This window comes from Durio zibethinus, chromosome 18, assembly GCF_047325235.1.
Source record: "Durio zibethinus cultivar Kanyao isolate XHJ-2024 chromosome 18, ASM4732523v1, whole genome shotgun sequence".
NCBI classification, from domain to species: Eukaryota; Viridiplantae; Streptophyta; class Magnoliopsida; order Malvales; family Malvaceae; genus Durio; species Durio zibethinus.
In genome coordinates, this window is record NC_143179.1 from 10,188,500 (window position 1) to 10,260,588 (window position 72,089).

The 72,089-nt window shown below is 29.5% G+C and overlaps 3 protein-coding genes and 1 pseudogene across 6 annotated transcripts; 1 reads left to right on the forward strand and 3 right to left on the reverse strand.

The window, feature by feature from the left end:
* Positions 1-27,094: 27,094 nt before the first annotated feature.
* LOC111300917 (uncharacterized) lies at positions 27,095-30,095 on the reverse strand. Its single transcript, XM_089746822.1, has 3 exons — positions 29,768-30,095; positions 27,626-27,795; positions 27,095-27,544 (listed from the first exon to the last, which is right to left on the reverse strand). Exons 1-3 carry the CDS (start codon positions 29,933-29,935, stop codon positions 27,238-27,240), a joined length of 645 nt encoding a protein of 214 aa, XP_089602948.1. The 5' UTR covers positions 29,936-30,095; the 3' UTR covers positions 27,095-27,237.
* A 6,334-nt stretch (positions 30,096-36,429) lies between these two features.
* LOC111299462 (cell division control protein 2 homolog A-like) lies at positions 36,430-41,367 on the reverse strand. Of its 2 annotated transcripts, none has more exons than XM_022894661.2 (9): positions 41,193-41,367; positions 40,896-40,933; positions 40,616-40,800; positions 39,923-40,043; positions 39,258-39,431; positions 38,573-38,736; positions 37,363-37,450; positions 37,205-37,258; positions 36,430-36,705 (listed from the first exon to the last, which is right to left on the reverse strand). In XM_022894661.2, the coding sequence occupies exons 2-9, from the start codon at positions 40,911-40,913 to the stop codon at positions 36,616-36,618; spliced, it is 894 nt and encodes a 297-aa protein (XP_022750396.1). In that variant the 5' UTR covers positions 40,914-40,933; positions 41,193-41,367; the 3' UTR covers positions 36,430-36,615. The 2 variants fall into 2 exon arrangements, with proteins under 2 accessions (XP_022750396.1, XP_022750397.1); XM_022894662.2 differs by having other exon boundaries at positions 40,896-41,035; positions 41,193-41,347.
* A 1,736-nt stretch (positions 41,368-43,103) lies between these two features.
* On the reverse strand, positions 43,104-50,578 carry LOC111299463 (uncharacterized protein At2g24330-like; annotated as a pseudogene). The gene is made up of 5 exons (XR_016329824.1): positions 49,835-50,578; positions 49,240-49,386; positions 47,308-47,415; positions 43,743-44,159; positions 43,104-43,588 (listed from the first exon to the last, which is right to left on the reverse strand). The product of XR_016329824.1 is annotated as an uncharacterized protein At2g24330-like (transcript).
* Positions 50,579-61,769: 11,191 nt separating this feature from the next.
* LOC111299464 (DDB1- and CUL4-associated factor homolog 1-like) lies at positions 61,770-71,324 on the forward strand. 2 transcript variants are annotated; one of them, XM_022894663.2, is made up of 14 exons: positions 61,770-62,218; positions 62,711-62,789; positions 63,019-63,135; positions 63,234-63,412; positions 63,539-64,409; positions 64,528-64,625; positions 64,741-65,164; positions 65,390-66,071; positions 66,150-66,283; positions 66,507-67,061; positions 67,281-67,391; positions 68,141-68,259; positions 68,384-69,998; positions 70,433-71,324. In XM_022894663.2, exons 1-14 carry the CDS (start codon positions 61,956-61,958, stop codon positions 71,126-71,128), a joined length of 5,943 nt encoding a protein of 1,980 aa, XP_022750398.2. In that variant the 5' UTR covers positions 61,770-61,955; the 3' UTR covers positions 71,129-71,324. The 2 variants fall into 2 exon arrangements, with proteins under 2 accessions (XP_022750398.2, XP_022750399.2); XM_022894664.2 differs by having other exon boundaries at positions 65,390-65,992; positions 66,101-66,283.
* The last annotated feature ends 765 nt before the right edge of the window (positions 71,325-72,089 follow it).

Genomic DNA, 72,089 nt, shown 5'->3' on the forward strand with positions numbered 1-72,089 from the left:
GAGTTCTCTAATCAGAGGCTCTTAAAATTAAAAAGCTCCTCTGATTAGATGCTATGAAACTTTAGATGACTCTTCTAACTAGAGGATATGAAACTTTAAATGACTCTTTTGATCAAAGGCTATGACACATTAAAGAAAGCTCATCTAACCAGAGATAATGAAACTTTAAATTTAAAAATCTAAAAGGCAATGGTATTTGAAAGATTTTTCTAAACGGAAGGTTCACACCTTTTCTATTTTTGACTTTTCTTTTATTGGTTTTGGATTGTCCTAAACCCATATATTTGAAAGATTTTTCTAAACGGAAGGTTCACATCTTTTCTATTTTTGACTTTTCCTTTATTGGTTTTGGATTGTCCTAAACCCATATATTTGTTATGCCACATGTGTGCATGAATGATATTTTCATGTTTTTGCAATGTCATGCAATGAATGATGATTATGATGCAAATGAATAGACTATATTCTTTTTTTTTTATCATTTTCTTTTAATCCTTGAAATTTCTTCATGTTTGTTTCCTTTCTTTTTCTCTTGAATCCCATGCATTTCAACAGTTGATTAAGTTTAGATAAAAAAATTTCTCTCCACATTTCCATATTCAATGTCTACCACTTTTATGACTTATAAGCTTCATTTCTCATTGGCCTTTGTTCTTTACTATTTTGCTTATCATTTTAAATATTTTTCAAAATAATGTGTGTTTTTCATGGTCATTGTTGTTCCCTCATCATCTTTTAAATTTCACAATAATTATAACACATTGCATATTTTTCTCTTTAATAAAATGGACAAAGGAAAAATAAACAAATGGGTATTTTACTTCAGTAAAAGGGATAAGTGTTTCATGCATTATCCAAAAAGATATAACAAAGAAAATAGGTAATTACATAATATTTACATCATCATAAACCAATTCATCTTAGATTCTTTTCTGAAAACTCTTTATTAATGTCTTTTGACTTTCTGAAAATGTAGCAAACCAAGCTAGCCCAAAACCAATAAGATCTTCTAGTATATATTGAGAATTGGCCCATTATATTCAATACTTCTTTCATCTAAGTCTCATTTTCAGGTTTTTAACTCAGATATCTTTTTATTTTATTTTATTTTTTTACCTTTTTTTTAAAGCATAGTACTTTCTTACTGCATCATCATTGACTGAATTTGGTAAATTATCCCCATCCATTCTTGCTAAGATCAATGCCCCACTAGAAAAAGGCTTTCTTCACCACATATAAGCCTTCCTAATTAGGAGTCTATTTTCTCTAAGGATATTTTTGGTTAGGAAAAATCTTTTTCAATACTAATTCTTTCTTTCGAAATTGTTGTGGATGAATGTTCTTATCATAAGCTCACATCATTTTTCTTTGATACAATTAACCATGATAAAACATAGCTAGTCTCTTTTTTACAATGAGATTCAATTGTTCATATCAAACACAAACTCACTTGATTTTTTCTAACTTGACTTTTATGAAAATGCGCAAAGAAAAAATTTGAATTGCAATAGGCAACATTGTTTCCATCCCATATACTAATAAAAATGGTATAGCTCTTGTAGATGTGCTAATTGAAGTTTGATAAGCATGTAATGCAAATGGTAGCTTTTCTTACCAAGTTATATATATTTCTATCATCTTTGCAATAATTCTCTTTATGTTCTTATTAACCGCTTCAACTATCCCATTCATCTTCGAACGATAAGGTGCCGATTTGTGATGTTTAATTTTGAACTAAGTACAAACATCATTCATTATTTTGTTATTCAAATTAAGAGCATTATCTGAAATGATCCTTTCTGAAAGTTTATATTGACATATGATCTCTTTTTTTATAAACTTACAAACCACTATTCTTGTCACATTAGCATATGAAGTTACAGCTACCCATTTTGTAAAATAGTCAATCACCACTAAAATGAATCGATTTTCATGTAAAGCTTTTAGTGTAATGGGCCCTATTACATCTATTTCTCATATAAAGAAAGGCTAATGTGTTGACATGACACATAAGGATGTTAGAGGAACTTGCCATTTATTTGCATAAAATTTACATTTATGGCATTTTCTAGCATAGTCAATACAATCTTTTTTCATTGTCACCCAATACTATCCTACTCTCATGCTCTGCTTAATCATCATATAGCCATTTATATAAGTTCCACAAACACCTCCGTGGATTTCTTTTAGTAACTTTTGGCTTTAGTAGATTCACACATCTTAATAGTGTTTAGTCTCGACTTCTCTTATATAAAATTTTCTTATCCAAAAAGAAACTCATCACCAATCTTTTTAAAGTTCTTTTATCATTCTCAGATATGTGCTGTAGGTAATGTTCATACTTGACATATTGTAATATGTCATAATACTATGGTTTCCTATCAACTTCTTCCTAAATATTTGAATAGTGAGCTAATTTCTCTCGTAAGCTCAACTTGATAGGTTGGAATTCAGCATTTTTTTTTTTGCTTGAACATTGCTGTCAATGTAGCCAAAGCATTAGCCGTATGATTCTCTTCTCGGGATAAATGATGAAATCAAATATTTTCAAATATTTTTGATTAATTTTGTTATTTACTTTTGGTATAAAATCAATTTTGAATCTCTGATTTTTCATTCTCCTTGTAATTGGTATATGACCAAGGTATAGTCTCTATAAACTTTCAATGTATGGGCTTTTCTTTCAAAAGCAGCTTGAATACCCATAATATATGTTTCATACTCTACCACATTATTGGTGGAAGCTTAGCTTTGTAGTGATTGAATAGTAATCTCTTTATGGAGATATCAAAATTACTCTTATACCATGCCTCAAAGCATTTGATGCACTATCAAAATACATTTTCTATACATCTTTGTTATGCTCTTTTTCATCTATGTGCAATACAGATGTAAACACTATATTTTGTTTGAGAATTTTTTTGAATTAAAAAAATTTTAACCGTAATTGAAAGATATTTTAGATTTAATTTTAAAATCAATTTGTATTAAAATGATGTTGAAAGATTTTTGAGATTTAGTTCCCGAATCTGTTCACGTTAAAATTAAATTAAATAAAATCATAAATTTAAAGAGAATTGATTTAGCATAAATTTTTTTATAAATATGCGGTCAAAGCAAGGGGAAGAAGTATTGAAAAAACCACATAGTGGAGACTCGACTCTAGCTTCATTTCCTGATTAGTTTGTTAATACCTTAAGAGCCTTACACCATCGTGAACTGCCAAGTTTCATCCATCGAATCAGAAACCATCCACACCCATACCCAAACCATTCTTAATTTAGTTTAAAAAAAAATCAAAGGTCGATTGATCTCAACCCAGAAGGAAATTAAGTAAGAACAAGCAGGGAAGCAGTCAATAGAAGCAACACAAAAAATTAGCATACATAGCAACAATAACTCAAGCAATCAAGTAAAATAGAAAACAATTTATAATAGAAAAAATACAATAATTACAGAAGCAAGCATGCAGTGTAAAGCTTTTAAGGTTTGTGAACGATTTGGGGTTTATTCTAAAGGAGCTTTTAGGGTTTTCTTTTGGGAATTGGTCAAACATTAAGGAGAAAAAGTAAACTGGGCCAATTGGTGATTGGAAATTACAACAGCAGACCGGCAATAAGCGGCAAATCAACATAAAACTTTGTTGATTTTTGGATTGAGATTAGTTTCTATTTGGTTTTATTCTTGAAGTGGGTTAGAGGCATAAATAAGAAAGGAAATCTGGTCGGACAGGTTGTGGTTTTAGCTAGATTGTTTATCTAAAAGAACGGGGAAAGGAGAATCAGGCATTGTAAAATAGAAAACAGAGAGGTGATGGAATAGTATCATTTTTAATTGTTTAAAGCCTAGTCCATATGATACCGTTTTAAGAAGTTAAAAGAACAAGGCTTGACCCACTTTTGGTGGCCTAGTTTGGATTCGGTCCAACTGAAGTAACCTGCCTAACCCCTATGGCATGTTGAAGAAAGTTTGGGCATAATCTTGAGCCCAATTCATTCAGCCTTTTCTTAAGTATAAACCAATATTCAATTTGGGCCTTTCCAAATTCAATCTTTTGGTCTTCATTGATCTAGTAATCGATATACTATTTTTCCAGTTTTATTTTATGTTATTGCTTATTGTTCATTTTGATTGTGTATATTTTAAAAATGTATAAAAAGTAATAATAATGAATTTAAAAAAAAGTTAAATCTGTAAAGTTTTACCAAATTATTGAAAAATTTTAATGGATTTAAAAATTTCTATACATTTTATCAAATTGTTGGAGAATTTTTTAAATTAATTTATTATTAAAAAAATATTCTATATCTTATTCTACAAAACTATTGGAGGATTGTATCTTAACTTAAATCTTATCAAACTACTGAAAGATTTAATAAATTTTTTTAAATTAAATTTTATAAATATTTTGCAATAAAATCTCACCAAACTATTGAAAAATCTGCATCAAAGCAAATTTTACTAAATTATTAGAGGGTTTTACTAATTATTTTCTTGAATAAAATACATTAATAAATTCGACGATTGAGCCTCTTCAAGGTAGAAAACTAGTATTTGTGAATACTTTTGAGGTAAGAAAATTATCTTAAATTACTACTAAACTATTGGAACAATATTAAGATTAGTTTTTAATAAATATTTTGATAAATTATAAACATTTTTAAGGCTTGGATAATTTAAAATCAAATGATATCATATTTTGATAGGCGTTGTGGAGGGTGCTATAACCTTCCTCACAAGTAACCATACTCCCAAACCTAAAATATAGTTTTATGAATCAGAATTTACTATTTAAAGATATCTAAGTCAATTTTGAGACTCCTCTTTAAATATGATAGATTTAATCAAGTGACCAAATATATTTAAACAAAAAAGATTGGTGGCGACTTCTTTGATCCATGTCTAATAGTAGGTCTACGAATCTATATGTTATAATAATTTGGTTATTCCATTGGGGACTCAAGAGTTAGGTGAGTAAATAATTTCTTATTATCCAAGCCTTACCTAATAAACTTGAGATTTTTTTTTCTTTTTTTTCCTATTTCTTTCTTTTCATTGCTTATATTTTGTTTAGTTATTCCATTGGGGACTCAAGAGTTAGGTGAGTAAATAATTTCTTATTATCCAAGCCTTACCTAATAAACTTGAGATTTTTTTTTCTTTTTTTTCCTATTTCTTTCTTTTCATTGCTTATATTTTGTTTAGTTATTCATTTATTTGTTTTCATATATATATATATATATATATGTCATTCATTTGCATATGCATAATATAAACTCTACACCTGAGCTCTATCCTTTAAAACGAAGTGAAGTACCTATGCCTTCGTGAGATTTTATGTCTTTATATGGGCTAGCGAAACATTTCTACTCAGATTGAACCCTTTCCTTTTGTAGCCTATAGTAGGCGAAGATTGAGATGCTTTATTAGTTTGTGATGAACAATAATATAAGAAACAATTTGGGATCTTTTTTGAAAATAATCCAAGCCACATCTAGTTAACCTTAAAAGCCTAACCCATAAATAGAGCTGTATTCTTTTGCCCTTTGTAATTAATCCAAAATCTAGAGTCATGTTATTATTTTACTTGCTTTATAGTGTTTATTTTTTTTATATTGGGGTGACTAACTAATTTTTTTGCTTTTTTTTTGTGCATATCATAAACATACATGCAGATTGCATATTATTCATGCCCTAAAGGTATTTTCAACAAAAATTTTTGTTTAAATTTTTAAAAGGGCAAATATTTTTTCTTTTTTTTTTTTCATGCATTGCATTACATTGCATTCATTCATGTCAAATCATATCATGATCACTAATTTTAGATTGTGGTACCAAGGTGCAAGAATAGCTCAACATTTGTATAATACCCAAGTTCAAGCTAGGAAGATGAAGCAAGATAATACAAATCATTTTGAAAGGTTGAAAAAGGCTCAAGAGGTAATTGAAGGGAAACTAAGTAAAATCCTCAAAGCTCTAGATAAGATAAACAAAAGAAAAATGGTGGAGGAAAATATTTTGCATGAAGTCACTGAGTCACTATACCCTTCAGGTTTCGGTCCATATTAGACCTAAGTCACTCAAAGCTTTCAGTCATAACAAATCACATTTCCAAGTTACAACTACCTGGGAATGCCCTATGTATCTAGTTAGGGAAATGTTCAAAGCTACACTAACCCTATTTTCACTGAAAAGGTAGTCGAGCCAGTCGAAATCCCTAATTTGGATGAGACAAAAAAAAGTGAAATTATAGATGACTGCATTCTTAAAAGACCCTAAAACTAATCATGCAATAAGCATGATTGATGAGAGATTACAGGTTGTAGAAGGCATTGACTTTTATATATCCATGGATGCTACGAGGCTTTATCTTATGCCAAACGTAATGATACCTCCAAAGTTCAAAGTACCAAAGTTTGAAAAGTATGACAATACTAAATGTCTCATTACACACATCACAATGTATTGTTATAAGATAACAGCACATGCTAGCAATGAGAAACTGCTCATACTTATGTTTCAAGATAGTTTAATTAGGTCTACTGTAAGATGGTACATTTAGTTGAACCAGGCTTACATATGCTCATAAAAGCATATAACTCGATCTTTCATCAACTAATACTATCATATTATAGACATGGCTTTCAATCATCTTTCGTTGTAGGTTATGAAAAAAAGTAACTGGTCATTTAAGTAATAAGCCCAAATATGGTAGGATGTCATTGCTCAAGTGCAGCCACCATTGATAGAAAATAAAATAATAATCCTATTTGTTAGTACTTTAAAGTAGTCATACTATGAGAAAATGATAAGAAATACAACTAAAAATTTTATTGATATGGGGATTTTGGGTGAGATCATTGAAAATGTAATAAAAAATGACAAGCTTGAGGAAGAAGAGGCCAACACTGTAAAAAAAAGTGGGATGGCTAAGAAGAAAAAAGGTGAAGCCCAAACGGTGAGTTTTGAGAGGCAACAATTCAAAAGTTATGCTCCATACCCACTATATGTTCATCTTACTTGCTACTTGATAGTCAATAATGTTGCATAAGTTTCTTACCAGCCTTATTTCTTAACTATGAATAATATTGCTCTAAGTCATCATCAATTAGCTTTTCAAGCACCTGCATATGGGCCTAATCCTTTTACTACACCAATTTTAAGACCTAACAATTAAGCGAGTAATTTAAAAAGATCCAGGAGCAATCAAGAGAGAGTTTACATTGATCATATCCTCATAAACTAAATTAAGCTATTTTTAGAATTGGTCAAAATGACCTAGTATCTTTAATTTTTTTAAAACTATTGAAGTCACCCTATCTCAAATGGTACAATGTTAATGCCACATGTGACTACCATAATGGGAATATGGGTCACTCCATAGAAACCTACCTTACTTTCAAGCATAAAGTGTAAAGTTTGATTCGAGCAGGCTCGATGAGTTTTAATGAATCAAGGGAGCTGAATATCCACAAAGGCCTTTTACCTAATCACCTAGGGGCATGGTTTTAGGAAGGCTAATTAGAACTGCTTATCATCTTAAATTTGGACTTTCAGACCTAAACAAAATAGATATCTTTTGTTTATGTGCAATTCTTGTTCTACATAAAATGCACAAAGAGAGACAACTGTAGATACCCTATATTGTTCAAAAATTTTTTCAAATTAAAAACAAACTTCAATTATAATTGAGAGATTTTTGGAATATAATTCCAGAATCAATTCGCATTAAAATATTGTTGAAAGATTTTTGGGATTTAATTTTTGAATTAATTCTCATTAAAATTAAATCAAATAAAATAATAAATTTAAGAAAAATTGATTTAGCATGAATTTTTTTATAAATCTATGATCAAAGTAAAAGGATGAGGTATTAAAAAAAACACATAATAGAACCTTGTTGATTTCTGAATTGAGATTAGTTTTAGTTTGGTTTTGTTCTTGAAGTGGATTAGAGGCATAAATAAGAAAAAAAATTTGGTATTTCTTGTAAATCTAGTCGGACGGGTTATGGCTTTAGTTAGATTGTTTATCTAGAAAAAAGGAGAAAGTAGAATCAGGCATTGTAGAATGAAGAACAGATAGGTGATAGAATAGTGTCATTTTTAATTGTTTGAAGCCTAGTCCATATGATGCCATTTTAAGAAGTTAAAAGAACAAGGCTTGACCTATTTTTGGTGGCTTGGTTTGGATCCAGTCCAACTAAAGTAATATGCCGAGCCTACATGCCTTGTTAAAAAAAGTTTGGGCATAATCTTAAGCCCAATCCATTCAACCTTTTCTTAAGCCTAAATCAATATTCAATTTGGGTCATTCCAAGCTCAATCTTTTGGACTTCATTGATCCAGTAATTGGTATATTGTTTTTCCATTTTTATTTTATATTATTGCTTATTGTTAATTTTGATTATGTATACTTTAAAAATGTATAAAAAATAATAATAAATTTTTTTAAAAAATTAAATCTGTGAAGTTTTACCAAATATTGAGAATTTTCATGGATTTAAAAATTTTTATACATTCTACCAAACTGTTGGAGAATTTCTTAAATAAATTTATTATTAATAAAATATTATGTATTTTATCCTACCAAATTGTTGAAAGATTGCATCTTAAGTTGAATGTTATCAAACTATTGGAAGATTTAATAAATTTTCTCAAAATAAATCTTATAAATATTTTGCAATAAAATCTCACCAACAGGCACATAATCTTTACGAGTGCATTCTACAAGAAATTCAATAATAATACTTCCTTTGATTATCTTTTGGGACACATATACAATATCATATTTAGAAAGTAACACTTGCCATTTTGCTATTTTTCTTAGTAATGAAGGCTTTTCCAAGATGTACTTGATTGGATCCAGCTTCGTAATAAGCCAAATGGTATAATACAACATGCACTGTTTAAGTTGATGAGCTATCCAAGCTAGTGCACAACACATCTTTTTCAATGGTGAATACTTGGACTTGTAATCGGTGAACTTTTTGCTCAGGTAGTAAATGGCTTGTTCTTTCTTTCCTGTTTCATCATGTCACCCCAAAATGCATCCTATTGATTTTTCATGCATTGTCAAATACAAGATGACGAATTTTTTATGGATGGATGGTAGTAATAGTGGTGGGTTTGATAAGCATTCTTTTACTTTTCAAATGCTATTGATAATCTTCATCCCATTCTCTTGACCCATGTTTTCACAAAATCTTGAATATGGGGTCACATTTGGTTATAAGTTGGAAAATGATACGAGTAATATAATTCAACGTCCCTAGAAATCCTTTTACCTTTTTTTTACATGCGCAGAGGTTGTAGTTCTTGGATGGCATTATCTTATCTAGATCCACGCCGATTTCTCTTTTATTGACGATAAGTCTCAGTAATTTTCCTGAGGTTGTGTCAAAAGTGCATTTAGTCAAATTGAGCTTGAGCTAAAAGCTTTTTTATCTCTCAAATAACTTTTTGAGGTTAGCCATATGATTTTCTTTTTCACATGATTTAACAATCATGTCATCCACATATACCTTTATTTTTTTTTACATCATATCATGGAATAGAGTTACTATGGCTTTTTGATAAGTTACCTAACATTTTTCAAATCAAAGGGCATGACTTTATAACAGAAGGTTCCCTATAATGTTACAAAAGTAGTCTTTTCCATATCTTTTTCTGCCATCTTGATTTGATTGTAGCTCAAAAACCTATCCATGAATGAAAATAGGGAATGCCTAATAGTATTGTCCACTAAGATGTCAATGTGGGGCAGTGAAAAATTATCTTTCAGACTTACTCTATTTAGATCTAGATAACCAACCCACATCTTTATTTTTCCATCTTTCTTGGGTACTGGGACTATATTCGTCACCCATTTAGAATATTTGGCTACTTTTAAGAATCTCACATCAAATTACTTTTTTACTTCTTCCTTTATTTTCAATAACATTTTAGATTTCATCCTTTTTAACTTTCGTTTAATTGGTTTGCACTCGGGTTTAAGAGGTAGCTTATGTACTACAATTTTAGTATCCAATCCTAACATATCTTGGTACGACCAAGCAAATACATCTACATATTCATATAGTAACTTTATTAGCCTTTGCTTTATTGGTGATGACATTGAAGTACTAATCTTAAGCTCTTTTTTAGTTTTTTTATCCATAAATTGACAACTTCAATGGGTTCTTGGATGAGGCATGATTTGTTTCTCTTCTTGTTTCATTAATCTCAATAGTTTTAGGGATATTGCATGGTCTCTCACATTATCTTCATCATCGACTTCACCAATATAAACAAAATTTTCAAAATCAAATCCTAGAATATTGTCATGATAATATTCACATTCATTATTTGAGTACCTGAAAGTGAATGAAATGGACGAAATATAAAAGGATATATAGTAATGTGATGAATTGAAATGAAAAAGGTAAAAGAAATTAACAAAACGCTATGCTTGTCATTTATTCAATTGAAAATGGGGAAACTATTACACATACGAGACATTTAATGCTTTTAACAAAATCATTTAGATTAAGTTCAATACATTACTTTAGAAAAAATTTAAAAATAACATAAAGCTCTTCAATATACCAATTTTTTAATTCTACACCAAGAGGAGTAGGATACACCTAAGAACATCATGAATCTTCATTCACCTATTTACTTACCATTAATATTAAAAATTCCTTAAAAATATCCTCTAATGATGGTGCAAGCCCCTTCTTTATATTTGCTGCTATATCTGGATAGACATAACCAGCTAAGATGAAAGTCTTGTAAAAAGAAAAAAAGATAGGCCTTTAGTTTTTACCTTTTGCCCTAGAAAATAGGCTAACATTTGTTCTCTTTTCTTCTCTATGAACTTTATTTTTCCTTTTTAAGTTAGCTTGTACCTTAGACAAAATCGATCATCAGGTATCATCCATGGTCATTTCATCCCTTACAAATCAGCCCACACTTGTCTTTTTTTTGCCACTTCTTTAACGGCCATCATAGAAGCTTTGAATAGACATGAAGTAGGAGCTTTTGATTCTTCACCCATATAAGTTGCATTTACAAATTCAAAAGATTTGAAGAAACATTCTAAAACTTTTGTAGCTACTTCAACATGTAATGCAGTTGATGGTTTAGTGACTAATAGATATTCTTAACCAACAATAATGATAATTTTTTCATCAATTATGAATTTTACCTTTTGATACAGAGTGAAAGAGATAGCTCCTGTCATGTGAATCCGTAATCTTCCTAAAAGATAGTTATAAGAAAGAATGATATCCATGACCTAAAAGATTATATCAAAAGTATATAGATCGATTTGAATTGGTAGCTCGATATCGCTGATCACTTTATCATAAATTTCATTAAAAGCCATCACTATCATGTCACTCATTTTCATGTAACATATGTCAATTGACAATCTAGATAGTATAGTCATAGGCATGACATTCAAAGAAGATCCATCATCAATAAATACTTTAGCCAATATATGATCCTTGTATCTTGTGAAGATATGTAAGACCTTAACATCACCTCACCACTAGGTGGAATCTAGTCATCACTAAATGATATAAAATTCTCTATTGTGATATTTTTCACTATGCAATCAAGTTTTTTCACAGATATATTATGAGCTACATAAGCTTTATTATGTATTTTAAGTAAGGTATTTCTATGAAGCTTAGAATTCAACAATAATGAGAGCATAAAAATTTAAGCTGATAAGCAATTTAATTGCTCAACCACACTATACTCATTGTGCTTAATAAATTTTAGAAACTCATAAGCTTCTTTTTTAATAATTAGATTCTTATATTCTCAATCTAAGATTGAAGCTAGGTGAGTCTTTTGATTGTTGGGTGGTTTGTTTTCTTTTTTTAAACTCATCTTTTTTTTTTTTGCTTTTTTTTTCATGCTTTCTCAAATGCTTCTAGAGTATAGTACCATCCACTTTAAGTTATGCCCTTTACACCAGTTATGTTTGTTGTAATTGCATCACATAAGCCACATTGAAGGGAACCATTATCCAAACCTTATGATATGATATTACAATCATATTTCTAAAGGACTACCTTATAAGTTTTATAAGGGAATGGACAAAATACCTCGATTATAACCTTTGGCATACTTGTACAAACTTGTTTATCAATTTTAGCACTCAATTTATCATCATAAAAGATGGTGACAGGCTTAAAATTCATATAAACTAACTTATCAACCTTAACACTCAATTTCTTTTTATAAAATATGGTAACATGCTCAAAATTTATTCGATAAAGCCTACTTTTGGACGAATCTTTTGTCATAATATTTACTAAACTTTGTTCATGTTCTTTATAAAAGTCAACTAAAAAAGAATCCATTATCCTTTGTAATTTCTATTGAAATGCTTCACAATCCTGAAGTGAATAACCAACCATCCTCATATGGAATTCATATATTTGATTAAGATTATATGTGAAATTTCCATTATCTGAGCTTTCAAGTATTAGGTGAATCATGTTGGCTTTCACTAAGGCAATAAATATTTAATCCATAAGGCTTTTGATCTCATTTTTTTCTCTTTTAATGTTTCGAGTTATCTTGCTACTTAGACCATTTATTAATCCCTCTCCATGATTGGGTAACAAATTGGCTTTTACACTTGGTCTGGCCTTTGTTGTAAAATTTAAAATTTCGTTATCAATCAAGCTTTGCATCTTACGTTTGAAAGCTATATAATTTTTTAGAAAGTGGCCCCGAATCCCATAATGATAATTAAAAGAAGCTTCAAGATCATACCACTTAAGATATGAAAGTTTTAAAGGCTTTATGAGTTGTTAGGCCACAAGTGTTTTTAAAATAAATAAGGGAACAGTTTCATGTAAGTCATAAGAATTGGATCAAATTGTTATTACTCTTGATTGTTTCAGGGTTTTTTTTTTATTAAAGTCTGTGGTATTTGACCAAGGGGACGATCGTGGTAAAGGTGCTCAAGGATGAAAATTGGTTTAAAAGGTAGGTATCTAGGTTTGCATTGGTTGGTAATGGTATTAGTTTTGCAAAAGGTTAGAAATGGTTGGGTAAGAAGGTTAGTATGCAAGATATGAGTGGTATGGAGTAAAAGTCTTGATCTTGGTCTTTCAATAGTGATAACTTACACTTATGCTCCTTTCTTCTTAGGTGATCCTCATTTATTTGATCCAAAAATATCACCCCTTTCGATATTTTCATTCTTAATCGCATTTTTTATTTTCTTACCCATAATCACTATATCAGCAAAGTTTTTTATGGCATGACCAATAAGCCTGTCATAGTACAAGGCTCAAAGGGTATTAATAAATAGAATAGGTATTTTTTTGTCAATGAGAGGAGTTAGAGGTAACATCTCTCCATCTTTAAGTATATTCTTTAAAGTTTTCATTAGACTTCTTTTTCATGCTTTGTAAAGACAATTTATCTAGACCCATATTTGTGACATGCTTGTATTAAGTAATAAATTCTTTGACTAGATCTTTCTATGAATGAACGTAACTCTTGTCTACTTGAATGTAGCATATGACAGCTAATTTAGTAAGACTATTTTAAAAATAATGGATAAGCAACTTGTGATATGTGCCAGAGAGTATTTGGTTTCATCATATTTTTTAAATTCTAGTACCTTAAACTTTGGTTGGTTTACTAGATTTAAAACCAAACTAAGTTCGCTCACATCAATTATGTAAAAAAATTCACATTTTCAATAGCTCACAACCTTTCTTTTAAGAGATCTAATTTTTGTTGTGCCTTTATATTCTCAGATTATTCAAACGTTATCGTAACGATTTTGAGACTGTCAGACGTAAAAAGTTTTAAAATCGAGAGAAATAAAAGGAGATTCGCCACCAATCTTTGTTAGGGTGTGATTGGCCATCCAAAAATTTATCTTTTTAATAAAACTATAAAAATGGGTTTAAAGTTTATCAAAAAGATAAATTTCGGTCTATGAAAAATCAGGTTGGGTTTGGGAGTCAGTTACGTATGGGGAATGATTAGCACCCCCACAACGCCCATAAATTGGTACCATTTAATTACGCGCTATTTTCGATGTTGGATAAAAATGGTTTTAATTTGAAATTTAATCTTAATTCCCTTCATTTGGAAAAATAAAATTTTGCTAAAATTTTTATTTAAAAATATTGAGAAAATCTTTAAGTTAAAAAATTATCTTAAAATTCTCCAACATCTAGGCAGAATTTAAAATAACTTTTTTCGCTTAAGATTTAACACAATAATCCTTAAAATAAAATAATAATCTTTATAAAAAATAATTGTTAGTGACTCTCCAACATCTAGGCAGAGTACCAAGAATTATTTCTTTCGAAATGTTATTTTTATTTTATTTTATAATATCATAAAAAAATTTTAAAGTATTATTCTTTTTTATTATAAAATATTTTATCATCAAATAGTAAATTAAAGAGAGAATAATGCAGACAATTATCGATGATAACATGCTAACGCATGTATGCTAATGAATGTTATGTAAAATAAAATGCAATTTAAAAGTTGGGTTCTTAAGTATAATGAGACCACCCCGACTCTCCAACATCTAGGCAGAGCTTAGGTGAGACTATTTATATTTAAGATCTCAATTTTTATTATACTTTTTATTTATTAATCTTATTATTAACGTGAATTAAGAACTCATGTGAAAAACTTAATGAAATGGAGTTTCCTAAATACCTTATCATTTGGCAGCATTCGGGAACAAACCATTTCATGTGAGATTTTCATACGTATCCTTAAAATTTTGAAATAGATTTAAGGTAAAAGTTTAGGGTTTAAGTTTAGGGTTTGAAGGTTTGGGGTTTAATTAAAACGCGAATATTTTTAAAAATCTCCAATATCTAGGCGGACTTTCGGAGCAAGTTTAATTTTTATAATTTTTTTAAAAATTAATTTAAGAAACATAATTTTTTTATAATTTTTTTTTTAAAAAAATTATTATAAAAAATATTATTAACTTGTTTAGTATTTTATATAATAATAATTCCCCAACATCTAGACGAAATTATTATTTTTGAAACATGATTTAATTCCCTCTAACATCTATGCAGGAAAAATAAAAAAAATTATTATTATTATTTTTTAAAGCACTTTTAAAATATTTCTAATTATTATCTTATTTGTTTTCATTTTTATTATTATTAAAACAATTAAAATTTTATCTTAACGAATTTAAGAACTTATCATGTATAAATATATAAAACTACTTAAAATAACAAAAATAATAATATATAAAAAATTAGAAAATTTTTTTAAAAAATTTTTACCTGAATCGGACTGATCAACAGCGGTTCGGTTAGATCAAAAAAGGTTCGATTCGATGTGCGATTCAATTAAGCTAGCTGATGAGCGGTTCGGGTGGCCAAAAGGTTCAGACCGGTTTGATTGGTTCACTGGTAGTTCGTCCAAACCGGCTGGAAGGTGGCTGAGTGGGGTTGACGAGTCGATTTGCAAGGATCTTAGGTCGGGTTCGATCCACGCGCAGATCCTCTTATGCTTGAAACGACGTCGTTTTGGCCCTATGCTCAAAATGACGTCATTTTGCTTTTATGTTTTCTATAAAAGTCAATTTTTTTTTTAGTTCATTTCACCATTTCCACAAAAAGAAATTTTCAGAGCTTTGGGTTCTCTCTGGCCTCCATTGAAATTCGATGCCGTGCGCTACATTGGCTATTATGTGGGCCATCGGTGATCGAAAAAGGGTCAGAAAGTCGCCAAAAATTCTCGATACCCTCTTTCTAAATCTGACCTTCATTTTACCTGAAAGAATCTTGATAGTTACAAATCGATCTTCAAAGTTTCTGTTGTCCCTTTTTTTTTTGGACGGGTTTAAACTGATGATTTCTCTTTCTTGTTGCAGGGTGGCTATAGCACTGATGTTCCTTCCTGCGGGGAGGATTATGTTTTTTGTTATGGATCTATTTTGTTTCTCTGTTTGGGTATTTGGGGGGGTTGTTTTCATTGTTTTTTTTTTTGTCTGAGAGGTTTTTGGTAAGAATAAAATGCGTGTGTGTTTTTTTTCATCTTTTTTTTTTGATCGCTCGTAAGGGGAAAAGGTTGAAGGGTTTTAAAGGGCTTAAAAAAAGGGCGGATGGTGGTTGTAAGAAGTGGTAGAGTGGTTGTAGGGTGACTGTCTGGTTTGGTGGCTGAACATGGGGCTGGTTAGGTCTGGTGGGACTAGGTAGGGTGGTTGTCTAATGGGTAAAGTGGTTGTTTGGTGGGGGCAAACAAAGGGCTGGATAAAGGCAGCAGTGGCATCATACCAGTCTTCTATTTTTTATCTTTTTTATTAATAATAATAATAATAATAATAATAATAATAATAATAATAATAATATCTTATGGGTAAGGTGGCTGTCTGGTGAGGGCAAACAGAGGGCTAGATAGAAGCAGCGGTGGCACTATACCAGTCTTCTATTTTTTATACTTTTTTTATTAATAATAATAATATTATTATTATTATTAATTTTAATATTATTATTGATATTATTATTAATATTAAACTAAAATAAAAATAGTAGACCCAGATAAAATCGGTGTCTACAAACGTGCCTTTCTTTAGTTTTTTTCTATTCTCTTAGATCATCTAAATCTGGGACCATAATAGGTTCCACATGACTTACCCTAATGTTAGACCAATGTGCCTTTGACTCCGTGGTTGAACTATGAAGAGAGATAAATTAAACTGAGTATGTGGCTGCCTTTCAGGCTGTGTCATTTATGGATGCATTTAATGAAGGGTTTGCACATAAGGTGGGGTAAACCCTAGAAGATACAATGAATTTCTCCTATCACTGGTATTTTCTTAGGCTTAAGACTCTTTCTCAGTGGTCACTTCTTCAGCTACCTCTTTTTTTTATCATTTTCCTTATCATGTCTATCATTGTAGCCATTTCTTTTTTAGTCTCTTCTTGAAACCTAGTCATTTATTCTATAAACTCTTGTTGAGACCTAATCATCTGCTCTTGCATATCAAACTAGGTTTTCTCTATCATTTTCATTCTAGATGTTTGCTCATTTTTCATGATTTTGACTTATAAGCAAGTGTTATAACGATGGCGAATGATTTGTTCTATGTTTCTTAATGGCCTAATTATCCTTGCACCTAACCAAGTTACAGGATATTCTTTAAGATTTATTATTTTGAGGCCTATTTATTTTAGTCATGATGTATTTTTTAAATTTAACATTTAATGGAACACACATATGATGCATGAATGCATGAATACAAAAGATGTGCTTGTTATGTATCCAATATTTGTAAAAGATTTTAAGTCTAAACTTGAACCATCATAACGTCACATTGTCCAAATTGTAACATTACAACCTTAAGTTTGTCATACAATATTAAAATTTTTTAAAAAATGCCCTATATGTTTATATTGTTCGTACAAATTTTTTAGAAAATTGGTCAAATGTTGGCTATAGTGTCTTGGGTAGACTTTTTCCTTTACTTGTTTAGCTTCTTAGGCCATATCTCTTACTTTGAAGCTAACTTCTTTTATCTATTCTACTAGACGAGTGGCTTGAGATTTCTTCAGCTAACATTCTTTCTTTCAATATTGTGCTTCTTTAGCTTTAAGTTTGAATTGATATCGTTCTTGTTTCAAGACTTGAATGGCTTTACATTGATAGTATATTTGTTGTTTCAATCATGTATGATACTTTGCAGTATCTTTTTTTCTTCTACAGACTAGCTAAGCTCGTCTTTCTTAATAAAAAATTAAACTTAAGCTATTTGGTATTCTTTCTGAATTCTTTAAGCTCAATGGTTATTGAACTAATAGACTTATGCAAGCTTTAAGACAACTCTTCTTGTTCTTTTTCAACCCTTCAAAATTTTACTCCAATATCCTCAGTAGTATTTTTTCACTCATTAATCTCATACTAAAGCCTTTTTATTTTAAGCTCTTATATTTTTTTTCCTTCGTAAATTTACGCTTCATAATTTTCATGTCTTTAAGCACTTATTCACGATAAGCATCTTCTTGGTGGCATGGTCTCTTTTCTTTGGGACCAACTTTGCTTATGACGTGTTGTCCCTTCCATATCAAATATTCAAGTGTGGTTTTGTCTGTATACCTTTCACAATCCACTTTCTAGGTCTGTTTCCATTCTTTGATAATCTCTTTCACCTTTTTAAGAAATCTTGACTCCTTAAAAGAGAACTTTAATTCTCGAAGCCTATAAGTCATAGGAACAAACTACTTTGACCCCAATTATCGACAAATTATTGTTAGAGCATAGCTTATACCTTTTCACGGTCCTAAGAGTGGAACCCACAACTTATCACCACACTTGTACAATATGGCTTCTCGTGGCATCTATGGAGCTTTTCATATAACTTAAGTACTAGTGAGATTTTGCAAAATCAATACCACTCTTCTTCAGACTTTGATTCTGGCCACTCAACATTACAATATTCTTCAATTGGCCTATTTTTATTATTATAAGTAGGATAAAATTTACCCATAAAATGTTGAATATGACTATTTACCCAAATGTAGAGTAACAATGCACACTTTATGAAGCATCCTCTTCTTTTTCGATAATGATTCAATGATCTAAAAATTTCTATCAGTATAAAAGGAACATGATTGATTTTATTATCCATTTGCTAGAAGAAGTCAATCACTAATAACTCAATGTGCTCTAAGACCTTTAAAAAAATGATCAAGCCATAAATTGTCAATGCCTTCATTCTCATGCCTTATTCATCTTCTAAGTGTTTGATGATTTTATCATGTAAGATTTTTCACATGATGTAATCACTTTTACCTTTTGTTTAGATATATATGTTCACATTCTGAGTAAGGACCTTTATTATACAGGTAAATTTTTTTTAAGATCCAAGCTTTTGACCTTGCCAATAGATTTTATCTAGATTTGAGAGATGCAATCATAGTAATATAGTATACTTTATGATCGTTAGGGTTATATTTATCTCATTGAATATGAAACATCTATAAGTAGGGTCTCAAAACCGAACTAAAGCTCTTATCAATTGATTTTTTGTAAACGCCTCAAAAAGTAAAGCAATATGACTATATTTTTCCTCGAAAGCCATCTTCATAGGAGTTTTTACATGATGCCAAATCTCGGCCAACTTAGAGATGTCATTTTGTTGAAGACTTAGTTTGATTTCTTCAGGTAAAATTTTCTATTCAGATTCTTTCAGATAGTTTTCCATTCTGCTTTAGGTTCTAGAGTTAGAGTTATCACCACATTAGTATCTTCATACATAGTAGGCTTTAAAGCTGAGAAGATCATGATGGTATTTTCGTAACAAGATAAAAAATCTTCAAACGATATTGGCACGATGACAAGCACATCCCATATGCAAGTATTTATGATGATGCATGATCATGAAGCAAAAAAAAAGCAAAACAAAATAGGGTTAGTAATCATATTGAAATAAATATTCGCTTATGTATCCTAATTTGGGGTATAATTTACAAAAATGATATGGCTTTATATAAGGTTGATTTTTTAAGGTTCATTATATACATGGTTTGGTAATTAATGCAAACTAAAAAGATTTTCAAATTGATCCTCACTATCATCCACTTTTAACTAGTAAGGCCCCGATCCTTACCCATAATTGACTGCCGATAGAAAGGTTCATCCTGAGTGAAAGTTTTTTCGCTAGCCCAAGCGGAGACATCACAGCTTCATAAAATAGTAGGTATTCTACTCCTTTCTAAAAAGGGATAGATTTGGGAGCCCAAATATAAAGCTCGTGCATAAATATAAATGTGCACGTGTGTGAAAGACTGTACCAATTATTAATCAAAATAAAACTAACAATAGAATTAGCAATAATATAAAACAAGTAAAATAACATAACAAAACTAAATGAAACCATCAAATTTTTTGGCTTTTCTTTATTTTTAATCTTATCTTTATTCTAAGATGAAATAAGGAATTAAAATTAAATATTGAAAAGACTGTAAAATCAAAGTTTGGATAACGCACACTTGATTTTTGGCTTGACTCTTTAGCATTCCCTAACGAAGTCATCAAGCTATCATAATGATTTTTTATCTGAGAGGACTCAATCACTAGACTTGGTTCAAATATTTAAAGTCGCCACCAATCTTTTTATAGAGTGTGATTAGCCGCCCAAAAATATAATCTTTTAATAAAAATCTTAAATTTAATTAAGATTTACTAAAAGAAGTTTATATTTACAAAATCAGGGTTATGTTCAGAAGTACAGTTACGAGTGAGGATGGTATTAGCACCCTCACATCGTCCGTTTGAAAAACGATACCAATTAAACATGCATAATCTTTTAATCTTGACAATGTGGTTTTTTTTATATTTAAATTTAATTTTCTTAAACTTATTTATGAGAAACATTTTTTTTGTTATGAAGTTAGTATTATTATTATTATTATTTTCGTACTTTATAAATTCTCCAACGCTTTGGCAAAATTTATAGAAAATTTTTATTTAGAAAATATTTTTTAAAAAATTGACCATTCATAAAATTTTCTAAATCTCATTGTTATAACGTATAGATCTGTTGACCTATTACTAGACATGGATTAAATGAGTCACGACTAATTTTTTTTGTTTATGTGTGATTGACCACCTAATTGAATCTATCCCATTTAAAGAGGAATCATAATATTTACTTAGATATCTTTGAATAGTATATTCTATTCCATGAAATCAGATTTTAGGTTCAAAAATACGGTTATATGTGAGAAAAGTTATAACACCCCCAGCACCTATCTAAAAGATGGTACCAATTTGATTTTAAATTATCCAAGCTTTAAATATGTTTATATTTTATCAAAATATTTGGTATTGAAAATTAATCCAAAAATTACTTTAATAGTTTGATAGCAATTTAAGATAATTCTTTCACCTCATGAATATTCATAGAGACTAGTGTCCCACTCTGAAAAGGCTCAGTCATCAGTTTTGTTAATGTATTTTATTCAAAAAAACTAGTAAAGTTCTCTAATAGTTTATTAAGAATTACTTTGATGTAGATCTCCTAATAATTTAGTGAGATTTTATTGTAAAATATTAAAAAAATTTATTTTTGAGACAATTCATTAAATCTCTTCATAGTTTGGTGAAATTTAACTTAAGATGTAAATCCTTCAATAATTAGGTAGGATAAAATACAAAATCTTTATTAAAAGAAAATATTTTTCTTTTGAAAATTAATTTATGAAATTCTCTAATAGTTTAGTAGAATCCATAAAATTTAAACTTATGAAAAATCTTCCAATAGTTTAGTAAAATTTATGAATTTATTTGAAAAGAGTCATTTTTTTTACTTGTTTTTTCAAAAATAAGATAATGAAATATTTAATAATAAATTACTCAATAAAATAAATAATAATAAAATCAAATAAAAATAAAAACTTAAAATATTAAATATTTAAAATAAAAATAAAAAAACCTGCGATTGAGTCGAGTCAAAGCGTAGGTCGACATGCATGTCAATGGGTTTATGTGCGAATCTGGGCTTTTCAGAACGACGTCATTTTAGAACTCTATAAAAGCCAAGTTTCCCGTTTCTTTTTCAAAAGCCCCGATCTTTTTTCTCTCTCTAGCCTCAAATTTTTCTACCTTCTCTCTAGAAAACCAAGAACATTTAACTAGAAACTAAAAAATCCATCAATTTCTGGAAAATTGTCAGAATCTTGTCGAAAAATTCAAAGCTTGCTTGAAAATTCAACCAAAATATTCAAAAATTCATACCACCCAGATTTTTTTCCATATTTTTTCAAATTCTTCAAAAATTTTCCAGAAATCCAACCTTGAACCCAAAAATCCAAAATCTTAGTCCTAACATTTCGAAACAAAAACTAGAAATTTCAAACCCTTTTCAACCACCAGAATCTCGAATCCAAAACCTCAAAAACTAAATTCTAAAAAACACAGTACCCAAAATTTTTTTTCGAATTTTAAACACAAAGCTTTTTCTCCCAAAAATCCATCGAAAATTATTTTATGGTATTGTATCCAATTTAAAGGTTGTCCTGATAAAAATCTTGGGGGTCAAACGGAATCAATCCAAGCTTAAATCCTGGGATTGGATTCTACCCGATCAAAATCAATCTAGGCTTGAATCTTGAAATTTGATATTGTTCAACGTGATTTTAAGCCTAGGTCTTATAAGTTTGTTTAAGTTGAATCCTAATTTGATGCAGAATTGAAGTCCTATCATTCAGCAGATTGAATTTCCATACTCAATTATATATTAGGAAAAAAAGGGAAAGAGAATAAAGATTAATAATAATAATATAATATAATATAATAATATAATATAATATACTATAGTAATATAATACTAGTAACAATAATAATAAATAACAATAATAATAATAATAATACTAACAAAAATAATGATAATGATAATATAAAAAATCGGCACCAATTGACCCCAAACACAGATAAGTGTCTATTCTTATCATAAGATATTTTATTTATTTATTAAAATTATTTTAGACACATCCTGATTCTTTGGCGAGATCCAAAAATTTATTAAATAGATTTTAAAATTATCTTAACTCTTCGATCAAATCCTAAAAATTTTAGACAAATTTTAGGATCATCCCAATCTTCTAATGAGATCCTAAAAGAAATCATTATTTTATTAATGATAATTAAGAGATTTATTTAATTAATTAATTTTTATTATGATTATTTTAATTTTTTTGTTATTATTTATTATTATTTCTTTTTATTATTTAAATGAATCATTTATTTAGTAAAAAATTTTTGTTTTTTGTTTTGAATTATCTCAACTATTTGGTGAGATTTAAAAATATTTTTTTACTTGCATTAATTAAAGAAAATTAAACTCTTTCAATTTTCTTTTAATATTGTATTAAAAAAATTTTATTCAAACAAATAATTGTTATTATTTTTTATTTTATTTTTTATATAATAAAAGTAATTTCTTGAATCATTCTAACACTTTAGTGAAATTCAAGAAATATTTTTTCAAATTTTATATGTTTTTCATTTATTAGAGTGAAATAGAATTATTTCCATTTTTCTTAATAATTATTATTTATTATTTATTTTTTTACATTTTTTAGGATTTATTTTAAATTAAGAGTTATTAGTTACTCTTAATTTTAGTTAAAATTATCGGTTTGATTTTTAATATTATTATTATTATTATTATTATTATTATTATTTGTTTAAAAAAATCTAACAAAAAATAACAAAAATCAAATCAAATCAAAATAAAATCAAATCAAAAAATAAATCTCACTAAACAGATTAGGTGCGTAAGTTTGCGTGCAAGTCATGGGTCACTCCACGGGTTCTGACTCCAAAACAAGACTATTTTGACATGTTTATAAAATGCCTTTTTTATTTTTTTTTCCTTTCATTCTCTCTCTAAAAAATGAGTGCTTCACTCTCTAGAATTTCAACCTATCATTAGCAGCAGTGTAATCTAGTTTTCAATCAGTTGTCACCGTGTATCGATGATCAAAAACTTTAACCAGTACCGAAAAATTTTAAAAATATATAAAATCCGACCAACTTTTCAAATTCCAATTATTGAAAAACTCAATCGATCGTAGGAAAATTCATCGAACGTCAAAAAATTTAAAGTTTTTTCAAATTTTGGTGATCCCAAAAATTTTTCAAAGAAATTAAAAGAATGGCTCGAATGATCTTTTTTATCTCCCAAACCCTTTTATGAAATTGTTTTTTTCAAAAAAAATTCCAAACACACCAAATCGAGATTTTCATTCTTAGTTTTTTTTTTTTTTGAAATTTTTTTTTTTTACTTTGCTATTGGTTTCTTCTCTAAGAGGATTGTGTTTTTTTTTTTTTTTTTTTTTTTTTTTTTTTTTTTTGTGCTTGTGAGTATTTGTTTGTGAACCAAATAGCTGACCTAAAAAATACCATTGATTGCTTTCTTTCTTCATTTTTTTTGCAGTGCTCTCCCTTCGATTCTTTCTCCATGTTCTAGCAATCTACCTATGCTTTATGTTGTGTTTCTCCCTCCCTTTTTGCTTGCAGGAATTGGCTCCATTTGTAAAGCCTTTTGAGTCTTCAAATCCAAATAATATGGGATTCAAAAAGACTTTCATACCCCCATTTAATCTATGCTACAAAATTAGGTTTGTGGCAAAGGAAAAACAATCACTCAATAGCTTAATTTCAGCTACTAGAATTAAAATCTAAAATTTTAACTTTGTTTTTATTTTGTTTATTTATTTATTTTTATTTTAGATAAAATAAGTGTCCATAATGGAAAATAGATAATTCTATGAATGATAAAAAAAACTTTAGAATTTGTGGACAGAATTACCATGGGATAAGATCTTTTTTTTTTTATTACAGGTCAAAATCATAAGTTTTCTCAGCTATATATCTACAAATCTCTTTTAAACCTTTTTATTATTTGATGTGAGTGTTCTTTAAAAATTAAATTGCATTTTGTATTATCAAAACTACATAGATAGCAAAAAATAAAAATTGTTAGAGAATTTTTATCATATAAAAAAAATATATTTGAACAACTAAAATTTGGTTATTTAGTCGTCACTTAAGAAAAAAATAAGTCTCAATAATAATTCCTTTGCTTTAGTTTATGAAATTATAAGATTTATTTAAATTTATTATTAAATATCTTATTATTCAACTGTCAATTATATATTTATATATATATATATATATTGAACTCACAGCGAAAGTACGAGTACCCTACTAGTTACTCTAAAAAAAATCTGCCCTCTTCCCTTAATTTCGTTTTAATGCTTTTAACTATTAGTATTTATAAAAGAACATTTTTGAAGGAAGATTAAGGTGAAAAGGAAAATTACTTTTTTTTATGGCAAATCAAAGATTTTGTTCCATTTTTTTAATTTAATTCTTTCAAAAATTAAAAAAATATATATCTAATTCAATTTAAATTAATAATTATATCCATATTTTTTTCTCTTTCATATCAAACATAAATAAATAAATAAATTTTATTCCTCTGCTTTTATTCTTCTTTTCTTCTCATCAAACATAATGTAATTTTTTTTTTTTTTAATCTTTTTGGACTACAATTGGTGTAAGGACACACCTTTGCTTATTTATCTTTAGTATTATTACCATTTACCCATAGTTTTAGTGGTATATTAATTATGTAGTGGTAAGTATGTATCTAAACTTTTTTAGATATGTAGAATTAATTAAAATGGAACGAAACAAATTAGAAAAATATATAGATGAGAGGAGACAAAAATTAAAAAAAGCATTAATACCCTAATATTATAAAGAAAATCTTAATTAATGCATGATTCATGAATTAAAAAATGTGGTTAAATTATAATATTATATTTTTTGTGTTGTAATGGAATAGGTGACTTATTTGTAGATTTGTTCATGAATATGATCAAATTGAGTTCAGCTGAGCTTAAATAAGGTATTAACAAATTTTTAAATTTGTCATGATTAGGTTCGGTTCGAAATATGAATTTTATTTTGTTGTTTAGACTTGGTCTATTTTTAAAATACTTTACCCATATCTGCTCATATTTTAATTTTTTTAAATGAAAGATAAAAAAAATTTCATAATAAATATTAATTATGATAAAATAAATAATTAATAAAATAAAACCTAAAAAAATATTTATTAATTTAATTTCATATTTAAATGTGATTAGTATATGTAGTCATAAAATATTAATATATACATATATTATTTTAGTTATCTATTTATTTTTATGTAATATAAATAAAAATAAAAATATATAATAATTATTTAGATCTAGTTGAATCAGATTTTAAATTTTATGTCTAAGGCCCGATTCATTTTTTAAACGAAACTAAAACTTAAATTTAAATTCATTTAATGAGTCTAAAATTTTATATTACTTGTTATTAGAAATTTCTCATTGAAGGAGACTGATCCTTGATTGTTTGAATGATTAAAGGTCTTAGGATATGGAAAATGATGCAAGTAAGAAGCTGCAAGTTTGTTACCGGGATATATAATCAGCATCAAGTTGGGAGAAATCGTCCCAGCACATGCACGTCTCCTTGGAGGTGATCCGGTCAAGATTGATCAGTCTGCCTTAACTAGTGATCGAACAATTACCACCAGTGCACATCAGCTACAAATGCTCTTATGATCTTATTTCTGACACTAGTTAAGAACTTTAAAAAGCATATCTTGAGATCGGAAGCATTGTAGTTTGCCAAGTAATATTACCTGATTGGCTTATTACCAAATAATATTACCTAGTTGGCTTATTCGGTTTGTTTGATGTGTAAAATTCAACATTTGCCAGGTGAAAGCATTATAGTTGTTCTGCATCATGCTCCTGAAGTGAGTATTTTTGTTTTGATGAAGTTCTACAATGTATGACCTTGTCTTTTCTTTCTGTTATTGATATTGTTTACTGTAAATTTTGTAGTAATGGATGTAGAAGATATACACGAGAAGGCTTTGTTTCCTCTGTTTAGTGACGAATTTAGGATTTTTTTTAGAATGTTCACTTATAATATATATAAAATATTATCAATGGATTTATCAATTTTATCAATAAAAAAGATGTCCAGAAAAAAAATTTTAGAAGTGTCAGGAGAAGGTTTTCTTTTTTTTTTTTTAATTTTTTTTCCAATTTTGGGATGTCTACAGAAATTTTGAGTGTGTCCAAAATGAAAACTTTCCTTTTAAGTTTTTTCGTTTTTCAATTTTTTGGGTGTCCATCAAACCACTTGGATCCGCCCCTGCCTCTGTTATTCTTGAAGCTTCGGAACTACAAGGAAGGAAGATAACCTCTCTACTGAGAATTTGACTTGGGTTAATTCTTGTCTGATTACAGATGGAGAAATTTTGGAAAGTAATTGAACTTCTTTCAAAGATGTTTTGATAGAGATCATTAGCGATCAACCTGTGTCGCTTGACTCTCATGCAATAGGAATTTATGGTTTTGCTAGAGGATGTATAATTAAGATAGTAGCTTCAATTGAGGGGGCAGAGGTTGCTAATTATTATTTAAAAATCTGACAAGACATTAAATACCTCCTTTAAAGAAATAAGTTTAAAACCATCCATTAGGAAATAAAGATTTTAAAGTGCCTTCCTATTGGAAAAAACTCAGAAATATATATATATATATGTATGTATGTATTACACTGATTCACAGTCCCTACATCCATTCAGTACTTGATCTGATATATATATATATATATATATATATATACATATATATGTGTATGTATGCATGTATTACACTGATTCGCAGTCCCTACATCCATTCAGTACTTGATCTGCCTTCCCCTGCTGCTTGATGCCACTCCTAAACGCAAATACAAAGTCAAGGTTGTAAAGCACAGGGACCATAGTGACGGAGCACAGGAACGCAAGCACCGGGCCAAAGATCCATAGCAGGAGAGGCAATGCAGCGTAGAAGAGCCTGTTGCCTACAGTGTTCAAGAGGAACCCCTTTTCCAGCAGCTCCGACACGTAGTCTGGAGTGACGATGAAGGCGGGTTCTTGGGGAGTGTTGATAAGGATGTTCACTTGGCTTATGAACCTGATAGATAAAGAATGGCAGAAAAAGGAGAAGAGAAAAATGCATAGGATTGTGACATATTTGAGTGCCACCATGAATTACCCGTGAGCTCCGAAAATGGAATCGTTGAGTGGCTTTTTGACGCTGTAAGTGCTGCTGATGACGACTGCTAGGCCAGCACACAGCAGGATGGACGTTGTAGCCATTAACGTTGATCCCATTATGGTGTTTCGAAGCGTTTGGACAGCCAGGATGTTCTTTTTGTCGTTGTCCTGTCACCCACCCAACAACATGCATCAGATCATAGGCAGACCACAGAAATTAATAAGACTTATGAGACGAGGTGAGATTTTAATTAATTGGTTGTTCTTTCCCTTCCTTCCCAATATGAAGTGTATGGGGATGGGAAATAGGGGATTTAAAATTATTGTATTTGATTTGATTAAGATGTTTTTTTTTTTTTAAAGTTTAAATATTAAATGTATATATTAAATTTATATCAAAAAATAAAAAATCAAAAAAATAAATTTAATTGATATAATTTAATTCGAATAAGATCATATAAAAATTTAATTTAAATTCATATTAAATTTTAAAATTTTATAAATTATCTAAATAATTTAAATTGAATCCAATTCAATTTGAACCGTTTTTACTTTTCATAAAAAAAAACAACCAGCTAACCCACGGCACAAGAGTTTGCTGTCAAAACAAATTAATTATACTTATTAAACTGAGAACTATTTATGTGGTAAAGGCATGCATTTCTACCCTATATACAGAATATAGTATTGGAAATTTTTCACAATTCATGAAATTAATAAACAAGGCAAAGAATTTAAAAATAATAATAATAATAAACAAGACAAAGGAGTACTGATTCAATAAAAAAGGGTTGTTTCAAGTTCATTGGAAGATCCACGTTCATCAAAGCCAGAAGACGTATATAGAAATTACGAATAATGAAAAAAAAAATCAACCAACCAGTGTTTTTCTTTTTGGCTGAGCGGATGCGTGTTTGAGACCACAGAAATTAAAAAGAAAGTTGTATCTGATGAGGCATCTTTTAGTGAAATAATAATAATGATGACGATGATGAGAGGCAAATATTTAAATGAGGAATTTTTTTTTTAATTATTTGGGTGTGATTGTGAATGCCACTTAACCTTAAAGCCTCTTAAGTCTCAACCACGGCAACACCACTAGTTCTTGTCAGTAACACTAACACACGACTTTGTCCATTATTATTTTCGAATTAAAAGATATACTTTAAGTCAATCATGCATATCCAGACAGAAACCAACACAATTGGGGAAAAAGCAGTGGGATCGATGAAGTGATAAACTCAAAGGTTAAAAAAAAAATAAGAAAGCTTTTATTTAAATAAATGCCGTGCAAAGCAACGCTTCTCTTTATAAATGGTTGGCATTTTGTGGTGATGATCAGAAATGTTGTGTAATTACGCTTTATATGCTAACTCTCAGCTTTCAGCTCACGTTGTTTCATCCATTAACATATGCGTCTCCGCCTAGTAATGATCCCACATTCGATTCTCCAAAATATATATTCAGTCCCTTGCATCTATTACAATTAAAAATGAAAGAGAAAAAAAAAAAAACAAAAAGAGAAGAGAGTATTTATACCCTCTTAAATAATACTCATGTTTGACTATACTTTTAAATATTATGTAGTAATCATCAAAAGTACTTTTCATCCCCTTAAAAGCACTTAAAAAGGATAGGGGATATTAATTAATATTCTTTAAAAAATTATCTTTAATTGTCTAGATATATCTCAATAAGTGTAGCATAAAATAAAAATAAAAATAATATTTATATATGAGTTTATATTTAATATGTTATCTATGTATATAAATTTTATATATTATCAATGAATCTAATGATATCATCTTATTAATAAATAAATATTAATATTTAAAATAAATATATAAAAATAATATTATTTTTTAAAATTGATTCATTAATAAAATATTATTATTTGATTTTTTATTAATAAAATGATATTATTCGATTCATTGATAATATATAAAATTCATATACTAACAATATATATATATATATATTTATATACACACATAACTGACAACCCAGTTAAATATATAAAGACTAAATTATGATACAAAAAAAAAAAAAAAGAGAGAATAAAAGAAAATTGACATGATGCGTAGCTAGCCAGGTAGAAGTGGTGGGGTTGGGTATCATATTGGAGAGTGAAGAGGGATACCTTCATCATGGCGGAGACCCAGAAGCGTCTTCCACTGGCATTGGTTCCGATGATGGTAGTAAGGGGCTGAGTCCGAACCTTATGCCATAACCAGCAATGATAAGCTATGCTCATCAGAAAGCCTAGTGGCACCAAAACCATGTCCAGATAACACGACCTCCACTCCATCTCTCTCTCTCTCTCTCTCTCCCCCTTACTTAGTCCTTACTCCTTAGGTTAATTCTGCTAAGAGTCTGGGCGTTACACTTCTTTTTATAAGATTTCTAGGGAGTTGAGGTTCACACGCACAGTACTTGGACTAGTTAGAACGCGCGATTCAATCCCACGAAAACAAACCACCTACTACTTTTGCTTTTAAAACTTTAAAGCAAACCCCTTTTTTCTCTTTATTATTGTAATTCCAATATCATATGTTTTATTTATAGACGCAAGCCTAATTATATGCGAGACGACACATTCGTCATTTGTCTCATTCCCCACTTTACCATTTTTATCTTTCTTTTTAGCAAAACAAATTTCCTACTTTTGCAGGCATATGTGCTCTCTGATCACTTTCAGCCGTTAATATTTGCTATATTTACTGTATACCATGTGACGATTCTGTCCGCTATATAAGCATTTATATTATACTAGTATATATATTACATGCAAAAGTGGGGGATTGCGTACCGGACGCAAGGCATCCTCCAGGGTGGGCAAAACCTATTACAACCAGCAGCAGATTATTTTCTTGAATCTACAAACTAAATAGATGCCCATTAATTAATATCATTACATAATTTCTTTTTTCTCAAAAAAAAAAAAGTCTAATTACAATTTCAAGCATCTAGCTAGAATCATATGTTACATCTTACATGTAGTAGCATATAACACACATTTATAGAATGTTTGGTGTACAAAATTATGATGTAATAAGATAATATGATATTATAAATAGAATTAGATTCAATAATATAATTTTATTGTGTGTTTGATGTGTGTAAGGATTAAAATAAAATAATTTATTTACTGATCAAAATTATTGTTCCTCCAAATTTATAAAATTTAAATTATTGATGTAATTTTTAAAGGTATAATAAAATATGTAAGTTCAATATCATAGATTAAAAAATAATTCTCTCCACTTTAGAATAATTGAATAATCTTATACCAAAAAAATAATTAATTCTCCTTGTAATCCTTTTATATATATATATATATATATATATATATATATATATATATATATATATACACAAACCAAACATATTATCATTTTATTTTATTTATTATTCTATGCATCAAACATTACCTTATATTACTAATTAGTAAATCCAACATTAGAATAATAGCAATCTTTCTTTGAAGAGAGGAGGGGATGGTTTACGAATAGTAAATTAACAATATAATAGAATAGATATGAACTAGCTAGTGTTGTCTAATTACTTTCATTTACTTTATATATAAGCCAGTGTATCATTCCAAGTTTGTATCTAGTACAATTAAAATAGCTTATTATTCAGTGATAATAATTTAATTATAATATAATAGTTAATTATTCAATTAATTATATGAATTTAATATTTTATTATGATTGTAACTTAAAAAAAATAAAAAGACTTAGAGAATAAAAATAAAAAGATTTTTTTTAATTATTACAATAATAATAAAGTATTATATTTATATAATTAATTAAATAATAAATTATTATATTATAATCAAGTTATCAATCACTAAATAATCAATTAACATACTAGAATATACCTAAATAAACTTACACACATTGAAACTTAATCTTAAGATCTCAAAGTTTTAAAACCTCTTTCTTACCATTAAGTCAAGGTCTCAACAAGTAAAAAGAAATTAATTAAGAAAAAATAAAGTTGATGAGATATATAGAGAGAGAAAAAGAATTATAGTACACTAGATTATAACAAGATAGAATAAAATGATATTATGAATAAAATTAAATTAAATAATATCATCTTATCGTGTGTTTTATATGTGAAAGGATTAAAATAAAATAATTTTATTTATTTGTTAAAATTATATTTTTCAAATTTTATATAATTTAAATTATGAATGTAATTTTTAAATGTATAATATAACATGTAAGTTCAATCATATAAATTAAAAATAATTATATTCACTTTGGGAGGATTCAGTATAATTAATTCTTCTTATAATCTTATTCTTTTTTTTAAATACAACCTTATATTATATTTTAATATAATATAAAATAATTATCATCATATCTTATCTCTTATCTTATGCATCTAATAACATGAACATATAATACAAGTAATATTCCAAACATTTTCCAATTAGTCCAAACATTCTCATGAGTCGAGTCGAGATGAGACCCAACGACGACTCTTAAGGGATGTATGTGTCTGAAGGCATTAACTTCAACCATATTAAGGTGATTAATTTCCATCTTTTTGAGAAGTAATAAATTAATCAAAGAGACATAAGAAAACGGTTTCGTTTTCATTTTCAGGTGGCTTTGGTTTGGCAATAGACAAAGAGTTACATTTACCTAGGCGAGGCAGCACAACAGGCAAATGACAATTAGCAAGCATTATACACTTATACTTATCCGTTGAAATTAGACAACCCACACATTTTCATTTCATCCCATCTTTCACTCGTTACAACTTACAATATATATAGTGATATACACGTGTATGGAACTCTCTTTTGAATTTGAGGTTGAGATTCTTTAGGAGGAGGAGGAAGGATCATTCTTCACCTACGTTTTTTTTTCTTCTTAAATTATATATATGCCTCGACTCTCTATTAATTCTTGGCAACTAGTTAGTAGCTATAACCCCAATTAATATGTATCAACTTAGGATTTTATCTAATTGGAACCAATTTTCAAACTATCCTAGCTAGTTAGCTAGCTCATTGTTTAATTAATTACTTGTATATATATATATATATATATATATATATATATTACAGGTACTCAAAGTATACACTTAACTTTTCGACTAGCTAAAGAGAGAAAAAATTTACGTGAAATTTTATAAGTTAAGTTTATAAAATTTTTTATTATAAATGAGTAAATCAAAATTAAAATCGAAAATCAAAATCAATAAATTAAAAAATCTTATCACATGGATCAAATAAATAAAATTTGAAAATTTTTAATTAATTTGAATATATTTATTAAATAAATATTTTTAGTAAAAATATTAACAAAATTTTTACTATTAAATAAGTATCGATCAAATTTGAATTATAAATAATATTTTTAATAATTTTTTTACATATTTTAATTTTCACATTAAACGCTATTAATCTATCAATTTAAAATTTTTATTTAATTATTTTTAATAAAAAATTTCACGAATTTCACCTATAAAATTTTATATAAATTTTGTCCAAGTTAACACGAAGGAGTGGATTGAGAAAGACATGGCTAGGTTCGGTCAGGACTTACACAGAGGGCATCCTTTCCTTTGTTGGGTACTCATCCCCAAATAATATATTCCCTGGATATTTTATAGATATATATATATGCTGAAAATTAATTGTGGTTATATTATATAAATATATATATATATATATTCTTGATTCTAACAAAGAACAGGAATGATATATTGATAAATATTATCTTTGAATCAGATTCAGCCAACCATCTATATATTCCGTCAAAGAATCATTCCTTGACATCTCGTATATTTAATTATTGATATACCTTTGAGAAAAAGAAAAAAAAAAAACCTTATTTTTCCTTTAATTTCTGGGAATTTCTGCAGTGAATCTACATTAATTAACTATTCTTGGATGTTACGTTCATTGATGTCACCTTTGTTATGAATTATCCTGAAAACAAATATATACTTATAACTTCAAGTACCTTTTTTTTTTTTTTCTTTTGACATTTTTCTTCATATATATATTAATTCTTTGTTTTTTTATACACTTACAATTAATTACATAAAGGAAGATAACTTCCTAGCTGAACTCATATAAATATATATATATCACATAGTAAATTAGTGATTAATTTCCTCTCTTTAAGATTTGAACATGAAACTTTCAAGTTATTGAAGTTTCAAATTTCAACAGTTAGGATGTCACTTTAAGGATTTCATATATATATATATATATATATATATATATATTATTGCGTAATTTTTATAACGATATTTATCATTTCATGATTGATCAGAGTGTAAATAAAAAGGCTTTTATTAATTAATTGAGGAAAAAGTGATACATTAAATTTAAAAATATATATTTTTATCATCCCTAGAGCTAGGTATTATATACTCTTATCTGATCATAAATATATATATATATATATATATAAAGAGAAAGAGAGAGAGAGAGAGAGAGGTAATTAAAGCATCTATGAATAGCATGAACTCAAATCGTAGAGATTGGGTACGTAGATCATATTTGATATATAAAATAATGAATGGGATAATATGATAATTATTTTATATTATATTTGATTTATATATAATTGAAAAATGTAAGATTATAAAAAAGATTATTATATTTTTGATATAAGATGATTCCTTTTAAAGTGAAAAAAATTATTTTTAATTTATGGATTAAAATTATATATCTTATTATATATTTAAAAATTATATTAATAATTTAAATTATATAAATTAAAAAAAATAATTTTGATCAATAAATAAATAAATTATTTTATTTTAATTCTTATATGCATTAAATATAAGATAAGATAATATTACTTAATATAATCATATTCATAATATCATTTTATCATATTTTATTATAATTTTATATATTAAATATTACCCTAATAAATTATTTTCAACTCTACGAATTGGTAAGATAAGATTAATGTCAAAATTTTATAATAAAGCGTATGGTGTAGAACTAGTTTAACGTCAGACATGGATAAAGAATATATATATATATATTTATTTATTTATTTATTTAAATATGAATCTAGCTAAGAAGCCTAAAAAAGCATGTACTGCATGTTCCAACTATTCCCATTCCCCTAAATTTCCTAGATAAAAAAAATCTAATTAGCTAGCTAGGTAGGACTAGGATATATATACATATATATATATATATATAATATGCCCTGAATGTAATACATTCAGTTATATTTCATTATATAATTACCACGAGAATGCCAAAGTTGTTGGCCAAAAAAAGGAGAATAATAAAGTGAGACGTCCTGTTGCTGTTGGCCATTCCCTGCTAGTTACCCCATGCATGCTATGATCTGAAAATACTATCAAAACAGAGACTCTTTGATTTGAAGTGGTATTTTGGTTTTCAATGAGAAGGCGATTTTATATCGAATAGAAAGCTCTCCGCTCATAATTATGAGCTAGCTGCTTTGGCATCCTTTCAATTTGCTTGCTTCTAGCTATTTTTTGTTAGCTTTCGCTATATATAGATGGTTTAACACCTGTATATGATTTGATATTGGGAACTGATGCAGGACATGGATCTTCTATTTCTCATTTGTAATTTCTTTTTATTTTCCTTTTATATTTAATTAATTATGTTAATTAATTTGTTGTCATGAACTACATATAGCTAGAGATAGGGTTCAAATTCTCTTGTTATTTTGTGTTAAATATGTAAAAGAGGGAAATTGGTTTAATACTTTCTCTTGAAGAAATTAATCAGTTTGGTTTTTAAAGATTTTATTGTCTTTCATATGATAAAAACTTAACTCTTATCCCTCTTGGTATACGGAGATTTATATCAAAATAATCTTAAACATGCAGAGGCATATACCTGTGCAAATGTTGTATATTTTTAATGAGCTACGTAATTGATTTCGATTTGCAGATTTACGTATGTGTTCAGATTCAGCAAAGATACAAAAGTGCAACAGGCTATTCGCCGATTATTTTTGAAGGCTCATCCCTCGGTGCAGGCAAGCTTGGATATTTGAGGATTCGGCGTCGCATCTCTCCAAAATCCTAACTTACTGCTAGCTGGGCATTTGAATAAATTCATTTAATGGATATTTAGGGTTAAATTTAGAGGAACTTGTTGATGTATCTACCTTGGGTAGAAATTTAAAAGATCAAAATACAACAATAATCTCTGGACACATTTGTGGCATTTTCCATTTGTGTAATCATCTAACAACTTGGATGGAGTTTTAAGAAGATCACAAATGGGTTTATATATTTGCTTAAATTTAGTTAATTTAACATATTTAGTTAATTTAACACCTGATTCCCCACCTGCAATTCTATTTCGTTAAACAGAAGATTATATATTTTCACCAGACACTCCATCGCACATCTCATTTCACCTTCATGATCACCACAAAAATATATAAACCTCACAGCTCGCACCAGTAACAGCAATGCATTCATCCCATCTCTTGTTTTCGCCCAAACATCATTATTACTATTATGCTAAATTGGCCTAGCATTCCATACGGCTAAATAAAGGATAGGATAGCACCCATAATAACATCCAAAAGTAGATTATTCACACATGGTTTTAGTGCCATTCATATGAAACTGAATTCCCACTCAAGCCACAGATATACCATTCTTTTTAACTAAACTAAATGAGGATGGTACGTGAAATGTGTTTTACGAAAAGCAAAATCAAAGCCATGGGATTCACTACCTTATGAGGCAAACAAACACACAAGACAGACATTGGAAAGAGATACTACGACCATATGATATTGCTAGACGATTCCAAGGTGACTGCAACAAAACCAGTTCTATTTAATGTAAATTTGGTCCTCGGAAATTGAAAGAGGAAAACAAAAAATTTGTAATGAGCAAAAACAAAAGAAAAATATAATAGACCACATGTATTTCTCACAATCAAAACCCACAAAATTCTACAAATTTACACACACTTTTTAGGAACATGGAAAGAAGGTATTAGGGTACAAACCCAATATCCTTGAAGTATTCATGCTCAAGCGCACTTCTTGCTGTAATTCTTTTGCTGGGATCCATGCGCAGCATTTTCTGAAAGATAATAAACAAATGAATCATCAGTTAAAATTGCAGAGATGCGATAGATTTTCTTAATTTCTGTATGAAATTATTCCTTAGCGATCATCAGGAATGGATACAGTAGAGCTCACAAAAACTGCTCTGTATAAAAAAAAATGGTTAGCTCTAAATGAGATAGTTCAAAGAAGAAGCCGTTTCCAAAACTTATTGAGTAAGATCAACCACTTTGAAAAACGATCTCAATCTGCAGTGAGATTGGACTAATATAATCACCAATATACACAAACAAATGAGATTATAATCCAAAGTCATCATGTCTATGCTAAAGCTGAAGAAAGCACATCTATCAACTAAATATTTCGGAACTTAGCAAAAGAAAAAAAAATTGCCATGTTGCTTTAGCTCACAACTCATAAGAACTAGGAAAGATATTTCATCATAAATCCCAATTTGTTACTTGATAGTCACACAGTTGAAGCAAAAAATGCAAAAACACCAAATAAATACTCACAGAGAGGAGGTCAATGCCAGCTGATTCAAGATTGGGAACAACAGTTGCCAAATCCTGCACGTGAAAGGTGTATCAATTAATTCCTCTTAACAATATTTTCTCTCTAAGGTGTTGATGATAGAACATACAACCACTAGATGCCATAAACACAATGCTACCTTAGGCGGCCACTTTGGAAAAGCAGACTTAAAATCAGGCAATGAAATCACTCCAGGCCACGTATCCTCATTTGGAGTACCCAAAATTCTTCATATAAAAAATAATAGATCAGCCTAAAGAGAATGCATAAGTTTTTGAGAACAAATTTGCACTGATATTTTCCTAGGAACCACATGTATAAGGCAATTTGTTATTTTCAATGAACTAAAGAGCTCTATTTTTCTTTGTACATACATGTACAAGTTATGTGTAAGTGTTTTGCATTGGACATATTAAATACTGAAACAGCCATAACAGGCCCGTTCCCAAGGAGGAAATTAATAAATAAATAAATAAATCCAGAGGTCAAAATAAGAATTTTTAACATCATTCGTATCTTCTAATGCTGAACAACTCTTCTTTTAGTCTTTAGTTAGTAGATATGCAAGTTGCAGTCTAGAAAAATGCAAAATAAGAAGTCGTAGTTATGGCAATACATAGCCTTGTGCGCATCAAGAAGGAATAATCCAAATGTCAGAAAAGTAAAATTGTAAGACTCATGAAAGAAAGAGAAAACAAAATCAACTACCAATTTAAATTTAAAAAGAGTTTCACCAAAGAAAAACTAGAAAGAGTTTGCCAAGCTAAGTTTCTTTTTCCTTTTATATAAGCCAAGATAACATTCAAATGACTCAGTTTAGCTCATATTTCCAAATTCATCCCAAATTTAGTGCATATACGGACAAAATGACAAATTTAAAAAAAAATAAAATTTCCCAACATGTGAAGAGGGGAACAACCGGGTAAGAATCCACATAAAAGAATAGAATAAGAGACATTTAACCTTGCTGAACCCAACCACCAAATAAGGGACACTCCTTTGAATGAATTATATAAGACCATCAATGTCCATGTCTGTTTAAACAAAAAAAACTGGCTAGCCACGAGATAAACTTATTCATGCATTGAGGTTACAACCCTGCTCCCCGCATATGCATAATTAAACAATATACTATAATCATTTTTGAGTTAACATTTGAATAACATAATAAAATCTTTATCCCGAGATTGTTCAGAGCAAAGACTCTTAATATATGCACTGAAGGTAAATGCTGAAAAGAACTATAAAAGAACACCAGAAACAGACACAGATAATAACGTTACAACTTCCGTGGAGGGAAACCAAAATAAAATGAAGGCAACAACTTTGTAATATGGAGAGTACAACACCTGAAGATCTTGAACAGTTCATCAATCTCAGAATCCCCAGGAAATAAAGGCCGCTGGTTTACCATCTCAGCAAATATACAGCCCACTGACCACACATCAACTGGAGTAGAGTAATGGCGGGATCCAAGCAGTATTTCTGGTGCCCTGTACCACAGAGTAACCACCTAGAGATAACGACTACTTTTAGAAGCCAGGCTAATATCAGTATGCTTATGTACTGAGATTATTAAGCATGCAAGTAATTAGCCAGGCTTTATTTCCCTAAAATATTTACAACATATCCAACTAGAAACCAACTCAACATGCTCTAAAGGGATCTAAAACTGCATTAGAAACCCCAGAGCAATGGAAATCCTGAATGTAATGTTAGGGAAACTATTTGATACAACCAACAAACTGTAGTTGCTCAGACTCTTTCTTTCCTATTTCAAGAATTGGAATTTCTTCTCAGTAAGTAGAAACAAAATCGTTTCATCCTGCAGAAATGCAGCAAAGCCAAGGGTTTTTCCAGCGAATTGAATTTTTTTTCCAACTTATGATTGTTATTGCTTGTATAAGAGGAAGATGTAATATTACTTTTGAGAGATTGATACCAACTATAAATGCCTAGAAAAAGAGTGGAATAACCAACAATTAGTAAGACAAGTGAAAAGCCAAAAACCTCAAACATGGCGATTTTTTATACCTCATGTGTAAATGTTCTGACAGGAATACCAAATGCTCGGGCCAGCCCAAAATCAGCAAGCTTTAGTGCATTGGTACTGCGATCTATCAGCAAATTTTGTGGTTTTAGATCTCGGTGAAGTACCCTATGAGAATGACAATAAGCAATGCCACGAAGAATTTGATAAAGGAATGTCTGCAAAATGATCAAATAACAACATTATGAGCAATAATATTATCAACCAAATCCATTAGACAACCAAGGCCAACCAATGATTGATAATAGCAAGGTCTTAATGCATTGAAACGAAGATGCCAACCTAGAATACTGTACTTAATAGGGTAAGGAGAGGGGTTGTGCAATTAGACATCTCCTAAAGAGCAGTTTCAAAAGCATCATTTCTGCTTTGTTAAGCTAAAAATTTTTATACAACACATGCAGGTGTAAGATGGCATATTTCTGGCTTCCACCAGACACTTGAATGATTAGTTTGCAGATAAGATAACTAAAATTCCTCACACTTCAGAAAATATTTGTAAATTATCTACACTATAAACAATGAAAACCTACAATAACCATTATATTAAGTCTTTGGACAATGGAGTGTGAAATTTTAAAGCTGTTAAACTTCAAACAGAGTGGAAAGTTTTATGCATATAAACCTTTAAAAAGAAGAAAAATCTCACTTTTATCATTCGTGGATCTTTCCCAAATTCTGGGCATGAATCCATGTGCTTCTTCAAATCCAAGTCCAGATATTCGAAAACCAAATACAAGCGCTTCTCACTATGCACTACATCCTGCAACCTGCCATCCGAAGATCAATCAGAGAAGCTGCCTAACAAACAGTTACAACCAATGTATAGAAGAGACAAGAAGGAGTTAGCACATAGTCCAAACTATGACCAGAATGACCTAGGTTTTCAAACTAGCCAGTTCATGAGCTTAATTTAACCAACCAACGTCGAATTGCTTCCTTAAAGAAAGTAGAGCAACACCATCTGCTTACAGAAAAGTATGGAGTTGCCCTTTTTTATTTATTGCTGTTGCTTTTCTCCCTTACTTTCACTCAATAAATTATATAAGTTTTCAATAATTGATTTACTTCGTCTCATATTAAAGTAAGAGGAGCTGCATTTAAAAATTTAAAATTCTATAGTAGGCAAGTTTAAAATTCTATAGCAGGCAAGATAAGCATCAATAGCTTGCACGACTGCTGTTGTCTTAAAATGCATCATAAGAATGCATGAAGTAAATCTCTAATGAAGAAGGGGTACCACAAGCAGAAAGCAAAATGGGTTCAAAGTAGCAAGCCTGAAACAGCAACGTTATAAAAAGGTAATGGGCAATTGAATTGTGCAGTGCAGTGCATAGCATACCTAACGATATTTCCATGTTGCATTTCTTTCAAGAGAGAAATTTCTCTGATGGCAGTGCTAGGTACACCTTCGTCTTCCTGCTCCAAGCGAATCTTCTTCAAAGCGATTGTTTCATTGGTGATGCGGTCGCGAGCCTTATAAACAACGCCATAGGTTCCTTCACCAATCTTCTCAACTTTCTCGTACTGGAAATTTGAGAACAAAGCATAACGAGGGAAGACAAAGAGATAATGGAGCAAAATAACAGATAAACTGAAATGACAAGGGTTGACTCACTAACCTGGTCCATGTGGCCCATCGCACACGAAATTGTAGGGTCTGCAGCTCCAGTAGAAGAGAAGCATCATAGTAAAAGTTGCAGAAATAAATAAGCAGAAAAGAAAACCCGATTAATCAGCAATCATTCTAATGCTTGAAAACCTTTGCGGCATGGAATTGCAGTTAGAGGAAGATGCAGTAAGCCGAATCGAAGAATTGCAGTTAAGGTTCAAACCGAGCGGGCAAAGCAAATGAATATCAATCCATCCAAACAAGAAAATAGTAAAAGGAAAAGGCAATGAGAGAAGAGAGAACCAACCTCAAATGAAAAAGGGATTTGATTCAGAGTCAGTCACTCAGTCGAGGCGAGCAAGACTACTGCTATTTCTATTTCTATTTTAAGACTTGTTGCTCAACATCAACCCTAAAGCCGACACCCATTTTCACTTCTCGCCTCTAATTTTTCTTCCCAACAATTTGTTTAACATATCAACGTATTTTTTTAATCTTGGCTTAAAATTCATAACTACATTTATACGTAACATTTTTTAAAGCTAATTAAATGTTTGCCACGTGTCAGAAAATTCCACAATCTCTTTTTTTGTTTTTATATTTTTTTGTGCTTAAAAATTAAATAAATAAAAATTTTAAAAATAAAATTCGTATTTTTATTTTATTTTTCATATTTATTCATATATAAATTTTAAATATATATTTTCTATAAAATAATAAAAAGATTTATGTGTAATTAAAATTTATCAAATTATTAAATAAAATGGATATAAATAAAATATAAAACTTATTAGTAAATTTAACACAGGTGAATTTTTTTAATTTAATTTTTAATTTTATTATTTTTTATACTATTGATCTTCTTGGAATTTTATTATTTTATTAATTTAATTTAATTTTAATTTATTGTTATTATTTTATATTTGAAAAAAATTATGGTTAAAAAATAAAAAACTTTTAAGGCGGAACAAAAATCTTGGCCCAAGACCTCCTCCGTACTTTTCCACCGTCTATGGCCTTTTTATGTGAAAGAAGAAAATACAAGACTCTAGGAACATGTATCACGTGTTGTGGACATGTGGGGTGTTTTTTATTTTATTTTATTTTATTTTTTGGTTTTTTTACAATATTGATCTCCGATGGGTCTTGAGACACTAGGCCAATTTTTTTTTATATTTAATTTTTTTATATAACTGCCCTTTAATATTTTTTTAAATTTATTTTTTATTTGATTTGACTAGAGAGGGAATAAATAAATAATTTTTAAAAAAATGAAAGAAAAATTATCATAATATTTATTTTTCTCTAATAAAAACCAACATCAACATTTACAATGCCTGCACATCTACACTGTATTAAATAGTGACTATATACTATATTTTATACAAATCTATACTATATTTAAAATTTTCAGTTGCTACTAAATAAGATCATCAAATGTTAAAACCTAAAAAGTAAATAAATAATAAGAAAGGCGCAAAATAAAAATCATATAATAAATTTTAGAAAAGGAAAAAACTTAAAAGTCATGAACATAATACATTTACATTTCACGTGCCACTGATGATCCATTTTATTATAGTTAATTTTGTATCTCTTAATCTCTATAATTAATTGATATATTAAAATTTGACCAATACAAAGCTAGAGGGCCAAACATTAATATTAAAAAAAAAATGTGAATACTCTTCTTTTTAATCGTTACACCTGTTAACAAAGTGTTTGATGCCCGCGGGAAGAACACAAATGATAAATGATGATATACAAAACCATTTACTCGTAGGTGAATCTGATCGGACAGCAATTACAAGCCCTTATTCAATTGAAAGGGATCAAAGTGGATTGGTAGTAATTTTTCAAGGCGTACCTTTACACTTCATTTTTTTATTTGACAAATAAAAAATATAAATTTAATTCAATGTTAAATTTAAAACCCATAATGATGTATGCTCGTGTTCCTAATCGAGCTAGTTTCCCTTTGTGTTCATTATCTCCACAAATCTGAATGGTAATCCAGTATTTATGAAACACTTCATTGACGTCACCAACTTGAATTTGAATTATTCAAATATAAATTGTTACCATCGCTTTATAAGCAAAATGAAATTTCTCAACTTGTGAAACTTCCACAAATATTTTTACTTTATAATTATATATATATATATATAAAAAAAAAAAAAAAACCCTAAGGAAAAATGGTACATGTCTACAGAAGCAGTTTTTCCATGATGTAGAGTGATCTATATCAATGTGTATATAATCACAAGTTCCCGGTAAGATATCTCAATGTTTTTTTAGTCACACATCCAACCAAGAACCAAAACCAATGACAAATCCAGAGATAAAGAGTTCCTATAACTACCTACAGGCTACAGATGAGATCAAAGGGCAACCCGAATCACCTTTTAACAAAAGAGAACATCTCACTCAATATTGATATGCATCTTATCCAACTAGATCCCTTGACACTACTTTTTCAGTCACTTCCTCAATCTCAGGACCAGCTGTCACAGAGCTGTTGCTCGCGAGTACACCCTCACTCATGCTACCACTGGAATCTTTTTTTGTATCTGATTTCAAGGGGGTTCGTACAAGGAGGGCTAGAACAAGAAACGTGATCTTCCAATTGTTTTGGCCTATTTAGGGCATGGCACTGTGGGCAGTAATAAGTTATATATGGGAAATCCTCCTTTCTGGTAAGTCCTGAAGAACACCCGAAAAGAAAAACATTTTGAAGTTTAATATTCTTCTGCAAGAACACTACAAGTGTAGTGCATATTTTTGCAGTTGGGTCGAATCAGGGGTTGAGCGATATTCTTGAGTTTATATTATAACCGCAAAAGTAAATTCCACTAACCATTGTGTATATGGCAGTTGCCACACATGAGTGCATAAGACTGTGTTGGATCTTCGCCCACAAGCAAGACAGCAATTCGAGCAAGCCATTCCCCATCACGTGTGGAAGGTCCCTGTGGATAGTAATGATCAACAACTAGTTGATCATGCTCAGAAGACACCCATTCCTTGCAGAATGAGGTGTTTCTTCATCAGAATGAAGCAATAGAGTGCTTCCTGTACTACTGGATCTAGTGTGCAATTGCTTTCTTTTTCGAAGCCCACTTGATGGCACTGCCTCAACATCATTGCTCTTCTCCCCTGGCTCATTAAGCTTAGATTCATCTCCAACACAGACTTTCAAACCAGAATCTGCACCCAATTTTGATACCAGGACAGTTGCAGCGGCAGCCTTTGCTGCTGGATCAGGATCATACCTCTGCATCAAAGTGCTTTAAATAAGCTTGATTTGCATATGATAGAACTAGAGAGCAAATGATACACTCAAGCTCACAAGCTATTCAAGCTCAACTTGGATAAAATTCATATTTGGGTCAATCATTGGTGAGTTGAGCTTGAGTTCCAGCAACTTAACTTATTAAGCGAACTAAATTCAAGCATTCTAATGTTTGGTTCGAGTGGCTCCTAAGCTTAGTCGAACTTTTCTATTTTAATATATATTTTTATTATTTTAATTATAAATTTACAATTTTAGCCTCATCTATATACTTAATTTTGTAGAAAATGAGAGAAGGAGATGGTGTCCACAATGCACCCCATCCTTCTTCTGTTCTTTATTATTTTATTTTTATTTTATTTCTTTTTTTATTTTTTATTTTTTGTTTTTATTTACTTTTTTTTAAAAAAAAATTTTATTAAATAAATTTTGTAAAAAAAAATCAATGAAGGTAAGGATGATAAAACAATCCTTATCTAATTGGTTTTCATTTGCAACGATCCAATATTGGTGCCTTTTTTTTTTTTTTAAATTGAGACTGGTTTGAGGTTTTCTTTTTAAAAATGGGATTAGGTTGAAGACGGTCCCGTTTTGGGTGTCCATGTAGCACCTCTCTCTTTTTTTTCATTATTTTTAAAGCTTCTGTTTTCTTTTTTCTTTTTTTAATCTTTTTACATGTATTTTTTTATTAGAGAAATTTTGTAATAAAAAAGACAATTAAGATAGAAATAATAAAATAACCATATATCTGATGAATTTCCATTCGCCCCAATCTAATAAGTGCTCTTTCTTTTAATTAGAGATAATTTAGATTGCATTTTTTTTTTTAAATTGAACTAGGGTAAGAGTAAGATTTTAAGTGTTATGTCTCCCCTTAGCATATATAAAAATATATTTTTAAAATTAAATATATTTATTTTATTAAAAAATATTATTTAATATCTTAATTTAACAAATTTACGTATCATCCCATTTGGTTTTTTTGTTATTTTTTGTTTTTTAAATTTTCATTTATTAGATAAATTTTGTAAAAAAAGAGTCATTAGATGAAGGGATGACAAAATAACTTATATCTAATGAATCTCGATTCACGCGATCCAAACGATGCCTTTTTTTTTTTTTTAAATAAGAACGGATTAAATTTTACTTCTTTGAATAATTTGGATCAAGTCAAAATTAGATTTGGGGGCCTCTATTGACTCTCTTCTGGATATATAAAAAATTATATTTAATTATTTATTTGATTATATTTATATATGTATTATATTAATAAAAATATTATTTGATACCTTAATTTAATAAAAAAACTACATTTATATATGATTAAGTTATAATTTATATTAAAAAAATAAATACATTTATATTTGTCTATATGTTCTCATCAAATAAAATTTGACAAATTTTACTTTTTTCATTTTTAAAACATAATTTTTAAAAAAATAAAAAAAATAATCCAGCAACAAAGCACGGCTCTAATTCTAGTATATAAAAAACCCTAAACATTTAACTAATTTCATATGATATTCTCTTTTGTTGTCCTCTCCCTTACTCTTCCTTTCAGGGACACCCCTTTTCTCTCATTCTCAATCCCATTCCAGCAACCAACCCTTTTCTTTCTAGCACTCTTCCTTCATTCCTCACTCTCACTTTCAATGTCGCCCTTGTTCTCTCTTTTCCAATCTCATCCCAGAGCCACCCTCCTCCTTTTTAGCACTCTTCCTTCATGCCTCATTATGGCATAGCTGTCTACAAACTGAACAGGATATCAAGATTATTATATCCACATACCTACCCCTACCTTCTATCAACATCAGTTTACATAAAAAATTCAAAGGCATTAACTCAAAATAGGAGCCGCTGCTGCTCATAGTAATTTTGCTAAACCTTTAGTTGCGCCCCTTGGCTAAAAGGCTGCTGCTCATCTGAAGACTGAAGGGAGTAATTTTGCTAAACCTTTAGTTACACCCCTTGGCTAAAAGCTTGCTACTGAATGCTGCCTGTTTCTACTTTAACTACTTAAAGAAAAAATAACTGTTTGAATGATATAGCGCTAGCAATAGTGCTTGTTTTAGTGCTGCCTCTTTTTTTGTTTACAATTTTAGTGCTGCCTATTGTTGTCTTGATTAGTTAGACTGAGATTTTCAATTTTTTATGCTGAAAAATTTTTGGATTTGGTTATTTGGATTTAATTTGCTAAATATTATTGAGATTTTTAATTTTTTATGGTTAGAAAATTTTTGAATTTGATGGTGTGTTTTTTATGTTATTAAGATATTATTTTGAAAAATATCATTATTTATAGAAAAACATCTCTGTTCAAGTTTAGTTCAAGTTCCATACCAACTAATCAAGTTTTACTATCAAGCACAGTAATTAAATTTGTAAATTTTTATTAGGTAGCAAGCTCAAGCTCGGTTCGAGCTTTACCTCAAGTCGAGCTCGAGCTTGATAAATAAAACTCAGTCGAGCTCGAACCAAACTTCGAGCTTCAATTTTTAAGTTGAGCTCCAGCTTGAGTGATGCAGTGTCCTCACTCAGCTTGGCTTGATTACACGTCTAGATAGAACACATTCAAAAAAATACTCCAGGATCTAGCTCATAAGCAAAACAAACTCCAAGAATAAACAAAAACTAGAAACCCAAATTTTGTCCATTGCTTTCATTTCAGCTTTAGAAAATAAGGGAAGGAGACATATTAATTTATTGCTTTACATTCTATTTAATAACATAAGATTCTTTAAAACAGGTTTTTGCCTATAAATATAATTACTCAAGTGGCAACTTTTTCAAGATGATTAGTCAAAGCATTTATACCTTCCTGCATCCCAAAGTGCTTATGCAAGCAATGCCATCAATAATTTCTTTTCCTAATCATTCAAAACAAAAATGAGGCTCTAACTAATACCTTTTCCCTAGTTAAATAACTCTTCTGCTAACTATCCAAAAAGTAGCTTATGCTACTAGGAGAAAAAATTAAAAAGAGGTAAATACTTGTTGCAACAATATGTATTAGGGAGGTTCATACCTCATGCTTTCCCTTTCATAGCATTAATAACAGAAGAAAGTTCAAGTAGAATTCAGGCACAGGACTAAAAGGAAGTTTGATGAAACCAATGCTGCTTTTCTATACCTGAATAAGCTGTTGTGTAGTGTAATAATTTGTCTTCTCCTTAAGCTCATCAATTTTTGCTTGCCTTTCAGCACGAAGTCTCTCTAGAGTTTTCTGGTCACTGCGATCACATGTAGGAAAAATTGCAAATTAAAAACATTGCCCATAATTAAAAAACCCACAAATAGTTGAACCTCGTTATATCAAAATCATAATATATCATCACAATACAGTTTAGTGTGGTTGTCACTTATCCTTAAAAGCTGCACAGCTTAACTTACATGGTACAAAAATACAATCATGATGAAAAGAAATATGTAAAAGATGGAAACACTGTTTTGATTAGTAATAAGAATAACCATGGAATGCCACTTGTATTGTTTGCTTTTGAATCAGATAGAGCTTTGCCTAAAATGACAAGCTAGGCAACAGAATTAAGAACTGTCCAACTACCTAAAGAGAGCAAGAGTGAGACCTTGATCATCAAAAGATAGATACAACAATGAAGGATTGCAGTCTGAAAAAATAACATAGAAAATGGTACAACAATAAATGAAGCCTAGAAATTCATGACACAAATTACATGGAGGTGCACTAAGAGGACTGATAAAATCTTAGGTATATAAGTTAATCAAAAAGAAAATTTCTTTGGCGTACAAACAGGGGAAATACAACAAAGATAACAGACTGGAACAGCACTCCAGCCCATTAAAATCAATAATAAGAAATTATGTAAAAAACCAATTCAGCTCTGTGTTTCACCTTTAATTACGTACAAAAACCAAGCTAAGCAAAATAAAAATTATATTAATAGGAAAATAAAGTCTCTTCAAGACTAGAATAGGCTTCTTTCTTAGTATTTTGCATGAGTGCTGTTCTGTCACAGTTGGAATGTACTGATTTGGGTTGTCAGCATAGATTGGTAGAATAATTTATAAATTAAGAGTGTCTAAACTAATTGCTCAACATTGTAAATAATGTTCTTGTTTTATATACTTTCTTTTTTTCTTTTTCTTTTTTTTGCCTTCTCTTTTAAATAATAACAAACAAAAGGCTAAAGGACAAGCATGAAAATGGGTCCGGAAAATCTTGGAAGAGAAGGAAATGGAGAGAAAATAAGTTCAGGAGTGGAGGGTAAAAAAAGGAAATCACCAGCTATAAAAGGGCTAGAAATCACCCATCCAATTAGATTGTTCTACATAAATTTATTTTAACCAATGAACATATTGTCTTCTGGTTTCAAACTGCCAACTGGATCAATCCTATACTTTTTAATTGTAGGTTTCTCAAGTTATTCCTATAGCTGAATCAACATGCCTAGTATAGGAACACACTTCATACTAACAATCTTAGTACTTTTAACTTCTACTAGATATACCTCACCATTCAAAGAAGTCAAAACCTCCAAAAAGGCAAGCCTCTTACATAAATTAACATGATAACAAACTTTGGATACAAATATAATAGATAAAAAATAAGTATGATTTTAATTTGAATACACAAGCATTAAAGTCATTTCCAACATGCATGTGTCAAGCATTAAACCAGCAAAATAAAAAGCTAACTTTCCAGTAAGAGACATCATAATGATATTTCTAGGTAATATATTTGTGTAAAAAACCTGCATAGTATTCTTGGAATTTGACAATGCTATAATCTAACCAACAAAACAGTAATTCACAATATCATATATCAGCCCAGTTGTACTTAGACATGCTGTTGAAAACCTTAATTCTGTGCCTGAATTCTATGATCACAACATGTTGTGATATTATCTAACTATGTTATCACAGTAGTTAGACATGCTCACAAATTCTATGATCAGGATTCACCCCACTTGTAAATATAGAACACCAATTGATAACATAAACAACAAAAAAAAGATATAGACAAACTAGTCTAGAAATTAACAATAACAAGAAAAGTTGTGTCAGTTATTGAGCTAAGTTACTTACACATCCTTGTGATGCTTACAAAAGCAGAATAAGCAACAAAAGAAAAAGCAGGCAAAAGGAACATTGGCAAAACCCTAAATGCCCTCATCTTCCAATTCAACTCCACGGATCTTGTTGTCATGATGGCATAAGCAACTGCAATAACCTGTAAATTGACAATAAAATTCTTGTGGGAGCCCATCCAGACGAGAGTTCTTTGAAAAGGTAGAAAGTTAATGGAAGTAGTTTTTCACATTTTCTTTCGTTTTTTTTTTCCTAAAAGAAAAAAAAAATGGCCATTTGGGCAGCACTTCTTTCTGGAAGAAATCAATTGAAGAATAGTTGGATTTAGAGGTAAAAAGAAGATGTACAAAGCAAATAAGGATGAAAAAAAATTAGAGTTGGTGAGCAAGATAATATAAATGGTTGAATGCAGAGTATAAGGATTGTTGCACATGTTAAACTAAATAGAATAAGAATAATAAAGCTACATATCCTTAGAAAAATGATTTCAAAGAATAATAATACTACTACTAATACTATTGTATGAGAAACGTAGAGCAATGAGTTGCCGATAGGCATCGAGATAGAGCAATGAGGTTGAGGGTGGGTACCTCCAAAATGACAGAAAAGGCAATGAGATGCCTAATCATTCTACTCCAAGACTGGGATCTTCTTTTCATTCGCGCGAGAACAGCGGCCTCTTCCTTGGAAATGTGTTCAAGCCTCTTCTCGAAATCTTCCCCGTGAATCCTAAAGATTGCATTCCAAATGCTATAGAGAACTCCCTTGCCTATCTTCTTGACCACCGGCAGCGGGGGACTGGATTCTTTGCTTTCACTGTCGGGGATACCCTTGTCCTCCCCCATCGCTCACTGTCAGGGATGCCTTTTCAAACACAAATCAAATCATCTCAAACAAGTAAATTTAATGCTAAATCATAGTACTAAGTTGAGAGAAGTTGGAGGATCATTTGATTTTCGATTCAACAAGTAGGGAGGAAATAAGGAAGAAATTCCAGGAAACTCTCCTTTCCTCACCTAGTATTTTTTATTATCAGATATACATATACTACAATATCTATAGTTGAAATCAAAGTTGCAGATCTGATCTTCCTCTTCTTCTTCTTCTGATAAGAAAAACAATTATGGTTTTTGTTGAAAACAGCAAATCCACTCGGTGTGATAAACGGTAATTCCAGAGCCTCCTTCTTTTTAACTTCATAATACCTAAACCTCTTCCTCGCAAGCAATCAACCATATTTTACTTAAATTTAGTACCTACTCTTCTCTCTCTCTCTCTCTCTCTCTCTCTCTCTCTCTCTCTCTCTCTCTCTCTTTTAATTTTAATTCTGTTATATTTTTTTCTCTCTTTCTCTATAATCACACACGTATATATATTATATTACACAATATATAATTATAAGATATTATTTATTAGTATAAACGTTTATATTGGTAGTTTTTTTTTTATATATATAAAATAATTTTAAAAATTTTTCATTATAATGATATATAATATATTTATTAATTTCAAATTATTTATAAAAAATATATTTTAAAAATTATTAAATTATCTAAAATTTTAAAATTTAATAAAAAATTAATTTAAATTTTAATAAATTTTTTTTATTTTATATATAGCTTTATCTTAATTTATAATTAATTTTAAAATAATTTATTTTTTAATTTATCTCCTGTTAACGTTATAAAGTACTTTAGTCATTTGATACAACCTTTTTAACGGGTTATTCTCTTGAGTATGTTTGAGTTCATGGCTCAACATTTGACTCAGAATGTGGCTATCTCCTACATTGACAGATTGATTTGGAGCTTGCAATAGGAGAGTTTCCAGGTTATAAATCTGTATAGTGCCAAAAACTAGTAACATTAGGAAATAAAGATAGCAAAGGACAAAAGCAAGATATAAAATATCAAAAAAACTATCAAATAAAGATATAAAATATTAAATTTTAAATATTATTATGATTATTTATTATCTATAGATAAATTTATTTTTTAAAATATATTTATAAATTAAAGTTTATCAAAATTTAAATGAAAAAATAATTTAAATAGAAGATAATTAAATAGATAAAATTATTATTTAAATATAGTTATGAATTAAATAAAATTATATAACTTGATTCTTTACTATCTTTTCATTCAACTTATTTTTCAAATAATATTCCATTTTTTTTACTGACTTTAGCATTACTTTTTTTTTTTTATTGCTCTTCCATTTAAGGTGGATTTATTTATTTCTTTTCTATTTTGTTGAGGTAAGCTCTCTTAAGTTAATTTTGATTTTTTTTTTATTGCATTGCAAAAAGAAGCAAGATTTATGTTACTAACTGATGAGGCCATAATCAATTTATTATAAGATAGCAGCAGATTATGAATAACCTTTAATCTTTTCATTAACACAAAAATTTTAAAAAAAGTACGTAGTTTAATATATTTCATTAGAATTTTTTGCCAATAATTTTTTTAAATAATTATATATAATTTAATAATATTATTTAAATTTTAAAATTATTTTATTTTAATTTTTACAAAAACATAATTCTATATCAGATATTGATCTCAAAACAATTGAAATGGACAAAGATTTGGAAAGCCATATTAATGCTGAATATTATGATATTACTGAAACTCCTACAAAAAAATATATACATAAGAATAAGTTATTATGTATATTATCTAAACATTTAAAATCATTATTTTTCTTAAATAAATAAAACTTATCATAAAATTACATAAATTTACATGTGTACAAAATGATAAAAAAAAAAAAACTGAAGATGATGCAAATTGAATAAAGTTCATTTGAAGTGATAAGATTTTCGGTTTCTATTTTAATATTTTGTTTGCATAATTAATAATATTTTTTACAATATCTTTTAGATTTTTTTCTTCCTCCAATATTATTTATCATATATTTTAAAGTTTATTAATTTGTTAATTAAAATTTTTATTTTTATTATGATTTGATATTTTAATTATATTTTATATATATTTTAAATATGTTAATAATTTAATAATTTAATTTTTATTTTTATTTAAATTTAAATAAAATAAAAATAATTCATCCATCATACAAATAATAAACTAATAATAATATAATTTTATACCTCTATATAATTTTGTGTACAAACCATTTGCCTCTGTGATACGTGTTCTTTTTAGATGAAAAAGATATTACATAATTTTTTAAGGATGTTTGTTGCATTTTACAAACAAAGGTTAAAATTAAAAAAAAAAAAAAAAAAACTAAAGAAAGAGAAAAAAAGAAGATTCTGGAATGGTGTGGAAAGGAGGAAATGGGATAGAACAGGGGATCAACGAGTGGGGAAAGGGAGAAAGAAGATCAATAAGGAAGGTATGCACCATTTTTAGCTCATTTGTTATAATAACAAAGATGCTTTAACAAGAAAAATGCAAATTGAAAAGCAATGAAAAACCCCGTAGCATTTAAATTTTGTTTTAAAATACTTTTTTATAGTTTTCAATTATTTGGGTTCTTTCTGGTTTTAAAAGAAGAAAACAATTTGGAATGTTTTAAAATGATATGAAAAGTTATTTGGATTATGTCCGACTATTTGTGTTGATTTTCCAATAAGCTTTAGAATTTTTTTTCTTTTAAAGTATAGTAAAAGCAAAAGTTGAGAAATTATGGAGCTGATAAGTAGGGTGGTTGAAAAAGTTTACTGGTGCCTCTTTTATTAGAAAGCAATGTTGGAAAAGGAAATGAAGTACAATAAGGATGTTATAGGGCTAAGAAATTTGCTTTGAAGGCTTAGAAATTGTATCCCCTAAATGATTTGTAGTCATTTGACTATATTTTTTTATTTTCTAATAGAAAGGTAGAGAATATATTTTTCAAGGATTTTTAATGCAAATAATTTTCTTTCCTTCGACTTTTTTTGGCTTTTTTTTGTATGAGGCTAACTGGAAAGTTTCATAGTATAGCTTTTGTCTATCAGGGTTTAATGCAAGTTTTATCTTCTGGAGTTTGCATCATCATTTCATTATTGGCTTTCATACAATTGATCAACATCCTAATTATGGATTCTTAAAGCATCTATTTTGTGATTTATTTGCTTTTAAAGTTATTGATGGATATGTTCAAACTTTTGATTCTGTTAAAGGTTAGGGACGTCGAAACAAGCAGCAGCAAAAGAGGGAAAAAGAACCTTAAAAAGGAAGGCAAGTGGCTTATATCCTTCAATTAGCATGTGTTATAATGTTATGTCTTTTACTTTGTTCAGAAAATTGCACCAAAGCATAAGCCTTAACAAATGTTAATAAACAAGCTAATTGTGATCTATGGTGATGTGCTTTGACATTGTTGGTTAAGATATGCTATTGAAGGAGGGAAGAAAGCTCACTTCCAATTCTTTTGATGGGCTAAGTTTTAGGATGTTGAACTAAAAAATTATGGTGATATGATATAAGGGAATAATTTTGTCATATAATTTGCTATAAACTAAGTTTAGTTTTTTTTTTTTTTATAGGTTATGACTTTGATTTAATGTCTTTCTGAAACTCATTATATTATGAGGTTTGATTTGTTAATGGGATAGGTGACTTAATTGGAAGGTTGCTACTCAATAATAATTACTTTTGTAATATAATTGATATGTTTAATAGCTAAAATGAACATGCAATGTTAAGTTCTAGAGGTTAATTGCTTTTTTCATTGATCTTTACCTGTTAAATGTTTTTTTTTTATTTGTCAATATACCTATTTGTAAACCTTATGATATTTTATGATTTGATCTGTTAGCAACATGGGTGACTTTGACTAGAAGGCTGCTATTCTTTCTTCATTAGTGTTTAGGGTGCATTTGTTTGATGGTTAATATGGGGGTTTAGAGTGTTAAGTTTTAAAAGGTGAAGGATTGGGGGTTGAGGGTAACAAAAAGAATCAAGAAGAAGAAAGATATAGGAAAGGCAACCGGAGATAGAACTGTTGAATGAGTTTTGATAGATCATAGCTTAAAGTTATTGTCATGTAAAGAATATTTCTAAACACATGAATTAAATTCTTGATTGATGCCCTTACTTTTAATGTTAGATTATGTTTCTAACTTCAATCAACCTCCTTAATATTTTATAATTACCTTTTTAACCTTCGATTATACAAATATTGTATTGCATAATAAATTTTATTTAATATCCATAATATTTGATAATTATATGTTAAAGGTTATTTAGATATCATAAAGCAGTGCGAGCTTTTGTCCTAGTATAATTACTATTATTATATTAAATATATTTTTAAAATTATAAAAAAAATTTATTTTATGTTTTAAAATGATATGTAGTTTTTTATTTAATTTTTTAAATTGATTAAGAAATTTGTACTCAAACTTTTAAACCGATATGAAATATTTTTAAAAATATTTTAAAATTTTAACTTAATTTTAATTTTCTAAAGATATATTTTTTATTAAAATATTATTTTATTGATAAATCATTTCATAATAAAAAATTATTTAATTTATAATATTTTATAAAATCTATTTGAAATATAAAAACCAATTGTTCTTTAATTATTTTTTATTTTTGTTTTCCTTTTTATCTTCTTTATGAAATATATTTAAAAAAGCAAAAAAGAAAATATTTTTAATAGAAAATAATATTTCTATTATGATTTATAAATAAAAAATATTTTTATAAAAATATATTTTTTGTTTTTAAAATTATATGTAATTTAAAAAATATATATGATTTTGAATTGTTTAACTTAATTTTTACTTTTGGAAATTTATTTTCAATTAAAAATAAAAAATATTTAGATAATAAATTATATTATGATAAAAAATATAAAAATATTATTTTAAATTTCAAATTTAAAAAATGTCTAAAATATAAAAATATTGAAGATAGTTGTATTTTTCTTATCCTAAACTTTGACTAAAATTTTATTTTGGTCTTTCCTATTTTGTAACATGTTATTTTTGTGCTATCCATGTAGTGCTATATGGTATTTATTGTCAATTTAGATAATTTCATAAACAAAAAGATCAAACTATGACAATTTGAATAATTTGAGATCCAATTAAAATTTTTTAAAGATTAAAAACCAAAACAAAATTTAACTTAAAATTTAAGTACTACAATTCCTATTAACCTGAAAAATTATAATAAGTAATCCATTCATCCAAATATATTTGTTATTTATTGACTTTTTAAGTTAAATGATCTTTAACTTTGATTTTTTTTTAATAAAATCATACAGCTGAAAACCTTAAAAACAATATTTATATAATTTTTTATAAAAATATAATTCATAAAACATTAATAAAATCTTCTTCACTTCTTTTCTCTCAGCCACATCTCTTTTGTACAAGAAAAAAAATCTCTTTCTTTACTATATGAAGTATCAATATTTTTATTTTTAAAAATATAAATCATTGAACTTTTATATTCAATAAAACTTAAAAAGAATTATTTTAAATTAAAGAATTTTATAAATATAGCATTTATTTAAAATTATTTATTCTTATTTTTTTCTTTTACAGGTTTTTTAATCAAAATATTGAAAACAATTACTTAGTAAATTGATAGAACTAATATGAATACTTGATAACATTTTAATTTTTTCACAAAAAAATTAAAATATTTAAGAATAAAATAGAAAAACAACACATTGAATCCATGCAAAACATTAAAAAATATATTACATATACAAAAAGAATCAAAATTATAATAGCTCAATAAATTAATATTTCTTCTCAAAATTCTAAAGCTCATTTAATTATATAATATAAAAATACTCACACAACTCACAAATATTTCAACTGCACTTGTCAATTAGATACAGATGTAAACCACTTTCATTTTATATTAGATGTTAGATGTAGATTTATGTTAGACTAGAATTATAACTCGTACTTTGCTCCAGAGAGATTTTTTATTCTTTTTACCAAAATGGTTGATAGAAATCGCATGATTCAAAAATAATAGTATATTATTGCAAAATGTGTATTTTTTAATTGTATACTAATTTATACTTTAAGCAAATTATATTATTATTAAGTATCAAATTTTATATTGTTCTCCTCTAATTGATGGAATCAAATGTTGTTATGCAAGAGAATTAATTTATACTTAAAGGTAAATTATATTATTGTAAATCTCAAATTTCATAATTTTATTCATTAATGAATGCAATGTGATACATGGGAAGGCTTTATCCACATTTTTTTTCATGGGACTAAATTAAACCAATTAGCAAGTTCTTGTGTGTGTGTATATATATATATATATATATATATATATGAAAAATATGTTTAGATGCCAATAAAAATAATAAAAAAAACAGAAAAAATTAAAAAAAAATTATAAAGAAGTAATGCTTACTCTGAAGTTGTTATATTCCTCAATTTTCAATTGGATGTTTTTTTGAAATACACGCTGGTCTAAGAAACATTTTCAAAAATTTTCTTGCCATTCTTAATTATAAATTAATCAACTAATATCATGAAAATAAAAAAAATAAAAAAAGGAGAGAGAAGAAATTATATGCACTGAGCTTTGGCAAGAAGAAGAGGAGTAGATTTAGCAGTGGTTTCTACTCATAAACAAGTACAATAGGAGCATCATTCAAAATCATTCTCCCAATCCCCAAGCGAACGCCATTGGATAAAATCTTTGAAAACCACATCATGATTTGGGGCTTTAAAGATTGACATATATTTCAAAATTTGAAAAATCATTAGTGAGTATATGTAAAAAAGCATAGAGCATAAACTAAGCACATACTTGAAACTTTAAGCATCAAACTTACAAAGGAAAACTGAAAAAAAGTCAAACAGATAATGAAAAGACTATTTAACATCTATTGTCATATAAGCCTGAACATTATTATCTCCGCCTTACCCATCTCTAAAGAGAGTGCCTAGACGCAATTATTTGTGCACACTTAACAAAAAAAAAAAATGGCAATTACCTATTTTATTGAAAAAATAAATTTTTATAAGTGATCAATCAAACTTAACTAAAAAAAATTAATGATAATTACCTATTTTGATTTTTTAAAGTTTTGTTTTCAAATATTTTTATTTACTTATTGTCTTAATCTATTTTTTATGTTTTTTTAAATGATTCAATGTAAGTTTTTTATATTCATTTGATATTATTTAAATTTTAATTTAAAATCGTTATAATAGTCTATTAAATTTTGTTTGCCAAAGTCATTTATAAATATTAAAAACTTTCAAGTAGTAATGTGAGAAAAATAGTATTTTGCAGTAGATCATGGAATCGTGGTCTAATTAATACTAATAAAATTTAAAAGGATTAAATTCAAAAGATAAAAAAAGAGAGACATATTATATTCATTATTAATTTTTTTGAAATTATTAAATTTATTATTTTTTCATTATATTTTCAAGGCCTTCATTATCACTACTAGAGGAAGACCTGCGCTCCGCTACAGGCATGATTGATCACCGTAAAACAAGTGATATTTTAATATAAAAACTATTTTATTTTTTTAATAATCATCTTTAATTAAATTTTATTAAAAATGAATCACCAAAACCAATACATAAAAAAAGTTTACTGTTCATAATTTCATGAGAGCATATCATCAATCATTAAATCATTATAAAAAAAAAAATTATATCATTATCATGAGAGCATATCATTATAAAAAAAAATCATTAAATACATGTAAGTACATATATATTGAAAGTTTGAGTAGCAAACATTGAATATAATGAATACATGCCTGATTTTAGTTGAGTAGTCTTTAGAATGTTTAAATCAAGATAGATTTTTGTTGCTGATGATGAGATAACAAATAAAACACCTGTAACCTTTATTATATTTTAAGTAAGTTTTGTATGGTATGTTCAAAATCAATAGTAAAAGATTAAATTTTATGTGTTAAAGTAGCTAGAGAATAAGAATCATTTACGCAAGACAGTTAGAGAAAATAACGATTGGAAATTTCAAGGTATCTTGATTATTCTATGTGCCATATTGCCATAAAAAACCATTTTAAAAGACTGATGATAAGCATACCATAAAAAACTCAATTAATATAAAATGTATATTATAATTGACATGTTCGTAGGTATATCCATTATTTTTTTAAATAATCGTATTTTTTAAGTAATTATATTTTAATTTGTTTAATTTTCCAACAATAAAAAATAACCTCACATTTATTTAAAGAGTATTTTAAAAAATAGTACTAATAATTTATCAAAGATAATTAATTTAATCTACTGATTATTTTATTTACTTATATATTTTGGAAATATCTAAGTTGTTGTATATCTTAACATGCACTAAAATTTATTTTTGAAAATATTTAGTTTTTGTAAATATTTCTGGAAAAATAAATATGTAAATAAAAAATTTTATTTACATATTTATGTTTGGAAAATTTAGTTTTTGGATATCTTAATATATACTAATATTAATATAATCATATATTTATTAATTATAAAAACGAAATATATTAAAAATATCATTCATAAATATATTATAAAATATGTTTTGCAAGTATAATATATAATTACATATCCATTTCATTAATTTTTTAAATATTTTTATTTATTTCATAACTTAAAACAATTCCATTATTTCAATTAGTGAAAAAAAAACACTAAACAGACAAAATAAAAAATATATAAAAATGGGTTAAGTTTCATAGTTGCAATTGGGTTTAATATAATTTAATGAATGCGAAACAATTAAATTGGGCCTCAATGCATTCGTGTGGGCCTCCTTTTATTACTGTTTTTGGTTTTTCTTTTTTAGTTTATTTTCTTCTCCTTCTTGGTTTTATTTTCATCTTTCTTTCCCCTTGCCTCTGCTCAGACTCTATTTCTCTAAATTTTTCAAACCCAGTTTTCGATGTTAGATCATCGTATCTTCTGTCATCTCTCGCCAATTATCAATGTCAGAAAATCTTCAAAATTCACCTGAATCTTTTTTTTTTTTTAAATCCTCTTTGTTTTTATAGAATTAGATTTTTATAAAACCTCTAGAAACTCATGAATCTAGCTTCAAACCCAAATAAAAAATTTCAAATCTAGGGCCGCTGTTGGTGTCGTTGACCACCAAACTTCCACTATGACTTCCTCTATCCTCTTTCTTGATTTTTACTATTTGGAATCCTCAAAATCCCCGAAGAAAATCTTAAACTTAAACCCTAGGAGAGAGAAAATCCTTTTTCTCTCCTTTTTGTGTCTTTTTTTTTTTTTTTTTGTCTTGTTTACTTGATTTTTGTGTATTTGTTCTATTTGAGTTGATTTATATTTTTGGCTATTTTTTTTAAGTCTTATTCTTGTTTGTATTTTTTTGCTTATTCATTTATTCTAATCTTGATTCTTTGTTTATGACTAGTGAAAACAGGGAAACTTGTTCTTCGAACTAAAGTCAGTGTCTGGCATCATTTGGAATTGGTTGGCTAATATGATAGAATTTTCAGCACAAGTTTAAAATTAAAAAATAGTTTTTTTTAAGAGATAACAAGTGTTAGTTGGCAATTTAATTGGTATTTAATTATACTTATGTGACAATGAATTAAGCTGATGATTTGACACTTAAATAAATAAGAAAAGTTTTGATTTGGCAAAAATTTGAGATTTGGGGATAACTTTAATATATAAGTATAGATAGTTCTATTTCATATATGGAGGAATATCCATCGAAAGTCATATTTTATTATATTTTAAAACTAATTTGTGACTATTACATGAATTATTTTGTTTATTTATATCTTTCTTACAATTATCTAAGTCTTTAAAATTTTATGACATATATAAAATTTAAATATATATCCAACTAATATGTCATAAGAAAATTAAACTTTAATATTATTATTTTAATCAAAATGTTGAAAATAATTATGAACAATAAGAGATATTAGATATAGATAAAAAAGTACAAAATAATTGAATATAAATTTAATATTAGTTTTTTTAGGAGAACATAAATAGTGAATGATCAATAAAACAATAAAAGTATATTATGATTTTGATTAAAATACTAAAAAAAAATCAATTAAAAAATATGTGACAAACAAAAAAGAATTGAATAAAAAATAAAGAAGAAATTATTTAAATAATAAACAATAAATATTATTGTTTAAAAAAACAATATAATCTCAAAGGAAAACTAAATATTAAAAGAATGACGTAGCACATATTATTAATTACTAAAAGAAGTAAAGAGATATGTGCTTTTTGAATTTAAAAGGAAACTAATAGTAAACGTATTTGAAAATTGAAAAAAAAAAAGATATATGTGATTTTAAATTTAGAGAGAATATTTTTTTTTTATTATTTCCTTTTGCATATTTATACTAAAAAAATCAATAATTTAATTTGTTTTTAAATTTGTCAATATTTTAATTAAAAATTAATTACTTAGTTAATGAATGTTTTATCATATATTATTATCTTCTCATCTATGCAATATCAATCTAACCCCACATCAAAGTTTAAATTCACCATTTATATAAAAAATATTTTTTACCTATTTTAATCTTAATTATTTTCTTAAGGAATTTTATAGATAAGTACTATTGTTCTATATGTATATATATCATAGGACATATGAAAATATTAAAAAAATATTATTATAATGCAAATAAAAAATAACTATAAGTATTATATTTATAGGTTATTACGAACTTATAGTCTTATTTAACTTATTAAAAAAAGTAATTTTTATAACACTTAACTTAAATTTATATATTAAAAATTTATTTAAAATGAAAGTTGGTTATATATTTACCATACAAATCATAATAATGCATATATTTTATGTATACATTTAATTTTACTAATTATTATACAAAAATCAATTAATTTAAGATGAAAAATGTTGAAATCATATATTACAAATATAATAATAAAAATGTAAAATTTAAATATATCCATGCTTTACATAATATATAATAATAATAATAATTAATTAATTAATAAACAAACAAGCAAACAAATAAATAAATAAATGAAATCCAAAACTTCAAAATTGTTTTACAATGTACTTATAAAGTTTAAATGCAAGATAAAGAATATATATTTATATATAAAAAAATATTCATGTTAATTTTAAATGAGATTTCATTTTTATTTTTTTTCATTGTAATGATCCAAATAATCTTGTCTCATTTAAATGAGGGTAAAGATTATAAATTGTTTAACATAAAAAATTTGGATAAATGTAATTTTAAGATTAGAAACATTTTTTAAATTTAAATAATAAGGTTATTTGATAGTTAACTACAATTAAATAAGTATCTTATGTATCAATAATATAAATTGATCACATAAAATTATACGTAAATAAATAATGTAAATATGTATATTGTAATGTAATATTATATATGATGATATTTAAAATTTTAATAAAAAATAATAAAGTAATAAAAATAATAATAGAAAAGAACCGGGCTGGGACCCGAATAGAAGTGGGTTGGGCGTCGGGTATAATCGGGAAGCTGGGGATCCCCTTTGCCCTTTCTCCCTCCTTCGCTGATAAAAGCGGAAAATAGCGAAGGTTTGAGGTTTTTCCCATTCCAATTGTGTCGAGGAAGAGAAATCTTCTCTTTACTCGTTACACCCTCGGACCTATCACCTTTAATTTTTTTGCTTTGATGGACCATTCTTTTTCATCATAGTAATTCATTGGTAGCATTTATTGGTTTTTTTTTTTTTCTTGCAACTGTAAAAAAAATTTGAAATTACCAAATAGCTTAAACATGGAGGATATGTCCAATCACGGCCAGGCTCCCAATCCCAATCAAAATGATAACCAGAATCAAACGGAAGAGCAACAGCCTGTGGAAAGAGAGGAGCAGCAAGAAGAAGAAGACGAGGAGGAGAAAGAAGAAGGGAGGAGGGAAGACGAGGAATTAATGGCAAAGGCGCAGGCTCTCATGGAAAAGATCACTTCTTCTCCCGATAACCCTAATCCTACGGTGCTTCATGCCCTGGTCTCTCTTATCGAAACTCAGGAGTCTCTGTATGTCCTCTCTCTCTCTCTATATATATATATATATTTATTTATCTTTTTTTTTACTAATACTTTTAAATTTATTTATAATAAACAGCTAAGCTAAGGAAATTCTCGCACAGTGTAATTTAATACTAGTATACTTTTATCCTTACGTATTCCCCATCCTTTCGTCCAATGCTAAGTTACGAAATCAATTACTTACAAAGTTCGATTAAACATAGTTTAGAGGTGGAAGAAATGTTCGGCTATAACTGTGCTATCTCAGAAATTCCAATCCTGGTTCCCTAAAAACTGAAACAAGATTTTAAGACCTTATTGTGGTTCAAATGAACCAGAACAAACTGCATACGGTAGATGTTTTAAGCTTATTGAGAGGTTGATATGTAAAATGTATGGATGAGCAGTTATGTCCATATTGCTTTTCATTCTTTCTTATTATCTAGTAATGGTATTTATTTTCGATTCAATGTTTTGTATCCTCTTTATATTTAATTTTAGATACCTTGAAGAGAATGGTCCTTCTTCCAGCAATGGTCGTGCCTCTCATAATGTTGGGCGGTTGGGGAGCTTAGTCAGGGTAATTAACTTTTCTATATTGATCCTTTTTGTTTTCCCCCCTTTTCCCCATTTCATAGGTAAGTTTGTTATTATTATAATTTCAATAATTTTTTTTTAATGTAATTTCATGCAGCTTTCCTTTTTTCATTTTATTTTATTGTTATTTAGACTATATATGATGTGATTTTTGAGAACATTATTACTCATTTGATTAAGTTCTTACTTGGAGCATTTCCATTTGCTCTCAGGAGAATGACGAATTTTTTGATTTGATATCATCAAAGTTTCTTTCTGAGAGTAGATATTCAACCTCTGTCCAGGCGGCTGCTGCTAGACTTCTTCTAAGCTGCTCTCTTACTTGGATTGTGAGATTTTCTTTTTTTGGTCAAATTATTTAATTTCTCTCAACTCTCTCAACTTTATGTGATCTTTTCTGACTGGATGTGCTGTAATTGGGTCACAGTATCCTCATGTTTTTGAAGAACCAGTTTTGGAGAACATCAAAGCTTGGGTGATGAATGAGACTGCTAGATTTTCTATTGAAGATCACAATTGCAAGCAAGACTTGGCTAGAAAGGAAGCCTCAGATGTTGAAATTTTAAAAACCTATTCCACTGGACTTCTTGCTGTGTGTTTGGCGAGGTCTGCTTCTACTTAATGTTTATGGTGCACTCTTTATTCTGTTCTTATGTACCTGGTGTTGTCATTCTTCCATTATTCTTGTTGTATGCTCCTTCTGATTATTCTTAGCATTACTGAATTTTGCAGTGGTGGTCAAGTAGTGGAAGATGTGTTAACTTCTGGATTGTCTGCTAAGCTTATGCATTATCTTCGTGTGCGTGTCCTTGGGGAGATTACTGTAGGTCAAAATGATGCCTGCCATTTATCTCAAACTAAGAGTTTATCCGGTGCCACTTCTTTCAGAAGTCGAGATGAAGGTCGAGGGAGGGTTCGGCAGGTTCTAGAGACAATTCATATAGATGATGCCAGAATAATAGATGAGCAATCTTTCAATGATCATTGTGCTGAGTGGGATCGAGAACGAAGCACTAGTCGGCAATCATGTGGAGAGGAGTGTTGTGTTGGTGACAGACAACTACCTGATGGGGTGACTGAGGTGGTTAACATGCATGATGTGGATGCTGATAGCGAGGAAAGATGGTATATTCGAGATATTCGTGATGGAAAAATGAGATATGGAGAAGTTGATGAAAATGGGAGAGATGACTCCTCGAGGCGCAGGATAAACCGTGGTTCAGCTAGGTCTAGAGGTAAGGGAAGGACCACTGAAGGGATTATAGAGAATGAACAATCGCTAATCTCTCCAGGCTCTGGTAGTCCTTTTGGACTGACACATAGTATGAGAGACAGAAGTTTGTCTAAACATTTAGATGCGAGAAAGGTGTTGGAGGGAAAGAAGTGTGTTGGAAAGACCAACGCTGATAATCTGGTATTGGAAAGGGAGGATAATGATGAATGCTTTCAAGGATGCAGGGTTGGAAGTAAAGACTTCTCTGATCTGGTAAAAAAAGCGGTTAGAGCTGCTGAAGCTGAAGCTAGGGCAGCCAACGCACCTGTTGAAGCTGTCAAAGCAGCTGGTGAAGCTGCAGCTGAAGTTGTCAAGTGCGCCGCTTTAGAGGTACAAGGCTGTTCTCATGATTCTGCTCTTTTTCATTTTTCCTTTTCCCCCCGTAAAAAATTCTTTTGGGTTGCGTTTCAGAGATTTATTATCAATTATTTCTGCTTTCTATCCTCAGGAGTTCAAAACTACTAACAATGAAGAAGCTGCATTATTGGCTGCTTCCAAAGCTGCATCTACTGTTGTTGATGCTGCTAATGCCATTGAAGTTTCAAGGTGGGTATTTCTAGCTGACAGACTTTACGAAGTCATAATGCTCGCAATTCAGTTGATATATTTGGGTTTTCATTTCCTAGTGCAACTGGTAATACACCTCATTTGTTGCTCACAGGGACTCCACTAGTACAAGTGCTGATCCAATAAATAAAAGTGCTGTGGAAACAGAAGTAAGTGAGGACGTTGAAGAGTATTTTATTCCCAATGTTGAGCTGCTGGCACATTTGAGAGAAAGATACTGTATTCAGTGCCTTGAGACTTTAGGTGAATATGTTGAAGTCCTTGGGCCTGTACTGCATGAAAAGGGTGTAGATGTTTGCCTTGCCCTCTTGCAACAAAGTTCCAAGTTCGAAGAAGCATCAAAGGCTACTTCTCTTTTGCCTGATGTGATGAAGCTAATTTGCGCTTTAGCTGCCCATCGGAAGTTTGCTGCATTATTTGTTGATAGGGGTGGCACGCAAAAACTGCTTGCTATTCCAAGAGTTGCTCAAAATTGTTTTGGTCTGTCTTCTTGCTTATATACTATCGGTTCACTTCAGGTAATTAATGTAAACTTAAAATTTGGAATTTATTGTGTATTATCATCCTATATGCAGTGTCTTTTAATTTCCTAAATTTTAGGAATTACCATAAAAGTTTAACTTAAGTTTTATAACTATATTTGGAGGTTGATTCTACTGACATGAGAGTATTATTAGAAATTATGCCTTTTGAGCCTTATACATTACGATGTATAAAATGTTCTTTTCTTCGTGTTCTTCTAGAGAATAATGGAACGTGTCTGCGCGCTTCCTTCTGATATTGCCCACCAGGTGGTCGAGTTAGCTATCCAACTTCTTGAATGCCCCCAGGATCAAGCTAGGAAAAATGCAGCATTATTTTTTGCTGCTGCATTTGTCTTCAGAGCGGTGCTTGATGCTTTTGACACTCAAGATGGCTTACAGAAACTACTGGGCCTTTTAAATGATGTTGCCTCAGTAAGATTTGGGGCAAATTCCGGTGCATTAGGCTTGTCTGGAACAACATCATTTCGAAATGATAGATCGCCATCAGATGTGCTGACTCCCTCAGAAAAGCAGATAGCTTATCATGCATGTGTTGCTTTGCGGCAATACTTCCGAGCTCATCTTCTTTTGCTTGTGGATTCCATACGCCCAAATAAAAGTAACCGGAGTGGGGCACGGAGTATTCCAAGCATCAGGGCAGCATATAAGCCGCTCGACATTAGCAATGAGGCTATGGATGCCGTGTTTCTGCAGTTGCAGAAGGATCGCAAGCTGGGTCCTGCATTTGTGAGAACTCGTTGGTCTGCTGTTGAGAAGTTCTTAAGCTGTAATGGACATATTACCATGTTGGAATTGTGTCAGGTGTCCTGCATCAAACTTCTACATCAGCCCCCCTTCCCCCTCCTGCCCCTTGGTTTATCATTTTCTGCCTCATCTTTGGGTAATGTATTCCTCTTGTAATCTTTGTAGGCCCCTCCTGTTGAGCGATACCTGCATGACTTACTACAGTATGCTCTAGGTGTTCTGCACATTGTTACATTGGTGCCAGTCAGCCGCAAGATGATTGTAAATGCCACGCTGAGCAATAATCGCATTGGCATAGCGGTTATTTTGGATGCAGCAAATAGCGCTAGTAGCCTTGTGGACCCTGAGGTGGGCATGTGCTTTGATATTGCAATGTCATTATTGTTGATCTTATTGTTCTTATTCTTGTTCTAGCAAATAACACTATCGCTTACAAGGACTATTTTTGTTATTTCATGTTTATGACTTTGATAGTACCGTTGCTATTTTGGATGTTGAAATCTGACTTATGACTTGTATGTTTACTGGTTTAGCCACTAATCTTCATCTCCTTTTTATTGTGTACTTGCAGATTATACAGCCAGCTCTTAATGTTTTAATTAACCTAGTTTGTCCTCCACCTTCAATCAGCAATAAACCATCCTTATTAGCTCAAGGTCAGCAGTTAGCTTCTGGTCAAACCACAAATGGTCCTGTTGTGGAAACTAGAAATGCAGAATGCAATATTTTGGATCGAGCTGTTTACCTGCCTAACCAGAGTGAGATGAGGGAGCGAAGTGGAGAGTCGAGTTTGGTAGACAGGGGCACTGCATCTGGCACCCAGTTGTTCAGCGGTACTGCTCAAACAACTGTTTCTGCTGCTCCGTCTGGGTTGGTTGGAGATCGTAGAATATCCTTAGGTGCTGCAGCAGGTTGTGCCGGCCTTGCTGCACAATTAGAACAAGGATATCGTCAAGCGAGAGAGGTTGTCCGTGCCAATAATGGCATAAAAGTTCTACTGCATCTCCTCCAACCCCGCATATATTCACCTCCTGCTGCTTTGGATTGTCTTCGTGCCCTTGCATGCAGAGTCTTGCTTGGTTTAGCTAGAGACGAGACAATTGCACATATATTGACCAAGCTTCAGGTAAAAACGGATTATTGCCACATTCTATTTGATTAATATCTTCTTTGTAGTTTTACTTGCTTTTTTACCATTTGTCATATTTCTCTGCATTCAAAGGTTCACTGCTTCACTCCCTATCTCATTGCTTACGCTGAAAAAGATGAATATTGTTATGATATATTTGATATGTTGATCTACTCATTGGTTAATGCTACTAGTTTCAACTCTTCATTGTTCTAGGTTGGCAAGAAGCTATCTGAACTGATTCGAGATTCAGGTGGCCAGACACCTGGAACTGAGCAAGGCAGGTGGCAATCTGAACTTGCCCAGGTGGCAATTGAGCTAATTGCTGTAAGTATCCGTACCTGCTACTTGAGACTGGTTGCATGCTATTTTTTGTTAAAATGGGTATTTTCTTCTACTGCTATGTCATGCCTGTCGCCTAAAGTGATTAGAATAGCTTACTTCAAAAGCTATGCTTATTATCTTCTGGCCTGAATTTTGCAAACAGTTGTGCGTACAGAGTTGCTCTTTTACAACCTGGTTTTCTTCAATGGGAGATTAAAGATTCTTTATAATTAACCTTAGACTCGTTGCTTTTTTTTTTGATGCCTCATTATTCACCTTGTGATGACGCCTCAAATATTCAATCAAGAACAAGAAGTGATTGGTATAGAACTGTCAATCATAAACACTTGAAAGTTGACATCTCTTTTACCAAAATGCAAAATGAAAATTTTTTTTGGAACAAAATATTGAGCCATTGTTCAAGCCCAATTTATTTTAATTAGTGGCAGAATTTAGCATCATATGCTACATATTAGAACAGGTTTCAGAATAACTTGCTTTCGATGATTCAGTTGCAGCATCTTCTGCTCTATGATACTTGGTGGTGAGTATTTATGTTTCTTTTATTTATTTAATATTAGTTTCACTGGACTGAAAGCATTATTATTGATTGTTATATTAAGTATTTTTTTATTCCCTCTCTAATGCATGCATAACTTAAGCCTATTGTCTCAATAAATGAAAATGATTTTTTGGTGAACAGATTTTGTTTATAGGAGATTAATTCTCAGCATTTGTCTATGGTGTGTTAGATTGTTACAAATTCTGGGCGTGCAAGTACGTTGGCAGCTACAGATGCTGCTACACCTACATTGAGGCGGATAGAGAGAGCTGCTATAGCTGCTGCCACTCCTATTACTTACCATTCCAGGTAATTTTTCCAGTGACATTTTATGATTCATCATCTAATTCTACTCTTCTCTGTTCCATTATTTGATTTGTTTGGACTCTTACTTATTCCGTTCTGTTGTATGCACATGCTTATCAAACTGCAGGGAGCTTTTGCTTCTCATACATGAACATCTGCAGGCATCTGGTCTGCCTGAAACTGCAGCTTCACTTCTGAAAGAAGCTCAATTGACACCTTTGCCATCCTTGGTGGCCCCTTCATCTCTTGCACACCAAGCCTCCACGCAAGATACTCCTTCAATACAACTCCAGTGGCCCTCAGGTCGTATCTCTGGTGGATTTCTTTCCAGCAGATCAAAGATTGCTGTCCGGGATGATGATATTAATTTGAAGTGTGATTCAACTTTATCTTTAAAGAAGAGATCACTTGTTTTCTCTCCCACTTTTGGTTTACAACCAAGAAATCACTTCCATTCCCAAGATTCCCAACCACCATCTGTTAGGAAAGTAGTCACTAGTTCAAAAACATGTCCTTTACCAGCAAGTGTTTCAGAAACTCTGATGGAATCAATTCTGAAAAGTAACGTTGATTCAGAATTGCAATGTAAGACTCTTCTTGTGTTGCCAATGAAAAGAAAATTATTCGAGTTAAAGGATACTGGATTGACATTTTCTGGCAAGCGATTCAACACTGGTGATCATGGACCACGGTCTCCTGTTTATCTGACACCCAATGCTAGTTGTAGAAATTGTCTGCTTGCAGATGCTGCTGCATTGACGCCAACTTCTACATTAAGGGATCAACATGTTCGAGCAACACCGAGCAGCTTAATTGATTTGTCAGATGACAACCTATGTGGTAGCTCTCATGTGGGACAGATGACACCTTCCTCCCAAGTTGGGCCTCTAAATGATCCCCAACCCAGCAGCTCAGAATGTTTGAGTCTCGACACTATAGTTGTTCAGTATCTAAAGCACCAGCATCGTCAGTGCCCTGCTCCTATAACGACTCTTCCACCACTCTCTCTTTTACATCCACATGTTTGTCCTGAGCCAAAACGAAGCTTTGATGCACCATCAAATATCACTTCCCGGCTTGGTACTCGTGAGTTCAGGAGTGGTTATGGTGGAGTCCATGGAAATCGCAGGGATCGTCAGTTCGTTTACAGTAGATTCAGGCCATGGAGAACTTGCAGGGAAGATGCTGGCACTTTGTTGACATGTGTCTCTTTTCTGGGGGACTCCTCCCATATTGCAGTTGGTAGCCATGCTGGGGATTTAAAAATTTTTTATTCTAACAGCAACAATGTGCTGAACAGCTACACAGGCCACCAGCTTCCTGTGACTCTTGTTCAGTCATATTTTTCTGGTGAGACCCAAATGGTTCTCTCATCAAGCTCTCAGGATGTGCGGTTGTGGGATGCCTCTGTCTCAGGCAGGGCTATGCATTCATTTGAAGGCTGCAAGGCTGCTAGGTTCAGCAATTCCGGGAGCATTTTTTCTGCCCTATCCGCAGATTCCACCCAGCGAGAAATTCTCCTTTATGATATCCAGACCTACCAGTTGGAATTGAAGCTTTCTGATGTGTCAGATAATTCTACAGGTCGTAGTCATGTATATTCTCTTATACATTTTAATCCATCTGATACTATGCTGCTGTGGAATGGTGTTTTATGGGATCGCCGGGTCCCAGGTCCTGTTCATCGCTTTGATCAGTTTACAGATTATGGTGGTGGTGGTTTTCATCCTGCTGGGAACGAGGTATAGAACTCCGTCTCTACCATAGATTTATTTTTTTGGCTTAAGGTGTTTTTTATCAGGTGCTATCTCTTTAAACTCTTTGTTATAAAGCATTTTCATCACACCATTCAAATTCTTTGTGGACCGTATCTTAAGTCTTTAATTTAGATGGTTCACTAGGGTGGTCTGTTTGTATGTGGACAGTGCAAATGGAAACATGTCCATTGAAACGTCAGAAGTTGGGTGGATTGTTCCAGCCCTTTCTAATTTTTGTAGGCCTTCTTTAGTGGACTCGAATTTTTAGACGAGTTCATTTTTTTAGTTGTTTTGCAATGCAAGATGTAGTTTTAGTGTGCATGGTCTGTTAATTGAAGCTTTCTTAAATATATTTGCCCTTTTTCCTTTTCTTCTTAAATTTGCTTTTAATCTTTGGTTAATATTTTACCTTTCAACAGGTTATCATAAATTCCGAGGTTTGGGATTTGCGGAAGTTCAGGCTACTCCGAAGTGTACCTTCTTTAGACCAAACAGCAATAACCTTCAATGCACGTGGGGATGTAATTTACGCAATCCTGAGGAGAAATCTTGAAGACGTGATGTCAGCAGTCCACACCCGTCGTGTGAAGCAACCTCTATTTGCTGCATTCCGCACATTAGATGCCATCAATTACTCTGATATTGCCACTATTCCAGTGGATCGATGTGTTCTCGACTTTGCAACTGAACCAACCGATTCCTTTGTTGGGTTGATCACAATGGATGACCAAGAAGAGATGTTTTCATCGGCCAGAGTTTACGAAATTGGTCGTCGAAGGCCAACTGATGATGATTCTGATCCTGATGATGTAGAAAGTGATGAGGACGAAGATGATGATGATGATGCCGATGTAGACCCAATACTTGGGCCAGATATCAATGGGGATGGTGAAAGTGATGCAGATGAAATGAGCAATGAGGATGATGACGGTGTGAGTGAGCTTGATGATGATGATGATGGGGATTTTATCATGAATGATGGAGACTTCGATGGTGGAGGTGGAATATTGGAGATTGTGACTGAGGGTGAGGATGATGACGATGACAGCCGGTTGGTCGAATCTTTTAGCAGTGGTGATGAAGAGGATTCTATGGGTAATGGCTTTGGTTTCTAATTTGACATGATAGGCAAAAATGCTGGTCATCATGCTTTTAGAATAGTGGAAAATCGAAATGTTTTTAATTTTTATTGTTTTTCTCCTTTGCCAAATTTTTTACTCGAGAAAATTTTCAGGATCTGTTACTGCCTCGAAAAGTTTTGATCCGTCGCTGGCTTTCTGTTACTAATTAAAGAAAAAAAGATTTCTTCTACTGTATTTTGATTTTGATGTGGGAATAGAATGGACTGTAGTAGGCTATAGAGGCGATTGCGGCGAAGCCCCAATTGTTCAGAATCGTCAGGAAATGGGCACTGGCGTCCATGTTCAAATCTTTGTTTTCCAAGCAGCTCCTTTGCTTCCATGGGTTGAAGTTTGAATTAATTCTTGATTCTTCTTCCTCTTTTTCTTTAACAAGAAAATGTGATTATTGCAGGAGTACATATTCTTGTTTGACGAATTTCTCGATTCTTGGTACTTTCTTCCTCCCACGGCCAGGCTCTAATTAATTACTTGGTAATTAAATATTATTACGTGGGTCTTCACATGCGGAGAAATATATTTCATTCTTTTTTTTTAATTGTTTATAAGTGAAATTATTTAAATATTTTTAACAAAATTTTTAAAATTTTCTTCGAAAAAAGTTATAATAACTTTTGAAAATGTATTTTTGAAAAATCATAATATTTTTTGAAAATATAATTCTTAAAATAAAAAAGTGAAAATTTATGAAAAGTTATTTTAAAAAAATTGATAAAATTATATATAAATTAATGTAATAAAAAAGTTATTATTAAAAAATCATAAATTTTGAAGTTAATAATAAATTATTTTTACTATTTTAAATTTTTAAAAAAATCTTATAAAATTTTAATTAAATATTTTATCTCGTGATGTTAGAAAAAGTGATAAAAATTTTTAAAAATTGATCAACATATAAGAGTTGAAACTCTTTAAAACTATATAAATAATGTTACTA

Bases quoted from the DNA above. Each gene is read 5' to 3' on its own strand.
- LOC111300917 (XM_089746822.1), bottom strand. From the start codon at position 29,935: ATGGAGTGGAGGTCGTGTTATCTGGACATGGTTTTGGTGCCACTAGGC. The intron at 27,796-29,767 runs GTATCCCTCTTC...GGTGGGTGACAG, and splicing joins GGGTCTCCGCCATGATGAAG to GACAACGACAAAAAGAACAT. The intron at 27,545-27,625 runs GTAATTCATGGT...TTTATCTATCAG, and splicing joins TCCATTTTCGGAGCTCACGG to GTTCATAAGCCAAGTGAACA.
- LOC111299462 (XM_022894661.2), bottom strand. The intron at 37,451-38,572 runs GTGTTGTACTCT...TTTTATATGAAG, and splicing joins GAACTGTTCAAGATCTTCAG to AATTTTGGGTACTCCAAATG. The intron at 37,259-37,362 runs GTAGCATTGTGT...TTTCACGTGCAG, and splicing joins TTCCAAAGTGGCCGCCTAAG to GATTTGGCAACTGTTGTTCC.
- LOC111299464 (XM_022894663.2), top strand. From the start codon at position 61,956: ATGGAGGATATGTCCAATCACGGCCAGGCTCCCAATCCCAATCAAAAT. The intron at 63,136-63,233 runs GTGAGATTTTCT...ATTGGGTCACAG, and splicing joins GCTGCTCTCTTACTTGGATT to TATCCTCATGTTTTTGAAGA. The intron at 63,413-63,538 runs GTCTGCTTCTAC...TGAATTTTGCAG, and splicing joins CTTGCTGTGTGTTTGGCGAG to TGGTGGTCAAGTAGTGGAAG.